The sequence below is a fragment of the Apteryx mantelli genome, chromosome 10 (genome assembly GCF_036417845.1).
Source record: "Apteryx mantelli isolate bAptMan1 chromosome 10, bAptMan1.hap1, whole genome shotgun sequence".
NCBI classification, from domain to species: domain Eukaryota; kingdom Metazoa; phylum Chordata; class Aves; order Apterygiformes; family Apterygidae; genus Apteryx; species Apteryx mantelli.
In genome coordinates, this window is record NC_089987.1 from 11,158,198 (window position 1) to 11,228,239 (window position 70,042).

At 40.7% G+C, this 70,042-nt stretch overlaps 5 protein-coding genes and 1 pseudogene across 5 annotated transcripts in view; 4 read left to right on the forward strand and 2 right to left on the reverse strand.

The window, feature by feature from the left end:
- Window positions 1–1,678: 1,678 nt before the first annotated feature.
- Window positions 1,679–5,242, reverse strand: RRAD (RRAD, Ras related glycolysis inhibitor and calcium channel regulator). The gene is made up of 5 exons (XM_067302884.1): window positions 5,104–5,242; window positions 4,609–5,017; window positions 4,441–4,514; window positions 3,717–3,921; window positions 1,679–2,215 (listed from the first exon to the last, which is right to left on the reverse strand). Exons 2-5 carry the CDS (start codon window positions 4,997–4,999, stop codon window positions 1,938–1,940), a joined length of 948 nt encoding a protein of 315 aa, XP_067158985.1. The 5' UTR covers window positions 5,000–5,017; window positions 5,104–5,242; the 3' UTR covers window positions 1,679–1,937.
- Window positions 5,243–22,102: 16,860 nt separating this feature from the next.
- CIAO2B (cytosolic iron-sulfur assembly component 2B) lies at window positions 22,103–24,207 on the reverse strand. Its single transcript, XM_067302886.1, has 5 exons — window positions 24,023–24,207; window positions 23,836–23,913; window positions 23,464–23,589; window positions 22,850–22,895; window positions 22,103–22,328 (listed from the first exon to the last, which is right to left on the reverse strand). Exons 1-5 carry the CDS (start codon window positions 24,167–24,169, stop codon window positions 22,231–22,233), a joined length of 495 nt encoding a protein of 164 aa, XP_067158987.1. The 5' UTR covers window positions 24,170–24,207; the 3' UTR covers window positions 22,103–22,230.
- A 6,221-nt stretch (window positions 24,208–30,428) lies between these two features.
- On the forward strand, window positions 30,429–40,343 carry LOC106483256 (fatty acyl-CoA hydrolase precursor, medium chain-like). The gene is made up of 13 exons (XM_067302887.1): window positions 30,429–30,504; window positions 31,144–31,348; window positions 31,783–31,921; window positions 32,182–32,315; window positions 32,850–33,003; window positions 33,252–33,353; window positions 34,211–34,309; window positions 34,723–34,863; window positions 36,207–36,287; window positions 37,180–37,327; window positions 38,008–38,157; window positions 39,572–39,644; window positions 39,808–40,343. The coding sequence occupies exons 1-13, from the start codon at window positions 30,429–30,431 to the stop codon at window positions 39,995–39,997; spliced, it is 1,692 nt and encodes a 563-aa protein (XP_067158988.1). The 3' UTR covers window positions 39,998–40,343.
- Window positions 40,344–45,795: 5,452 nt separating this feature from the next.
- Window positions 45,796–56,028, forward strand: LOC106483246 (fatty acyl-CoA hydrolase precursor, medium chain-like). Its single transcript, XM_013941139.2, has 13 exons — window positions 45,796–45,954; window positions 47,495–47,699; window positions 48,540–48,684; window positions 49,202–49,335; window positions 49,665–49,818; window positions 50,717–50,818; window positions 51,781–51,885; window positions 52,575–52,715; window positions 52,801–52,887; window positions 53,960–54,107; window positions 54,295–54,426; window positions 54,764–54,836; window positions 55,260–56,028. Exons 1-13 carry the CDS (start codon window positions 45,882–45,884, stop codon window positions 55,435–55,437), a joined length of 1,677 nt encoding a protein of 558 aa, XP_013796593.2. The 5' UTR covers window positions 45,796–45,881; the 3' UTR covers window positions 55,438–56,028.
- Window positions 56,029–62,131: 6,103 nt separating this feature from the next.
- LOC106483316 (fatty acyl-CoA hydrolase precursor, medium chain-like) lies at window positions 62,132–65,238 on the forward strand (annotated as a pseudogene).
- A 2,853-nt stretch (window positions 65,239–68,091) lies between these two features.
- The window catches only part of PDCD2L (programmed cell death 2 like), a 6,327-nt gene continuing 4,376 nt past the window's right edge, over window positions 68,092–70,042 (forward strand). Inside the window, exons 1-4 of the mRNA XM_067302483.1 lie at window positions 68,092–68,252; window positions 68,383–68,546; window positions 68,655–68,724; window positions 69,806–70,042. The exon at window positions 69,806–70,042 is cut by the window's right edge and continues 164 nt beyond it. Of these exons, the coding sequence (XP_067158584.1) occupies window positions 68,121–68,252; window positions 68,383–68,546; window positions 68,655–68,724; window positions 69,806–70,042 (603 nt within the window). The 5' untranslated portion in view covers window positions 68,092–68,120. The remainder of the gene's footprint in view (window positions 68,253–68,382; window positions 68,547–68,654; window positions 68,725–69,805) is intronic.

Below are 70,042 nucleotides of genomic sequence, written 5' to 3' on the forward strand. Positions count from 1 at the left end.
CAGGAATCAAGACTGGTGAAAAAGCCAAATTCAATTAAGATGTATCATGAGGTAAGTGGAAGCTTTGGCAGTGGGACAGAATTATTCATTTTAGACTTCACCCAGGACACAGAGTAAACACCTCTCTTCATAAGAAAACTGATGTGACCTGTGGAACAGCAACACATGCTAAAGGGTTTGGCTGTGCATCTAACCAAACAGCTCCACCAGCAGCACATCACCAATTCTATAGACTCAAAGTAAAGCATTACCTACACAAACCTGATGCCATTTCCCACAGTACTAGCTGTTCCCTGATGAGCGCCCAAGCACTGGCCTAGCCCAGTGGAGAGGAGTTCGAGCTCATGGAAGCCTGCTCTAAGGTATGACAGATGATGCAATAGATCTGCTGTATGGGAAAGATCAGCCACTATAAAACCGTGGGCAAAAAGTGTTCCCAAGCAGCCTGAACAATCTCTCTCAACAGCTAGACTCAGCCAAGGAGAGTAGAGAGAAACACAGGAGCATATGTTTTATTGACTGTGGGAAGTGAGCTTCTGGAAGAATTTGAGAGAAATGTATCCTGTGAAGAGGAATTTACAAAGCACATGTAGCAAGTCCAAATGTTTCACTGAGACGTGATTGCTAGCTAAGCATTTTAACTTCATGAAGAGCAAGCAGGGAAAAATTATGGAAATGCATTAATTTTAACAAAGCAAAATGAATATGAAAACCATAACAGCACTGAAGGCCACAATACATACTGGAGTCTCTACCTCCACCTCTTTCAAACAGCCTTGCCAAGCTGGTTTGATCTTCTTGAAACCACTGAAATGTATCTACAGACTTGTGAGTGGATGAGGGAATTATATTGCCATCAGAAAAGGGCCGGGGGGGGGGGGAAGCCATTTGCTTGTTGATTATAACACAAAACCTTCAAGGCAGGAGAAGACTTTAGTACAACACTATAGGCTTCAATTTATCAATGTAACTAGACATCTGTCTAACTAACGGCATTATACAGAGGCCTGTTCCTGCCAGAGTTGACATGAGAACCAGGCTGAAGATAAACACTAAAAAAGGTCCAGCTCCTGCTCCACTTTCTGATACAAGTTGTCATAGTAGAATATTCATAAAGGTAATAAAAGTAGGGTCTACTTCTAGAAAGCTATCTACAAAGGAATGGACACAGTATTCCTGATTTACTTCATTCCAGAAATTTATCATGTGTAAGTCTGTCTAGATCAACTGAATTCTGTATATAACTTTTTGTATAGTGAAAAAAGGCCAGTATAAAAATACTGCTCTCCCTTTATCCATGCTATGAGAAAAGCACAGTTTATTATAACAGGAAATAATACTTTATTATAAAATCTGCCTGTAAACAAGTAACAAATTAATTGAATAACAGTTAATGGAAGTGCAAATTAACTTCATAAAATGATATTTATTCTGTATTTAACTATATATATATAATTTGCTTTCTCCCATTCTAATGTGGTTCTACTCCTCCCACCCCCCATTTAATTTTAAAAAGATTTAACATTGCTTGCTTTATACTAAAAAGAATGTACGAGCCTGCGTACATTTTTTCAAGTTTTGCTCTGCAAATGAGAAAAGTCTGGTGATACTTCATTTTTTATCATCATCTTTTCTTATCTTTGCATCTCTGGTATCCACAGGACAAGAGGACATATATGTACACAGTGAAAGTGTGGGCATGTGAAGCCACTTATTAGTTAGTTCATTTACTTGCACATATTGAAACTTAAACCATTTATCAATGAAGCAGACACTGTAATGCAACTTCCGGTCCTGCTTGTGCACCTTAAGGCATTAAAGAGAGTCTCAACAGATAGTCATTCTTTTTATCACCATGAGGATCATCCATACACTTCTCAAAACAGTCAAATGCTTGTTCAGCAGCCACGTGCGACATCTGGCTTTGCTGAAGGCTTCTAAAGCACAGATAAGTCATGGCAAGATTTTGATTTTGCTTTGAAAGCCATCTTCTTATTGTTCTTTGCTACAATTCTCCCAAGGAATCGCTTTGCCTTTTTGCCTATGCTTTCTCTTCTTTTTGTGTTGGCCATTCTCCGAGCGTTGTCTTCTTTACTGTCTTTGCGCAGTCTAATTTGCCGAACAATACCTTCAAACAGGTCCTTGACATTATGGTGAAGAGCAGCTGATGTCTCTATGAACTTGCAGTCAAATACCACAGCACAGGCCCGTCCCTCTGGATCAAAAGAGAAAAAAGGGAGATGAGTGGAAACTGACATTTTCTATTCATTTATACTGGCAGAGAAGACTGAAATTTGACTTAAAAGTAAGGAGAGTGCCTTTAACTTTATTATATGATAGGAAGGTGCATATTTGCAGTGATGGTTTTGACCCTTCATTTTTCCAAGTTTCGTTGTACTATTGTCAGAAATGTCACTTGACTATTAGGACTGAATATAAGGCAACAATAGTTCTATAGCAGATGGTCTCACTATTGTTTAAGATCTGTATCAGCTATAAGAGAGGGATTTAGATGCATACTTGCTGTCTGATAGGAAAGACAGTGTGAGGTACCAAGAGAAAAACTAGTTCTTATTTCTTCTGGAAGTTGTTGAGCAGTTATGCACCTCCACCTTGCTGTAACAAGTGGGAGTTTTCCCAGACAGTTCCAAATGAAGTGCGATACAGTCCAAAAGCTCCAGTCATTAACAGGTCACTAGAGTTCATGAAGTTGTAGATCACTGGATTTAATTAGGACTGCATTCAGAATAGGAGATGCTCAGTCCCTGATGTTTCAGAGGTAAGCATGCAACTCTGGAATATTGCCAAAGTGCAAATTTCCACATTTGATTTGTGGTAAATAATGACAAAGTTACAAATCTGAGCAAAGTAGTGGCACCACCACTAGGACAGGTCAACCATGCACTGCCACGAGCCTGAAAACAATCTCCTGATGAGCTCTAATCAGTTCCCTGTATAGGCTGCTGGGCATTTAACACAGGGGACACAGCAGAACCAGACAGCAGCTGTTCTTGCATCAAGACACTGATATTTCATAGTATTCTTCCCAGTGAAGAAAACACCTAAATTTTTAAATAAGTGAAATTAACACCGTGCTGTTGGTACTGGTTCCTGTGCTCTAGCTACAGAAATGCACTAGCTGAGAAAACTCTGACCACAGCTGAAGAACAGGTACAGAAAGATTTCAAGCTGTGTGAGCCTGGTCCCTTTAGCTCACCTCAAATATAATGGAATCACTTCCAGTAGAAAAAGTATTGCACAGTCTCTGGGGATCATCCTTTTTAAGGACTGCCAGCTGGCTTGATAGGATTTATGTTATGGCCCTCCTGTCCCTTAAACATAGCTGACACTATCATATCTTGATACTAGCCAGTCCTACTGCATATGTGACATATAGTTAAACCTTTTCAGTTCATATTGGCCCAAAATAAATCCTACACAGAGCAATATGCTAAAGCTGCAGCTCTGAGGCAGAATTCTCTCTTGCACTGCAGTTCAGAGCACTACTCTGCACAGCCAGAAATCCTCTTCTGCTATCATCTCCGTCACTTTTCTGTCGTACAGAGTCCCTCAGCATGGACCTGTTGCCTTGATTTCTCAAGTGTGCCTCAAATCATACAATTTTCTATATCAAAACTGGACCAGTTCTACTGGATCAGGATCCTCTGAGACTTTGCTGCTAATTTAAATATTACTTTACAATTAGTGTCTCTTACCATCAACTGAGACCTCCCGGGATCTGACCAGGTCACTCTTATTGCCTACGAGAATAATAGGAATGTCTTCGGTTTGTCTTGCTCTTCTTAGCTGGATTCTTAGCTCTGAAGCCTTTTCAAAGCTAACTTTGTCTGTCACTGAATATACAATAATATAAGCATCTCCCATCTTCATACAGTGATTCTGAAGCCATTGACTATCATCCTAAAACAGAAGGCAAACAAATATATTTATTGCATTTCAAATCTATTTAACAGTATGTCTAACTAATGATTTAATTATCGCAAGCACCATAAAGATATTTTTCTTAGCTTTACAACAAAGGGTCACTAAAAATAAACCAACTTCCCCAAAGCGTTCTCAAAAATTTCCTGATTTGAACATATATTGCAAAACAATTCTCTTGTTTCCAGAAATATTAACAGGTCTGGCAAAGATCAGAGTGTGACCCCCTCATCTGACAAGTATTTCTTGGGCCGCTCACGCAAGCCGCTGCTTATTCAAATGACTAAGGGGTTCACCCTCAGGGTTTGAAACTGCCTACCCAACTAGAAGTCGATTGCAAGTGACTGAATGAACTTGGAACAAATCCTATATTTAATGTTACCGTTTTTAACGTTCTCAGTCTGATGCAATAGATAGCTAGACACAGCTGTTCCATTTCTATATATTTTAGAGTGAACTACTGACCAGTCAAAGGAAAATCTCAAAGTCTGCAAGTACCTGCTCCCATATGTCAAACACCACGAGAGATGCTTCTTCTCCATCAACCACGATCGACCTGTCGTACGTGTTCCCTGGGGAGCAGACGTTCAGGACAGAGTTAGCCCGCGGCGTGGCCGCGCTGCCCGCCCGCCCGCCGCTCCCCGCGGAGCGCCCCGCCGCCCTCACCGGCCTCCTCCGCGTCCGCGCAGTCCTCGACGCCGCCGAAGATGCGGGCCAGGCTGGTCTTGCCGACGCCGTGCTCGCCCAGCAGGATCACCTTGTAGAGGCTGCCCTCCGCGTCGCTGCCCGAGGAGGCGACCGAGTCGGAGGAGTCGGAGGCCCAGCCGCCGCGGTGCGCGCCGCCGGGGCTGTACGAGGTGCAGCGCAGCAGGCCGGAGAGCTCGGCCTGCGGCAGGGCCGCGCGCAGGTCCCGCTCGTCCACCGGCATGCTCCGCCGGTGCTGCTGCGGCTGCGGCCGCGGCTGCGGCAGCTGGTGCGCGAGCTGGTGCGCCGCGAAGGGCATGCTGCCGCGCCGCCGCTCCAGGGAGCGCGGCTGCTCGCCGCGGTTCAGAGTCATGGGGGCGCCGGGCTGCGGCTGCCGGGCGGAGAGAGAAGGCGTCAAAACCCCGCCGGCCCCGCAGCCCCGCACCGGCCCCGCCGCGCCGCGGAGCAGCGCCTTACCTCGGGTGCTCGGCGCGGCGACGCCACGCGACGCGACGGGACGAGCGCGGAGGAGAGCGCGGAGGAGAGCGCGGAGGAGAGCGCGGAGGAGAGCGCGGAGGAGAGCGCGGGTGGTTGCCCGCCGAGCCGCCGCCGGAGCTCCCCGCGAGCAGTGCCACCGCGCCGCGCCGCGCTCCTATTTATGTGGCGGCCGGGGCCGCCTCCCCGCCCGCCCGCCCCGCCCCGCCCCGCCCCGCCGTGACGCGCCGCGCCACCGTGGGCAGCACCGCCCGCGGCACCGCCTGCCCGGCGGCGGGGGAGCCCCGGCGGCCCCGGCGGCGCGGCAGTGGGGGGAGCCCCGGCGTGGGGGGAGCCCCGGCGGCGGGGAGGGAGCCCCGGCGGCCCCGGCGGCCCGCAGAGGACGGACCGCGAGGCCGCAGGCGGAGCAGCGCCGCGGGCGGGCGGGCGGGCGAGCGAGCGGCCCGCGTGGGCGGTCCGTGCCCTGCCCCGCACCGCGCTCCCTGCGCCGCCGCGGCCGCGGGGGCCCCGCCGGGGCCAGCGGGCTCCGCGGCTCGTTCGGTTCGATGCTATTGCCCGGGAGGTTGGGTTCGTCACTGGCGTTACAGCAGTGTTAGGAACAGCACCTGCGTCGCTTAGTGTTCGCGTCGCTTAATGTTTAGGAGCTGTTCTGCACCCGTGCTGCGCTGCACAGACACAGAGCGCTGCCAGTGTGCGCGTCTGCGCCGTCACTGGTCTAAGAGGCCAATGTAAAAAATAAAGGTCAAATTCTTCACTTGATTTCACCTGAGCCGCTCGAGGAGAGTGTGAAAGTGTTGCCTCTGGAGTGACACAGTCATTACCGTGTGATCAAGTGAAGAAACGACTAAGCAGATATCTATCCTGGTACTCTGAATGGCTCATCCAAGCATCGTGTATACAGTTTATTATTTACCTAGCAACCGAAACATGCTGGACGTTGTACAGCCGGAATAACTCTGGGTCCTGCTCCCAAAAGATTACAGCCTCATCAGTACAGGAAAATCCCTGTGACTATAGGGACCGTTGCCATCAAATTCGTGAAAGTTTAAGGGTTTACAGATCAAATGCAGAAACAAGGCTAAAGAAAGCAACAGATAGATAGGGAAGTGATGCAAACAAAGTGATAGGAATAGGAATAAAGTAAGGGAAAGAAAGGAATCTGTGGAATTGGGTTATGGGGTTGCTTAGCCAGTAAAGCATAGCATACCGGCTTAGAAACATCTTTTATTCTCATAACATGTTACGCTTTTGAGGCTCAACTGAGATAAACATGAAAAATACTTCAAAGGGGCTGACCAGAGGGAATGGGTATTTTTCCTATGGAATGAAACGAGTGAATATTCTGTCATTTTCTGAGCTAATTATAATTGTCCAGTCCATGCTCTTGGAATGGTTTTTGGCCCCCTTGCCCTGATAACTGCAGTCTGAAGTGTTACTGTGGCGTTAAAGATCACCAATTGCTTGCAGCAAGTTCTCTCTGCCTGTCTCACAAAATAGCAACCAAAATAGCCTTGTCAGTTCGAATAGTCAGGGTTTGGTGGTTAAACGATGTGAGTGCTTCAGTTAAATGAACTGAATTATAAAACTACAGTTAACATTTTAAATCATATTTGAATAGATTATAGTTAAGTACACAATGGTTACTTTACTTCGATAAACTGGATAAGCAAAGCACTTTGGTTAATCTGTAGTTACATACAATTAAGTAAGTAAATACGCTTGCAGAAATGGTTTGTCTTCAGTTAACTTTATAAAAATGTGAATGTTTCTGCCTAAAAATCTCACCTCAAAACATTCTGAGTGGGTTTATGAGTCTTTTGGACCAGTCTTTCTTGCATGCCTTTACTGTATTTAAGGGCAAACTTTAGAAGTTGGCATGTAAGCTGTTTCTTTTTTATTCTTTTTTTTTTGTGTGATAGTTTCTATAGGGAAGAAGGGAAATCTGGGAAGCAGTAGAACCAAAGGTGTTGTGCTACTTTTATGCCTCATATAGCACTACCAATTGGAACCAAGCTAAAAATGGGAGGGAGTTTTGGAAACAGGACTTTAAAAAGCCATAATTTATTCCAGGTCTTTTGCTGATGAAAATCATGAATATTTTAATGATGTAAATGCAGGAAAGAGCCATCAATAGCAAAAAAAAAAAAAAATCAGGAAAGGTTTGTATAAAAAACTGCTAAATAAAAACCTTGAGAGAACAGTGCTTCAGCAGTAAAAGTGACTGAAAATAAAAATTACCTGACAGCAATCATACAAAAGAATCAGGACTGTGTGGCAAATACTTGTTTTGTGCCAACCACAGATACAATTAATGAATTGATGGTTACAGAATACTACCATGTGCATATGGATTTACAGCTGAGTTTAAAGAACTCACAGAGTGAAAGTATATTTTCCTTGATCCCAAAAATATGATTTATAACTCCTTGCAAAGTTCAGGTCACAAGCTTACTGTTCGATTCCTATTGCAGAAACAGCTGGGGGGCTCTTTCTCAGATCGGAAGGATTGTTAGGGACAACAGTCGTGTGGTTTGGAGAATACAGTATAAAACAAGCGCTTGGGGATTCCTGAGACGTGGTAATTCCAGGCTCTGAGGGATCTGGCACTGGCTTTTGTGAGCTGTCCTTTCACAGAAAGTGAGATGGCCTTGGATTAGGTCCCTGGGGAGCTGCTTGTTCCTGGAGGGATGACTGCAAGTTTTACAGAGGAGCTTTGTGCCAAGGCAGTTGGGTCTGTTTCCCATCTGCCACAGGATTTGTGCCTGGAACCAGAGGAAGGGAGAGATCGCGGGGGTCACGTAGCTAATTTATCTCCTTTGATCTTTATAGGTCCAGCTATTTTGTGAAGCTGGAAGGAATTAGCAGATACTTCAGGTTAATCGCTTGAGACAGATAACATGCTTCTTCATGTAGCATATAATTCTGTTTGCTATTCATTATTACTATATATTTATGTATACATTACTGTGGCACCTGATGATTTCAGTGGGATGCATATGAGACCATCCAAACTTGAAATACTGATCTTAGTTCCTCTAAAGGGTTTTCAGACCCTTTCCCTTCTCATCTGCCCTCTATTTCCTCTTCTACTGGACAGTGCTTTTAACAGATGTATTACTATAATTTATTTCTAGTTAAAAGAAGATTTTAATGTCTTCTTGTTTCTGCTTTTAATATCTATTGTTCTAGCTTCTACTGGTCTAAGGTTTGTTTTAATTAAATGAGTGCTTTAGTCACATGCTGTAGTCTTGATATTTTTAGCAAGCCTAATATACCATTCCTTACATATTGAAATGGAAACAGAAAATTTTACAATTTCGCTGAATTCTACATGAAGGCAGCCCTGGAGTCTGTCAATGTTGGAGGCAAAAGTCCACTCCAGCCTGCACGACAGATCGGTCGGTAATCAGTGAAGCAGGGTTATCGCTATAGCAGTGGTACCAGCTGCGGTTCCTGAGCCACAGGTGGCTCCAGGGCAGTAGTGGTGCCCGTCTCCTGCAGTGGCTGTGCCATAAAACCAGCGGCAGAGCTGCAGCCCAGGGCTGCTGAGCAATCCAGATCCTCGCTGCAGGGGGGAGCAAGGCCTGGCAAAGGTAGCCAGCAAATTCTGCTGAGGCCAGAGTCACTGGATCGTCTTTGGTCCCAGGTACCCAAGTCAGCTGTATCCTAACACACAGTGGTGTTCTGGGATGCTGGGGGAATCACCATAACCTCCTGTTTGTGAGTAAAGCCAAAAGTTTCACTTTGCTCAGCTACCCAGGATCTGTGGTGTGTCTCCTGTGGTTCTCGTGGACGAATTTAATGAGACTTAAAAGGAAAGGAAGGTTGGTGTACTCCATAATGGGGAACTGAGCACAAAGCTCTAAAAAAGGTTTGTAAGGTTTTTTTCTTCCAGTCTCATTTCATCTTCATATGATTTTCATTTTCCTTATTTCAATTGCTTTCCACCTAAGGTGCCTTTTCTCTGTATTTTACTGTTCCAGCAAGCCCAGTTTCTTTTCTCTGTTATCCCATTCCTTTCTTCTTCTCTGTCTCCTTTTGTTCCTTTGCAGTGTCCCCCTAGCTTTTGAGGAGTATCAGTGTTCACTCCTAGTGCGCTCCGTTGGCAGGAGAACTTTTCATTACATGGAAAATTTAAAACATGCAGTCTGATTCCGTTTTTTCAGTTACTAGGGGAATAAAGCTTATGCCTGAATTTCTGTATGCTATATTAGGTGCAGAATGCATTTCATGATCTAAATAACAAGCACAGACTTTGCAAGAGATACAGTGATAATTAAGCATGTATTACATAACACCTGACCTCCTCTTTGAATTTTTAAACAGAAATGCAGAAGTTTTGGGTAGAATTAATTGTATGTGATTCCACCTTATCAGGGTTTGTTCAAGGTCAAATACCAAATTATAAATAGCATTTATATTTTTTACATCAAATTAATATTATCATTGAATTCCAGTTTTTGTTATGCTGGTGTCTTATGTTGGCATTGTTTCACGTTTGATTAGGAACAATAGAAATATTCTGAACAAAATAAGTTCAGCCCAAAGACTGGATTAGCAGCAATGAGGTTTTTGAGAAAGTATTGTTCTCAGCTTGGCTCTGAGCTGGAAGTTGTGGGTTTCTCCTCTTGTTACTTTTCAACTCCTCTGCACTGCTTCAAGTCTAATTAATCAACCATTATGTGGGTGAAGTTATTTCTACACAGGCTTCAGAGACATCCACAAAGGTCTGGTATTGCCAAGTTGCATGAAGCATTGCTCCCACAGAAGCGGGTGTCTGGCTACCTCCCAAATACCTGGACTGAAAAAGAAATAAGAGCATATTTATTATTATTTTAATTGCACAGCTGACATACTCAGGCCGGTGAGAGACAGGACAGAGGCAGCAATAGGAAATGGTTTTTTTTTTTCTCTCTAACCTAAGCAAGAGAGAAAGAGGTGCAGGGAGTTGAACAAAATACTGCTTCATATCTCCTTAACTCTTGACAAGTAGGATATGGTACAAATATGGTGTTAAATTTTCCTCTCCACCACCCTTAAAATCATAGAACAGTGTGTGCTGAACAGATATGGACTAATTAGTTCAGTTTGTAAGTTATATGAAAATATGTATTAGACCTTCTCATGTACAGCATATTGTATATTGCATTATTCTGCAGCTGATACGGCATCCCTTTGTCCAAGGAGCCATTCTTATGCCCATAATTACTCTTGCATTTAATCAGAGCTACTGTTTTTGATTGAATAGTGGTAGCCGTGAACTGGGACTGCATTGATGAGGTGTGAGAAAATGAGCTTTGGAATCAATAGAAATTAACATGGCTTAGAAGGCTCACACATAATGCCAAGGCACAAAATGCACACAGAAACCTAACTAAACTCAGGTATTTATCAACAAAATTAATCATATGTTGGTTCCTCTCACAGCTATTGTGCTTCCTTCCGGCTCCAGACCAGAAATTCTAAAGCTCACAAATTAGGTACTGCAAAAGAGTGTGCTACTGTTTGTGTTTTTCAGTTAGAGAAGCATGGAACAGATATGTTTTAGTTCCACTGGTTGCAACTTAAGGCACAGGTCTCTGCCCATCTGAAACCCTTGCTAAAGAGTGCAAAAAATAACTTGGGATAACAATGATTGGAAATGTGGTTCATCTTCCTGCTGCTCTGAAGTTCTCACCACTTTGAGTAATCTGAAAAGCTTTCACTGCTAGATAAAGCTCATGACCAACTGAACCAGGTGAATCATTGCTCGGAAAAAAAGAAGTTACACAAGTGGCATATCTAATTTCACTTCTCCCTGTGCAGTTCCCAGCTTCTTTTTCATAAAATGTAAAACACTATTGGTAAACTATCCTGTTAGAATACATTTGTAAAAAGCAGTCTGTCTTCATTTAACTCCAAATTTACACTGATTTTTAGTTTTTCAGATTCAGGTTTATTTCTTACTCATACAGTAACCCACTCGTGAGCTACGAGTCAGAATTTGGATATCCCCTTAGTTTCATCAGTGCAGTCACTGGGGAACGGACTCATTAGCGCATACTGTATCTGGTCAGCTGTTTGCTCCTATTGCCTTTCAAGTTTGGAATAAAATCAGAACATGACCTAACCTATCTCCATAATTATTTTCTTTTATCACCCTTAATTTCTCTTTTTCAGTATTAAACCTGTGTGACAGGTGAAAATGTGTGTGACATATATCATCCATCTATGAATGGCATGCTAAATATCCTGTTACAAATACTGCAGGATGTATGCTCCTTAGTGTGGATTTCAGAGGCCCTTTACAAGAAATATCTAGAAGTCCGATATCATGAAAAAAACATCTGAATTTGCAGATTGCCAACAGTGGTTTAAGGAGCAGGCAAAGTAGATGGCTGTCTGTCTATCCTACTGAGAAGTACGTAGTGGTAAGGAAGCAAATTGCAAATGTAAGATTTATTGTTTACCAGCAGTAGCTCTTGGCGAGAGGAACGAATCTATTTACAATAACAAATTAAAGGAGCTATACTGGGTCAGGTTCAACTTACCTCCAGCTTCCAGCAGCTGTCAATAGCAGATACCTAAGGAAGAGTGTAAGAATATGACAAACACATTAGAACTTCCCCTGCACACCCTCCAGGCTAAAAGTATTCCTTTTCTCAGTGGTCCTTGATGTATTTTTTTACTGAACATTTTCTAGTTGCTTTTTAACCCATGTAGACTCCTGATGTCCTGCAACATCCCAACTTAGTGTATTGTGAAGCAGAGAATAAGTGTTCTCTTGTGTCTTCTTCACACACCTAATGATTTTATAGATTCCCATCGTGTGTTCCTTCAGTAATCATTTCCCTCGGCTGAAGAACCTAGTGTATTTAGTCACTCCTTGTACAAACACTGTCCCTGCTTGAATCATTCCCATTGCCCTTCTCTGTATCTTTTCTATTTCTAAGACACCTTTTTGAAGTTAGGGGATGAGAAACACCCAGATTATTCAAGTTGCGGGTGCCCATGCACTTACTTACACATTAGACAATGATGGTTTCCGCTTTCTTCCTTATTCCTAAGAATCCCTAGCGTCTGTTTACTCTTTGTTAGCTGAGCATTGAGCTAACATGTTCATGGATCTACTGTAATTCTCTTCTATTGAGCAACTGAAGATTTAATAGCCAGGGTAGCAAATAGGCTAGAAAACAGCCTAAAGTTGGCCATGGCAACCTGCAGAGCCTGTTTCTTCTGTATGACTGCAGAGCAATGTCTTCAAAGTTGCCTGTAAACAGGCATCTTCCATGTAGTACTGCAGAAATATTGCAGAAACTTGCAAAAGGAAAAATGTAGTTGTAACAGAAAACTTCTCTGTAGCAAGAGATTACAGTGAGGGTGCCGGGAACATGGCAGATGCATCAGCAACAAGTTACTGGTTGCATTTCAACACATTGCAAAGATATCAAAGAAAAGAAGATTTGGGGCATATAAAGACTGCAGATCCAGACTATATCCAAGTTAGAAATAATCCCAGATAAAACCATCGTATTACAGATGATTCCATGAATATGATAGGTGAACAAATGCCTTTGAGAAAGTCTCCTTGCAATGAAAATTCATAAGTAGGGCCTGGGCCCCGCAGCAGGCCTGTGGTCCTCTGAGGAAATAACACAACAGGCTTCCAGAGGTCAGTCACACAGATCCCCGGCTGAGGAGGTAAGACTTTGCAAAGCACGCTTTGCAACATTAGTGACCATATCAAGTGAAACTTTAACTATGCTGCCCTCTTCTGTGTACTAGATAATAAAAAGTATAGGGATTTTTATATATGTTTTCCTACAGCAGAAAGCTTTAGTTTTGTGTCCAAATGTGCATTTATGATGCTTAGAATAACTGCACTTTTTATAAGGTTCCTGGTAGGGAGTGATGGTGACCAAAATTAAAACATAATTGCCTTTTTGCTTTAGGTGCTACAGTCTGATCTCGTTTCCCTTGCAAGGAAAACTGCATTTCCTTTTCATTTCAAGAAAGGAAAGCTTGAAACCAAGAGGAAAGCTCATAGCCCCAGGGGATAGTTATGAATTTGAATTGGAAAGCCTTTACACTTCTTTCTATCCCAGTTTAGAGTTTATGGTTGTCTTTTCCTGTTGTCGGTGATGTCATGGAATCTTTCATGTAAAATTGTGTGGGCAAACGGATGTGAGAGATGTTATCATCTGTTTCAGGAGAAGCTCAGGATTTGTCCAGCTGGAATGTGCTGAGTTTGGCAAATTCCGTGTTTGCGTACCAGAGCAGTAGTAGGCATCTCTGTCTTCTTTTAAATGGCTTGTCTCCTGTTTTGCATCTGCTGTTATATAAGATATTCTGATGAAGGCCTCAAAATTCTTATGGTGGAGTTATACTAGAATCATACAGACTTTGTTATTTTCACTTTAACTTGTCTGAGTTCTTTCTGATTTTATTCTTGTGAAAGAGTATAACGATAATGATGATGATGATGATAGTAAAAATATGATTCATTATCTACCATTTTCTCTAGAAAAATTTTGAACCAATCAAGATCTAGACTCATGATAAAATATGGGTAGCAAACACAAGTGTAGACTGAGGTACAAAACGTGTACCTTGTATAAAGGGGGCTATAGGACAGTGCAGACATGAAAAAAGAATTATTTTATAAAAGAAATTACACAACCCAAATGTAAATCTTAATTTCCAAGCCAGCCCTTACTGGAATAAGCTCAATCAAAGCTCCAGTGCTAAGATTCTCTAGGTCCTAAAGATAAAACTTCCTGATCTTGACCCTTATCAACACTATTCTACATCCAAACCAGGTACAGTGATGCAGACATGAAATAGCTTTGTTTCTCCATTCACCTTGTTCCTCCCAAAAGCCATAGCTGGGCACCAAGCCTAGCGAAGGCCGCGGAGCGCCGCGGAGCGCCGTGCCGTGCCGTGCCGTGCCGAGGCACGCTGGGCTGCTGGTCGTGCTGGGCAGGTGCCGGGGGATGATTGCTCACGCTCTCAAACTCTTGTGAGCACGTCTTGTGCTTGAGGGCAGAGTTCCTTGTCAGAGGCTCCTTCGATAGGTACATGACAATGTAAATCTTCAGGTTTTAGGCATTTAAAATAGTTTTTTTAATTTTCGAAATTACTAAGGCTACTTATATTTAAAGAGACATTCAGTGATCATCCCATTCTCTGGCAGTAATGAAATTCAGCAACGTTATTGCCTTTCATGGCATTTTTACTGGTTTACAGTGTTGGAAATGAGATCAGAATCAGGCCTTGACAGTCTTTTCCCTTCTCAACACTTACTCACAGCAGTAATTAACATTAACCAGGCAAACGCTTCCCTGGCATCAGACTCTCACGTCAAAAACGTCGTCTGTGATTTCACTGCCTGCACATACCCCCAGGATGATGAACACACGACATTTCTCCTCTGCAAAGGCACTTTCTTTTCACACTCACCCCTCCCTCTGCACGATCCTTCTCTCATAATCTTTACCAAAGAAAGGGTTATATATTTGCATTACTCCTCTGCTCAAACACATCAGCACCACCAGAATTGTTCAGATGAATCTGCAGCCTTCTAAGGTAACAGCCGCGCGTAGCTAGGCAACACCAAGGATATAGTATTTCTCGGGAAGGAGGGCTTTTCTAAATGAGCTCATTCAGACGCAGGCCTCCTTCCCTTATAAGAAGAAAACTGCTCATTGGAGAAATTAGTCTGTCGTCCTGTCATCATCAAGCCATATGGATATATAGGCTTCCCTTGATTAGCTGTGAAAGACAATAACGGTGCATTGTATATTGTACCTATTTATTTCTCTATATTTTTTACATATCGGTAAGTTGTTTCACAAAGGCTAAAAACCACAAAAGATTTTATGACAGATTTCACTAACCATCATCCTAATTAAACTGGAATGCTTCAATAGTTACCAAGTCAGCTGAAATAAGTCAAATCTCAGTTCAGCTGAAATTGTGTCAGCATTCAAAAAGGTTTTATTTCAAGCTGAAAAGGCCTCCGGCTGCGTGTACGGCCCATCACTGTACGAAGTGACAGAACTGTTGTGAGCGGTGAACGCTGCTCTGCTGAGGGTGAAGCGACTCAGCTAAGTGGAACCAGAAGAAGTGCTCCGGGCTAGCGGGTACAGCGCAGGCGCTGGGCTCCCGACCCGCAGCCGAGCTCGCTGTCCGCCAGCGGGGCTCCGGCGTCACCACGGCCAAAGAGACGACAAGTCGGCTGCGGCTGTGCGTGGCGGACTCTCCCCCGGCGAGGCCCAGCGCGCTCCGAGAGCGCAGGCAAGGACATTTGCCCCCTCTTTCTCCGATGGGTTTGTACTTGGTGAGATCTCAGATCTCAGCTGCTGACTGGTGTGAAATTGCAGCACCATCTACCAGGGTGACGTTAGCAACCACCTGAGCACAGCAGAATTTACAAGGGCGTCTGGAATTGCAAGCGGATGTTATTTTTAGCTGTCCCCTATTTCCCACTTCTCCTATGTTCTTTTTGCCAAGTTGCATGTACATACAGAAATATATCTACTTTGCAGAGCTTCTGAATTTTGCTTCCCAGGCTGAGCGCAGCCCTGAAGCCTGCGTGGCCGGGACGGGTGGTAGGCAGCAGTGGCCGGAGACCCGGAGCGCTGGGTGAAACGGCCCTCGTGGAGCAGCGCTCTCCCCCTCGATCCGTGTTCGTGAGAGCCCGTGCCCTGCGCGCTGCGGCTGCTGTGGCAAGTGTTTTTGTGGCCCAGACCTGGGAGTAGCTGATCAGAGAGATATTACATCGCTATCTTGGCAGCTTTCCTATATGTATTCTCTCTCTTTGGCATATTATTTTATTAGCGTATTCTGGCGCCTGTTCAGTGGGATCCTGCCCATTGCTCCCAGCTGGACCGAGGCACAGTCCGCACCACGTGGCCTCTTTCATCGTGTCCTTCCTGAGGGCCAAACAGCGATTGCCCAGCGAGGCGCGTAAGGCACAACCACACAATTTATTTGTAGTCTCTCAAAGACTCGAGCAGCTTTTAAGAGGATGAAGACCGGGTCACAGTAAGATGTCAGAGGAAGGCTTGCCATGTTTTCTATGTGTTTATTTCAAACACTCATGACAGTCATAACAAAGTTACTGCAGTTTTAAGGATTAGTAGAATATGCTGCAAGTGCAATTTCTAAACTACTATGATACATTAGCTGATGTGTGTTGTGATACAATCTGCATCTTAGCTATAATGTTTATTTATTCAGCCGTAAAATCAAGAAAGCTCTACTAATTATAAGTTGGTAACTGCATAACTACAGCTGCTGGAGAAATGCTTAGACTATGAATGAACTAAAATGTATACATGTAAATGAAATACGCATTTGAAGTGAGGCTGTCAAGATTGATGAGCTTAAAGCTGATGTAATATTTATTTTTTGTTTGCAAAATTAAATTAACTCTCAATTTTTGCCAGGAATGACCCAATATTTTTCTTACCATTAAAAATAAATAAGTGATGAGACATCATCATTTATATGCTAAAAATATAATCCAGAGTATCACCTCAGTCAAAGTTCTCAGTTTGCAAGATCAGACCAGAATGGTGAGTGTGAAAGGGGAGGGGAAGAAATTGTTTAAATAACAGATCCTATTTCAAGCTCTTAGTCAATGTTTGTCATTAGTAAGAATCATTTATAAAATAGAATTTAGCGGGCACTTTTTATTATCCACTTCCATCTTCCAAAAACAACATCTAAAAACTCATTATGAAAATATAAGTCAGTACAAATTTGAAGTGAAATAATCTATGATGTGACTTGTTCCTAATCATTATTTTCCATCTACCTCTAGAGTAACCGTCTTTAAAAAAAAGTTGCTGCAGTGCTGTTGAAGCTGGTTTTTTCCCCTAATTTTCAGTAATAAAACAATCACTGCTCTGTTAAAACTGTTAGGAATAAAATTTGGAATCCATTGGCATTTATTGGTTTTCTCTGCAAGCAATTCAGACTATATGGATGATTTGTCACCCGGGGGGGGGGGGGGGGGGTATTGCTGCTTAAGTACCCTCATAATCCTTAGCTAGAGCAGGTGCCAGCTCTTCCATTAGCAAAGGTGTAGCCTTCTAGAGAAACACAGCTGCCAGGAATCATGGGGTTAAGCAAGCTGGTGCTCCTGACAGTCTGCTGAGGCTATTTTGGTCAAAACCCTGTGTGACACATCTGCTGGGAACCTGGATGGAACTAATTTGGTAAATTAGGAAAAAAAGTGCTGTGATAAACAATCATCCAGAAGAACTGGAAATCTCCTCTCCCAGGTTACATCCAAGTGATGGGGAGGATCATGTCCAGCAGAGAGGAGAGAGGACAGCAGTGACGGCTTGTCGCTGCCTGGGTCTCCCTGCTTGGCCCGGTGTGGGCACAGCTGCTGTCCATGCTCTTTGGCTGCTGCCCTTATGGCCTAGCAACTTGCGTGTGGAGGGTCATGACAGGGTTAAACTGGTGGTAAGTTGCAAGTAGCAAGCAACAGGAGCCTCAGACAAATGTACCCAAGGACACCGCTGCAGCTGGGAATGATACATCCTGAGAAAGTACAGATAAACCAGCAGAAGCCAGTGGGAACCAAGGTTAAGGGCAGGACAGCTTTTCTAAACAAGTAGCAAGGTACAAGGCATGACCGCTGCGTGCGTGATCGGTGTAATGGTTGGCTCCCTGTGACATAATCTGCATGGTGACTGGCTTAGCAAAGTGTGTCTGTGAAACCACTGAAGCAGCTAACTTTATTTAAATATGCTCAGAAACGAACAATAAAGGTCTCAAGATGCACCATGTCTTGAGTCCGTGCCACCAATCCGCCACACTTGCGCACCTCCCTTTGTCAACTTCAGAGCATTATTTTTACGTAGATGCTTGCCCTCCTGGTCCTCTGTGCCTCGTGCTGCGGTTTGGGAGGAAGGGGCTTGGATTGCCTGCAGTGGGGCTGCCAAGGCTTTGCTGTTGCCTGCCGCAGTGCCCTCCAGTGGGCTGCCTGGGCACCCGGGCAGAGGGAAGAGGAACCCAGAGTGCAGCTCAGCTTGCTCCGTGCTGCTCGCACCACCCTGGCCTTTGCACCACGCAGAGCACTATCCGCAGTGCGGCCGTGCCCTGGCCGCAGGCTCCGCGCTGGACTCTCCCTGCCGGGCAGCCAGCCTGTGGGGAGTATGGAAACCAGAGGGCTGGGAGATGTTTAGCATAAGGTAACAGGAGGCTCTTGGTTCCCCGCGGTTTGGAGGGTAGGGCTTCCAGCAAGCAGCTGGAAGAGCTCCTTGGTCTTCCACGTTGCTGCAGCAGGAGGCTGGAAGCATCCTGGAGGTAGGGGCAGGACATCAAGGTGCTGCTTGCTCCTGCCGTTTCCTTCTCTTTCTCTTTTTGTGCCCTGAAGTTCCAGGACTGCAGTTGCTCCCCATTCCCCCATTACATGTGTTCCCAAACGTACTGGAAATTAATTTCTGCCCAGTTCTCTCCCTCCAGCCCCGCGTTCAGAGCTGAGCTACTAGCGGGAACATGGAGACTGTTTTAACTTCTGCTCTAAAGAGCACAGCCTTGACATCTGGAGCTTGCGTGTGCTGCAAGGAGACTCTGAAAAGCAACAAAATTGATGAGACTGGCAGATTACTTGGGGATCCTGATGAGTGTGTGGAATGAAGCTGGAGAGGGGGATTTCAACTCATCCAGACAACCAGGATGTTTTCATCACTGCAGACAGGGCTGCTCCAGTGCTGCTGCAGGCTGTAAATGCTCTTTACAAGTAAGGCATAGGAGGGGAAATGCATAAACAGATAATACGAAACATTTAAGAAGGTTACAGAACCAAGTAGCAAGTCTTGTGCAAGCACTGAAGTACACTGAGTAAAATTAGAGCTCTGCTACTTGTATGTTTTATAAAGTTTTTGTATATTTTTAGCACTTTGTGGAATGAGAAAACAGGCAGTTTTATGTGCTTACTGTTAAATGTTGTTGGCAGGTGGTGGTGAGGCACACCAGCAAACTTAAACACCCAGGTAATAGCCTCAGTTTCCCCTGGTTTATTTTCTATGCTGATACTTAGCTTTCCATAGTAACATTTGAAAGATTTTGCTATAAAACTTCCCTTTCATTTGAGGCAAAAATTTGAGTCTGCCACTTGTTCGCAGTCTGTATTTACACCAAACAGTGCATTTCATCAAAGAAGAGAAAGTGGCATAATTGTCTGCTTGACAGGCTAAAGGAAAATGTTTTTAGCAGCTATAAAAAACATTGCAAAACATGTTGTTTATAAATCAAAGCTCCAGAGGGAGATCGCTATCAAGGTACTTTATCGATGTAAACACATCAGTCTTGAGCGTGGCCAGAAGACTGAAATGACTTAACAAACAGTTCCCAGTGTGTAGTACACATCACTCCACCCAAGGAACACAAGAAATATTGCCCATGAAAGTGTAAAGTTCTTCCTGTAGCATCTTCCATGGACAGCATTTAGTTGCACCTCTGGAAAAAAGTTGCCCCCCAAGCTGTTTTATATCCACTCGTAATGAAATTGGGGGATGAATCGTCTTCAAAAGTTTCAGGTTGATGGTGCTAGAAAGCAAAGACAGTATGAGAGCAGCTAGAAAGAGGGCTGTTTCTTCCCAGGGGAGGGGTTGGGGGGCAGGTATGGGCCAAGTGGCAGGGCCCGAGATGCACAGACCCGACTGTGCTGATCTGCTGCCTTGAACACAGGGCAGGTTATTCTAGGGCACAACACAGCCAATTGCCCTGGGGAGCTCGTGTTGCTGTGTTTGCAGAGTCAGAGCAGTGAATGCCATTCAGCCACCCCTGGAAGACTCTGCCCAGAGCCTAGCAATGTGAAACAGATGTCTGCTGCTGGCATTTTTCCTGGACTTGAATGAGGCTGTTTGTATTCAGTGCAGCTGCTGTAAAGGGTCTTATTTTCTGATGGAATGTGTCCTATTACAAGGCATTCCAGAGACTAAATGGGGGGGAGAGGGTTGAAAACAAATATTTGTAACAAATTAATGCTTTCTTCTCCCATATTCTCCCCATACTGCAGGAGCCAGATAATGATCATTATACCCAAGGGACTGAAAATTTTTCCCTTCACTGAAAAGTCACCCCACAACTGTGTACTATAAATCTAAACAATGTGAACACATACTGTTGCTTCTCTGAAAAGGTGAGTGGTGCAAAACATCCCCCAGTGTTACCATGTACAGTGTGCCCCTTCAGTGTTATCACGTACAACATGCCTTGCAAGGCAAATGCCAACATCTCAATAAATTATTTAACACTATTATCATATAGTGGCGAAAGCCAAGCAGTAGTGATTCGATTAAGCATAATTTCCAGATTCCCTTTCCATTTGGAGTGCAGGTTGAAGCAATCTGTTGACAGATTACTCATCCTTCTGTTTTCCCCACACACATACTTGCACTCCAATCTTCCCCAAAAGCTGGGAAGGCACTATTCATTTTCTATTAAAAAAAAACAAAACAGAAAACAAAAACAAACCAACAAAGCTTGTTGCCCATGAGATGCCTGCGTGAATTGCCATGGTTGAAGTTTTCATTTGTGGTGCAACAGCTGGCAACATCAGAACTGATTAATGATTCACCAAGAGAGGCAGAGAGGGACGATAATACTAACATAAGGAACATTCTGCTCTTTTCCCAGTATTAGTATTACACAAATATTGTCTTTATTTACAATTTCAAATTCATGCACCCAAGCAAGGGCTGATCATTCAAAGGATGCTAAGCCAAATAAGCAGATGAAAGCTGCTGCAGAGTTGGCATTCTGCACAAGCCCTGTGAAAACTAGGTGCCTCATTTCTCAAACTGGAAGGAAATTAGGACTTATTTCTGTCCTAGTTTGCTCTGTGACTTTAGCTATCCTACTGGATACCACTTCCTCAGTTTTTTAACAGCTCAACAGAGATCAGAGTGAAGTACCAGGCCATGGTTTACACAGTCAGTGTTCCTAAGGTTCACCATTTCCAAAAGATCCTCCAAGATCCTTCAAGAGAAGCTACTACTGAGATATAAAGTGTTATAGATAGGATCAGCACAATCTATTCTGAAAAAGGTGTATTAGTTACTCTCTAGGTAACTGATGATGGTGAAGGTATTTGATAATTAACACTGCATGTGTGCAGCACCAAAACACTTGCTTGGTCTATTTATTTAACAGTCTGGGTTTTTTTGTTTTGTCCCCCCCCCCCCCCCCAGTGGTCCAGGATTAAAAACATCTCTTACAAAAGTTCAAGTAAATTATGGAAATCTATCTTAACAAATTTTTCTATTGTCAATTTCTACCACAGACAACTGTTTGGTAAGTGCCATATTTTCCAGCCCAGTAACGTGGGATAGGTGTTAGTACTAAATCTGAATGCATGTTTAAAGCAAAACTTGTGATTTAGCTGTCAAACTTTGCCAGGAAAGTCTTTCAGCAGAGAGTAGCTGGACTGTTCATACTGAAAACTATGCATGACTCCCTCCTAGGCTGTGACAGGTGCAGAAAATAATCTACCTCAGAAGTACGGTATTTGCCATCATAAGTAATGAATAGTTAAAACATTTCATGCAGGTTTAAAGAGCCCTCCATATTTAGCAAATTCAAGTCAATATAATAAAAACCAGACAGATGATTTAGTAGTGTTTACATTTATTGCTATCAGCACGTTATGACTTTGCACGCACCAACTTGTAAAAATCTGTATATTTGAAGCTAAAATTATATTAACAGTCCAAAATAATCATATGAATGTTAAGATTTTAACTGCTAATTTGCTTGGTCAATGTGTAAAATCCATTTCTAAAATGTAGTTTGTAACTAATCTTTGGTTTAGGATAGTCAGAATTCTGTTAAAAACAAGTTCAAACAAATCTTTTTAAAGATAAGCCCAAAAAAATCTTACTGTGCTATAGCTGATAAATTTGAAAGTCAATTTTCATATTTGTGTAGCTGCCTGCAAGCTAATTTCCCACATATTAATTTTTGTAGAAGTAATGAAACATTTCTTTAAGAAAATCCAAGTAATTTTATTTTGCTTATAGATACACATATAGTGAAACACTTGCATCACCACTTATATACAAAATGAGTTTAACAAAGCATAATACCAAAGATTTCCTCATCGGGTAATTATGATCGAGCAGACAAGCACTGATTCACCACTTCCAGTAAGTGAGAGTTTTCCAGAGCAGCTGCTACACGTTCTTTATCAGCAAGCTGTTTATTAACTGTTCAAAAAAAAAAAAATCACAAAGAACTGGTCAAAACATTGGTATACAATGTCTTTTTAGAAACATTTTACACTGAGACTGATAATCACACTGTTGCTATGGTACTCAGGTAGACTAGTAATTTTGCAGATGCTGAGTACACCACAGAGTTGTCATCTAAAGTCAAAGCTACATATTATATCACAAGTTAAACAAGGAGGCTATTTATAATTCAGCAGCAGTGAGCTATGCATGTGTAGCTGTAAGAAGACAAGAAATTTATCCCCAGCTTCTCCTCATTTTCTGAGCCCTCCATAACCCAAGCAAACCAGGGACTATTTGAGAGCACAGGCTGTCTGAGGAAATGTTTCAGGTAAGGTGTACAACATATCTAAGTTTCATTATTACACAAGGGGCTGGTGTGTGTAAAGTCCCAGATACTCAACAGCTGCTGTGCAGATGCAGGAGTCTCTCTCATCTCTAATTTGCAAGATCAAAAATGTAAAGAAAACCACACAAGAGAGCACTAAAAAGCTTACCTGCGTGCTCAGAGGCATGTGTTCCTGGTGTTATATGAACATCCACCTTAAAAGGAGCAAAAAGGTCACAAAAGAAGAAAGAGGGAACAAGTCGTCAACACACTGGAAGCTCAGACTCAAACAATTTAACAACGAAAACAAGATAATTGAAAAAAACACACATATTATTGTCAAAGCCAGTTACTGTATATAGTAGAACAGAACAAAGTCTAAAATCTGGATGCTTGTCCAGCCAGAAGGCTGCACTGCATTCTGTGTTCTGATATGCTTTATGCCTCCTTCAGGCAGTTGGGTAAAACACAGGCCTCTACTCTCCATTTGTAAAACTGAGATTCTCGCCCGTAAGGAGTCAGAGCACCACAAAGAACTAAAGGTAATTTCCCATCGTAAACCCATTCGCCTTTGACTCGACTTTCAGAGAACAGGAATTCTGTATCCACTGCTTAGTTTAATGCCTTCTGACTCCTGGACTGTTTCCCTCCCTCATCACATGAGGAGATGAAGAAAAGCTCCAGTTATTTTTCACTTTAATTTACTTTTCACTATAAGCTAGTTGTTAGGTTTTTACAAACATACCCCCTTCTTTTGCTTTCTGGACTGATTTTATTACTCACCTTAAACCTCTCAGGTAGAGATCTAATCAGTTTTACTTTTATTGACAGTCCAATTAATGTTGCCATGCTGCAGTGCGGAATTGTGGGAGTAAACTCCACCGCTACGGTACTTTCAGCATCGTTCACCTGTTGAAAAGCAAACACCTTCTATGTACAAAACTCACTTACTTCATCACAAGTCAGCAGGCAGCATTTCATGCGAAACGCAGCTTGCAGCTCTACTCTGCTGCTCATCATTTTCTTCACTGTCGTTTCTACACGCTATGTTTAAACGAAGCAGAAGTCTACGCTAATTCTCCTTTCAGGGCGCAAATATGAAGATTAAGCCGTGGCGTTTGGACGACCGCCGCCCCCCGCGGGCAGGGAACTCGCCTTGACGCGGACCTGCTCCACGACGTTCAGCTCCTCCAGCGTGAGCGGGTGCTCGGGGTCGTTGATGGAGCGGATGAGATGTGCCAGGCTGAGGAAAACGCGCCGCGGCCTGCGCCACCCCCCGCCGCGCCGCGCCGGCCCTCGCCCCTCGCCCCTCGCCCCCCGCCCCGGCCCGCCCCGGCAGGATATCGAAGATCTCGCGGTCGTCGATGGAGTCGGGCAGCTCGTCGTCCTCCTCCCGCGCCGTCACCGGCCGCTCCCCCGAGCGGCGGTAGATGAGGGGGTTGGCGTTCTCCAGCGGCGCCGCGCCGCCGCCCGGCCCCGGGCCCACCATGGCTGCCGCGCCGCGCTGCGGGGGGCCCTGCCGGCGCGCGGTCCCTTCCGGTGCGGCGCGGCGGCGGCGGAAGGAGCCCGGACGCGCTTCGGCGCCGCACCGCGCGCGCGGCCGTTGGCGGTTGGCCGCGGTGGGGGGGGGGAGGCGAGGCGAGGCGAGGCGAGGCGAGGCCGAAGCGTTTACACCCACATCCACACCCGTTACCTTTCCTCCCGCGGGCAAGAAGCAGCGCTGCGTTATCTCCGCAGTCGTCGCTTGCCCCTTTGCAGTAGGGAAGCGTGTCGCGGGAGGCCAGGGTGAATTTAAACGTGGCTTTTACGGCAGGTTTTTTCAGCGGTCGAGAGGCGGAGGTGGCATCTCCTCCCTGGCCCGGGCCCTGGAGCGTTAAAGGGTGCACTGGCGGGCTGGGAGGCAGCGGGCAGCGATGTAACTGTTGCCTGACGTTAAACGTAAGGCCTAACAGGGGAAAGGAGCGACTTCAGTCAAGTCGGTGACTCTAAAATTTTTGCTTGAGGGCCTTTGCTGTGACCTTAGTGCTTGCCAAGATAGGTAAATTAAACAGCATTTTAAATGCAAAATGTTATCGATTAAAATGATCTCTGTTATCGTGTAGATAATTTGAAAAGTCAAGCTGTGTATAATAGGAAACATGACAAACTGTTAAAGAAACTGAAGTGATAAATGTAATGGTGATTTATATTTTGGCTTTATAGACTCCTTTATAATGGGGTTAAAGCTTTTACTCCTGTAAACATCTTGTATGCAATCATCCTTGTCATAGATTTGTTTCTCTTCACAAAAAATGAGCTGCATAGGGTTTTTTGAGTAGATTTATGTTGGTACTTTTGTGCTTAAGTGACACATCTGACCTACTGTGTCAAGTCATAGTTACACATAAGCCACTTAACTTTATTTTTTATATAGGAAAACATACTCCTCAGGCTGAGTGAGGTGATTTCCCTGCTGGTTAATTAGAAATAAAAGTGTATTTGAAAGGAATTGAGATGTACTACTTCAAAAGATTTAGAGGTTTAAAAGAAAGTCACATATTGCGGTTCTGTTGCTTAAAACTGCTTTACAGAAATTGCAGTAAATGCAGTTGTGCTTTTGTCTGCATGGAGTCTGGTGAGAATGGTGCTGCCCCAGCAGCGTTCAGTGTGCTGCTTGTTGCACTACAGCACCACAGACAGAACCAAGTGTTTTTGCATGGGCTGAAGCTTGGACAGTGATGCGTTTTGTAGCAGATCTCCAGAGCTGGAAAGCACTTCTATGAGCTAGGGGTAAGACATACTAAGGGAATTAAGTGATTGCATTCATTTTGTGCACAATCCTGTGCTATCTCTGAAAAACATGTAAAAGAGCCTGGAATATGCTTTTAGTTTTTTTGAAAGCCATATGACATCTTGTCACTTTTACAGATTATATGACGGAATACCAGGATCTTTTCAGTTATCACTGTGGTCTCTGTACCAAGTTTTATTCCACCAACTAGCTAATCAACTAGAATTCCTGGTACGTGAAGAAATTTTGGGGTATAATATCCTCATAGTGAGAAGGAATTGGAAATAATATTTGTACAATGCTTTAGAAATTGTTGCTTGTGTGATGAATATGAAATGGATTTATTCATCCTGCCAACTTTGAATTCTTATGATGTAGCAGAGAAAAATATTATTTGGCCTTTGCTCTTGAGGACTTTTGCTGCAGAAGCTGCCCAAATGGCCCCGCTTAACCTGTTTCTGTAAAAGTTATAAATTAATTTAGAGGGGCATCAGCAACTTTTGTTTGACAAAAGAATTCAAATATTAGGAAAAAAAATACATTACAATAAGCTTGTCCTACAAAAGAATAATTTTGGCATTCTTTCCTGTGGGTTCCCTGTCAAAGAAGTCCTCCAAGAATTATGCCAAGAAGTTCCACAGGAACCCATGTTTTCTGTGGTAATAACACAAAATATGTCCTGTAACTTCACTGTTATCAGTGTCTCATGGCTCTTTTCTTAGAGTAGGGGGTCATAAGGGACAACAGATTCAGTGTTAGGCGCATTCACAAGTATTTCACCTCTCAAAATAACCCTGACATAGACCTGAGGTATTACCAAAGCTCTAGGTTGAAATTCTTAGGGGTTTTGTAGAGCTGCCTGTTATCCTTACTGTGCTCCTATTTTTGATACTGAATTCTGTAAACTTCCTGCAGAGCTGGGTAATTCATCATCCCATTGTAAGAGGGTATATGTTACACTAGGGGAAGTCTTGGTGTGTCGCATTCTCCTTCAGACATTAAATGCATTTTGATGGTGCTTCTTTGGCCTACTAGTAGCATACTGAGAGAACATATTCATAAGCACTTTAGGAACTCTCTGAGGGTTAAATACAGAATAGGACTGTATTAACCAAGCACTGGACAATGTGGAAATTAGAACTTGTGGATTTCCCAGTGTAATATTTCTCTTACCTGCATCCTGTAGCTCATGGCTACTCTGCATCTATTTTCTGATTTGGACTTTTGCAAAGAGGGGAAATAGCTGAGAGTCACGTATTCAGAAGTGTTCACAGACCTGTCCTACACTAAAGCCAGAACATGAATATAGAAATGTCCATGTGGTTCATGAACACAGGCGAATAAAACTGTAAACATATCTGTAGTGATTTACATTGGTTTTTAGACTCTTGATTCTTTTGATTTGATTTTGTCGACAGAGACAAATTACTGTCCTTGTATATGGAACCAATTAAGTCAAAGAGATTTTTCAGAATACCTGCTTCCATCATTTAGAGGTGAATCAAGACAGACTAGCAAGTACAAGAATGAACTGAAACTGTTTTTCTTGACTTTTATGTGCAGTTTATTTCTAATATAAGTATATCCAGAGATCACCTGAGCCACTTTTTACAAAAATATACTGATTTCTTATCAATTTGTTGTGTAGGGCATGAAAACTCAAATTCGGAAGTGACTACCAAAATATGCAATTTCAGGAAAGACAGAACAGCATAAAAGGAACAAATAGGCTTGTGAATGTCATCTTGGGATGCCTGCTGCAAAACCACCAGCTGGATTGTTGAGGTTTCCTTCAGTGCCACCACCTGAACCATGGAGTGGTCAGACAGACTCCATTTCATACCTTCAAGTGTAAGAGAATTCTTTTTAGTAGCTCTCATATTGTGTTTGCGAAATTGCAAAATCAATACATGCTTGCTTTACTGAGGTTGTATTAAAATGTGTACGTGACAGAAAGAGCCCTAAGATCCTTCTGCCATTTGTCCTATGAATTCAGTTATTTCATCCTCTAAAAAAATAGTTCAGTAATGATCAAAAAATTTTAAAATCTGTTAATAATTTTCATGTTTTTTATATGCAATGTAATAAATAAGCTTAATTATTCATGGATGATATTGATATTTTTACTACTGTGGTCCCTTCAAGTCCTAGTTACAGATTTGATTGTGTGAAGTATTATATGAATAAGATGGCCCTTGCCTCCAAGTGCTTACAGTGTAACATGGGATAACAGATAAATACAGTGTGTAGAGTACAGAAAGATACACAGCATCATTCAGAACAGTAGCTGGTGGTTTCCATACTGACTGATTAGTCAGTGTCAAGGCATTTAGGAGAAAATATGGCAAATGAGATATTTAATAATTAATTATAGTGAATTTACAAATTTTGGTCAGCAGTGTTACCACCACAGCCGGTGTTCCAAACACATAACAAATCCCATAAGGAATGGGATAAAAAGTACGTGTTTGTAAGCTAGCATCATGGTTTTGGAAGCAATGTCAGTCTCTCAGTAGTGAATGAAAGTTAATACATAAAGGATAGTCTTTGCAGTTGCCTCGAAAGTAAGGTCAAATAGTTTATTTGATGGCATAAGGAATGAGGGGATAGGTGACATTTTCTTCCAATTCATGGCTTCTCAGGCTCAATGAAAGGTTAAGAGACACTGGTAAGAAAAACAGTGTTTCTCTCTATAACATTAGGTAACACTTTAAGTGCAAAGTGATTGACAGCCTCTTGCATAACAATACCTTTATGTTTCAGTTGCTTCTGATATCTCTTCAGAAATAATGCAATAGTTTGGATATCATTTGTGGGTCTAAAAGAGGTGTTTGTACAGATTAAAGATTAGTTGATCTAATTTCCTGTGAGAGTTTTACAGAGTCTTTGGTGTCTGTGAGCTAGGTTATGAATAAAGAGTTGAGTGTACCAGTGTAAGGGCAGATTCCTATAATTGTATTGTCAGTTCATATATGTAAAGAGACTTTTTCATTCAAAAATTTTTTTGTTTGCTTTAAGTTCTTCAGTAACAGATTTTTTTTATTTCAAAATAACTCAGTATTATGAAACAACAGGAAGTTAAAACAGCTATTTTTAGATCACTTCAGAAATGTACTAAGCTTTAGAAATGCGATTCTGAGAAATCATCAGGTAAAACTAATATTTTAATGTAATTTTCTTTGATATTGACTTTTTCATTACATCACTAAGGTATATACAAAATATGGTCTGGCAACAAACACTGAGAAGTATCTTAAAAATTCAGAGTCCTGTTTTGACAGTTGCTGAAGATTAATGAAATGTTTGCACACCTGCTGATTCAAACAAGGCAGGCAAACTACCTGTGAGCAAAGTTTCTATTTATCTCTGCTTTCGTCTTGATTTTGTATTATATTCAGTTAATATATAGATTGCACAGGCATTAAAGGTTACTTCTTAATCCATTCCTTTGTTATCTTAAATTGGTCTTTAAGTTAGTATTATTTTGAATAATAAATTTTGTTGGTAAGCATAATTTTTCTGTCTGTTTAGGAGATACAAAGGGTAAGTCTGAGCTGATTTACCTGTAATGGAGATGATGTTGGCTGGGTTCACCTTTTAAAAAAAGCAGATTCCAATTTCTGTCTCTTCCTTAAAACTTTAAAATTATAGAAAGATGTTGAATGTAAAGTCACGAAAGACTATTTCCTCTGCTGTTCTTTGAATTTAAGAAATTTACATTTCATAGTAATAGTGTGCCAAAACCTTGGTAAATTCTCTTCTGTAGGAGTCAGAAGGTACATCACATTACAGCATTTGATGGTGTTTCATTTGAAATTCTGCAGAAGAAATTGGAGCTGAGACTTAACACCTTTACTGTAAAAACAATCCTGAGGAATAGAAGAGCAATGGGAAGTTTAAACACTACAAAGGTAACAAAAAAACTAACAAACTCATTGAAATCATACCAACTCCTAGCAAAGCAAATGTGATTAAAGATTATGAAAGATTTTAAGATAACCTTTTTAATCCTGCAGTGAACACAACATAAACACTATTGCTCCAAAAAGACTTAAGGATCTTCAAATATTAGGGACATTGCAGACTGCATGTTATATGTTTGCATCTCTTTGCACCATATTATGCATATATTTGCATACAAATCCATGTATTTGTCTGCACTGCTAATTCTAAAGCAGAGGAATGTAAGGAATCATGGAAAAGATTAGGTTGGAAAGATTCAGTGGAGATCATCTAACCCAACCAACTTCTCAAAGCAGAGCTAACTTTAAAAGGACTATGGGACATAAGTCTGGAAAGCATGCACTTTCCTCTCTGTGTTGGTAACTTGGCTGTAGTAGTTAGTTCTTTCAATTCTGAATACTGTAATAAAAGTAAACATTAGCGATGTATCTGTTTTATATTGTGCTCATTTGTCCTCTTGCAGATGATAAATTAATTTAAATTACTATAAATTACAGTTTATGTAATTGGTAATACATACGGTACTGCACTTGTTCAGTAATCAAGGGGGAAAAAACGTGATTGATGGTATAGCCCTCTTTTCACTTTTTGCAAGAATCAACCATTCTGATTTTTCTTATTGATACTTCTTGGTTTTTTGTGATCTACAATGGTGGTTTATTTTACAGGAATTTAAGTGCCAGTAGCTCTGGAATCTCTGCCTGGCTTCAGTGTTTTGTCTGCTGGTAGGATTAAAAACAAGTGCGATTAGATCTTTTGTTGCCATTCGCAGATAGTGCTTGGTCATTTTCAGCTTATCCATTCTCAGTATAAGGAAATGATTAGGTACCTTCCACTGAGGGATTGTGTTTACACTCTGAATCAAGTACAGCTCTGAAAGTGCATAATGTAGTGTATGTTCAAAGGGGAATTTAACCACATTCCCTACCCAGAGTTCCATGAGCAGGGAGGGACCTTTGCACCTGTTTCTTCTGCATGAAAACAGAAAATATTCTGGAATTCAAACAGGGAAAAAATGGCTCCTGAGAGCCATCTTCCTTTGCTTTGTACCCTGATCTGTAGTATAGCATTCAGCATTTGTGGAACAGAAGGTGAGATGTAGAATCTGTTGTCAATGATGAGGAAGTAACTGCACTAAGAAGTTGCAGGGTAATAGTTTTCAAAGGCAGTACATCTCTTACATTTGTGTTAGCATATTAGATACCTATATCTTTATAAGTATCCTAATAAGCTTGATGTAAAAATGACTGTTTTTGTGAGATGAAACCATTCCTGAAGATAAACCTATTGGGAAACTAATGAAAGGTTTTGTTTCTTAAAATGTAAAAATCAAAACATTCTGAACATTTCTGAACACATCTGAATTCATTCTGAATGAAAAATTCTGAATTCTGAATTGAATATCTTGTTGGATGATAAATTTAGAAAATGTTAATGATTTTGACAGTTTCTGTTTGCTCGGAAATTTGTTTTTAAACTTTGTGATCTTGCACAGTGAGTAAACCATGGTATTACCTATCTCCAGTTGTCATTGGCAGAGGCAGCTGTGGGAGTGTTTGGCAGGGGGAATCTGTCACTATACAATTGTAAAATGAAAACTGTTTGAACAAAATTGAAAAGAACAAGCTGAAATCTTCTAAATAAAAGTCAGCAAAAAATACTTTGCTAAAAAAGCCTGTCTGATATTTGTGAAGATACACGTTAATTCTTTTGACTTATCTGTTGCTTAGGACAGAAGGGTGCTCAGCCAGAAGTGACAATTGCGCTTGGACGGCTCAAAGGGAAGCAAGCAAATGTGAAGGGAACAGACAGACTTGTAAATGTTTTCCTTGGAATTCCTTTTGCAAAAGCACCTGTTGGATCCTTGAGGTTTTCCCCACCTGAACCACCTGAAGCCTGGAATGATCTGAGAGATGCAACTTCCTATCCACCGCTGTGAGAGCTACTTGGTTCACTTGTATAGTGGACTTGGTCTTGTTTGTTAGTTTGTCGTATTTATCAGTGTATAGAGGTCTGATTTTTAGTAAGGAGCTTGGATGGACCGGTAGTGAGTGCACTAACTGTACTGAAATATTCCATAAGAACTGTGAGACTAGGAAATGCGAGGAATTCCTAGGAAATTTTTTTCTTTGGAAATCAAGTTTTCTCATTATACTGTGTTGAAATAATTCACCCTTAAACATACAAATACAAAGCTGTGCTTTTACAATTGGCTCTTCTAACTGTGTATAAACAACTCAGTCTGAGGACTGCATGGGAATACATCTGTGGGATGAAAGTTTTTTTTTTCTTTTTTCTCCTCTATTGCTGTTACATTGTTGTCATTGCAGTTGTGTTACTAATAGTTGCATTTCATTTCATTTGTGAAGATGTCCTCAAGATCTGACCATACTGAAAAATGTTGAAAAAAAATGGAAAGAAAAACACCCTCCATTCCAAACTTCTGAAGATTGTTTGTATTTGAATGTTTACAGCCCTGCTGGTTCAGACAAGAAGGACAAGTTACCTGTAAGGAAATCTATTGTACAAACTTCAGAGTGGTACGACGTTGCATCTAGCTCCTAAATCACTTGATTACTTTTGAAAATATGATGCTGCATTAGCAAAAACAGTATTGTTATGTGAAATTCAAAGTCCACTGGCTTAAAATTCGGCTCCCGTTGAATTTCAGTGATTTGGAGTTCCTAATTCTCTGAAGTTGTCTTTCATTTTCAAATGAAATCCACAAAGTGATATATAAAAGTAAGTCTCACCTTCTTTTCTTCAAGGTAATGGTGTGGATCCATGGTGGCAATTTTATATTTGGTGGTGCTTCTAGGTATGATGGTTCTGCACTTGCAGCCTATGAGAATATTGTGGTAGTAATAATTCAGTACAGACTTGGACTTCTTGGATTCTTCAGGTAAGGTGACCTATTTAACTTCTTACTAAATATTTCATATCTTGTTTAAAACATGGATAGTTTTGTTTTTTAAATCAACTGAACTTCTACACTGGCTTCCCGCTGGTACAGTGATCTAAATCTATGTAGTTCTCTGACACTGGGACATGAGGACATTGAGAGTCAGGTCCTGAAATTCTACGGTTTGCATTTGCATTTGATTACAACCTGCTATTAAATCATTGGGCTTGTCTGGGTCTATGTAGGGTGTTCCTTCTTGCCATCTCCTTTGTTCACTGGTGTGTAAAGCAAAAATTCATATAATATGAGGCTAGGAATCCATCTATGTATGGATGAACAAACAGTGGAGACCAATAAGTCAGTGGGGCTTAGATCTGACTCTGAAAGGCTTTAGGGTGACAGGTTATACACATCTTTCTTTGGCTGGATATGTCTGTTGGCACAAACCATAAAGTGGTGGGGTTTATATTATTCTGGTATTAAGAAGAACTAATGATCTTCCTGAAAATTTGGCTTATGTTGCTTCATTTTCAGTACTGGTGATGAACATGCTCGTGGGAACTGGGCATTTTTGGATCAAGTAGCAGCTCTTCGGTGGATCCAAGAAAATATCCAGTATTTTGGTGGAGATCCAGGATCTGTCACACTCTTTGGTGTATCAGCAGGATCTTGCTGTGTTTCTGCACATGTAGGCATGGAATAAATATACTAAAAAGTGAAGTCTTAAAAATCTTAAAAAGCAGCTCAATTAATGTAATACTTAATGCTTAACTTGATTTTTAAAAGTAATGGTACATTGTGCCAAGTCTGGACATTTCTGTAAGCACATAAAAATGTGTATTTCCCCACTGAATCCAGAAGTCTAGTTGGATATGAAGTTATGAGATAAGGACCTTAGTGTACAATAAGTACATTCTGTTCTTCCCTTTTTGGCAGGTTTTATCTCCTTTGTCTAAGGGTCTATTTCATAAGGCAATATCAGAGAGTGGAATTATATTTGCCCCTGATAAAGATTTACTTCTTTCAGCAGATCTCAAGGTAGGCTCATTTTTGCATTTTGAATTCTCTATAACCTAAAATAGGATATTTCTTTTATCTGATACTTTGGTTAAAAGAGAAAAGAGGAAAATCTTATTGCATATTAGGCAATAAAGCTAGTAAGAATTCTCAAGGCAGATGTATGGATATATAGACTAGCACTGTAAGTGTTTCATTTAAATACTCTGTTTTCAGTCTTACCATGCTCTTTTGGTGTTAGGAATAGGTTGTTCAGTTATGTGATTATAACGTTTGTGGGAGGAATTGAGTATCTGCAAATACATGCATGCCCATCTAGGCATATGTCCATTTCTGTGCACACTGTCACTTATGCAGTAACTATGGAATTTATTTTGGAAATTGCTATGAATGCTTAGCTAGAATCCAGAAGAGGCTTTCGGTTTTTATTCAGCCATAGGCTTTTATGGAGGATCTTTGTTTGAAATTATTAAATTTTAAAAGAAAAGCTTTGAAATTAAATTCCTCTCTATAAGTACCTTTTCATTTCTCTTCCTGAAACAGCAAGCTAATAATGTGAATCTCGCATAAGATGATTCTCTGAATTTTCTTGCCTTACCTGATTTATTTTACAACCTTGTATTATTTCTACAGCAAGGTTTGTTGCAGGAAAGTTAATGGCAGTATAGCAAGAAAGAGAAGTACACAAGGATGGTTGGACTTCATGATCTAACTACAGTATTTATAGTAAAATAAAATACCTGAAGACCTATCAAGTTAACCTGAATCAGCCCTTATATAAAACTGTTAACAATACTGTTTATAATAATTTTCTGTATATAATTTCCTTAAAGACTACCTCATAGCTGACAGTTCATATCTTTGTTAATAATTTTCAGAAAATCGCAAGTATATTTAAGTGTGAGGCAGACACTTCACTCGCAGTAATAAATTGCTTAAGGAACCAGGAAGCAAAGGATATAGTCTTTAAAAGTACGGTAGGTGAAACTTTACTTAACTACAGACTTTTTAATGACATACTTGCAAAGCTTCAGCTCAGCCTCTGACCAGAGTTCCTAGTTGACCTGTTGCAAAGTTGATTTAGAATTTTAACAAAGTGTCACAGCATGTGTAAAGTTTTGAGCAAGACTCAAGCATACATATGCTATAATGTCAGTTAGAAGCAGCACAGAGTCCAGAAACCATTAAATTACTCCATAGCATGCCTCAACCAGGCTAGTATTTGATAGTCTTGTGCAAAACTATTACAGTAGTTGTAGATTTTTATATACCTTGATTTCTTATAGCCCTTTTTCGCACTTAGACCATTCAACATAGACATTCTGTTACATGATTTGAAAGAAAAAGAAAAATACTATTAACGATTTTTTTTTTCCCCCCCATCTTTCAGGAAATCCAATTTCTACCCTTAGTTGTGGATGGAGTATTTCTTCATAAGTCACCTGAAGAGATAGTGACTGGAAAAGAATTTAATGCAGTCCCATTTATGATAGGAGTCACCAACAATGAATTTGGCTGGAATATTCGATCTGTAATTTAATGGCTATTCTTCACTTTTTTGAATGTGTGCATTAACTGATTCAGGCATCTCTGAGAAGAGTAGGTGAGGTATTTGCTGGTAGGACATCTTTTAAGAATGGCCAAAAGGCTTTGCGTTGGTGGAAACATATACAAGGTAAACTTTACTTGCATTATGAGTCTATAATGGCCCAGAACAATTTTCTGTTGCTCAGAAAACTGAGACAGGTTCCATCCTGCAAGTCAAACTACATGGATGTCCCTGGAACATCAATTTTATGCAGTATTTTCTCTTCCTAAAATTTTAATTTCTCATCCAAGCAGTGAGGGGATGAACAACACAACTGTCAAGAGCTTATTACTCAAAAGAAAACTAAAACAATCCATCCCCACAAAACAAACAGATGTTACACATGCAGTGTTCAGGACTGATACTTGGAACACCTAAAAATGCTACATTAATCATCTTAAGTAGTTTGCCACTTATTCTATTATGAACTTTGACTGCTGGTTCTATCATTTCCCCATGTTCCTTGTTATCATGTAAAAAGATCTATTATTTGAAGATCTCGGGTGGGGACAGATTATGTGGAAAATGTGCATGTACCACCCATTCTCAGTGCACAGGTTTTCCCTTTCCCATGGGAATTCCACAGGTAACTCCAAAAAGGGATCAGTTACTATATAGCGCGCAAAACTGTAGAGAGGGGATTTGTGTCCTGTCCCTTTCTTGTCCTCTTTTCTTCATTTCTTAAGTGTTTATGCTCAGCTATGTAATACTCTTCATTCATTTGCTCTAAATCTTCGTAAGTAACAAGCGTGTCTCTGGGAGTATGGTAGTACTCAGGCCAAGAAGAAAAATGTTCAGTGAATCTGTTCTAATTTATTATGCACGTAGAAGAGTCATTTTGTGTAATAACTGAAAAGCAGAGGAACTTTGCCTTACTCTGCATTTAAAGGATTCGAGCACCTCAACTAGAGGCTGAGATGCTGCAAGGCTGCCAGTGACTTTTAAGATTTCCTGTAAGAAGGAAAATAAGGCTTTTACTGAAGCTTTTCACTTCAGCTCTGCCCTAGTGCTTTGTAGTCTCTTAAGTTTCTTAGAAATGTACATTGTTTTAAGGATGAATCACTTAGCATGAGTGGTTTATATAGAAAACCTTCACTAAGTAAACATTTACTACAGTAAACACAGGTTCTTCAGTATAGCTGCTGCATTGTACTACATTTCTGCATAGGATATGATGCTTCATAAATAAATACTAGTAGTAAGAATGAAGTGATATAAAGTAGTTCCAATATTAAAAATACTGGAGGAGTTGCAGGGGCCTAATAACATTCTTGTTTTCTGTGCAGACGTCAACAATACCAGGTTTGAAGGAAGTGGGAGATAAAAAATCAATCGCATCAACTTTAGAAATTCTGCGTCCAATGATGGTAAGAACTGTTGGTATAATTTCATTTCGGATGTGAAATCTCTTTTTAAAGAGTATACCAAATCTGCAAAATTTGATATTCTCTAATTTCCTGCTTGAGTCATAGTGCTACTATGCTTCAAAGTCACGATATGCTTTGGGGACAGTCCCAGCAAAGTTGACAGAACTACAGTGAGTGTGTGGAGTTGCATAGAAATAGGATTGCGTGAAGTCTAGATTTCGGGAAATAATCTTTTCTTTCTAGACCTCTGAACCAACATTTTTATATTACACATTTATATGTAGAATTACTGTAGTCGTGCCCCTAATCTTATGGTATCTAATGGCTAGTCTCTAGGACCATATCTAATAGCTAATCTCTTGGCTGATGGGTTTCAAGGCAGTGTTTTTCAATATGTTTACATTGAATTAATGTGGCTTTTTCAAGTAGTTATTGAAAATACTTTACATTTTTGAAATGTACCTTTTTTTTAAGCAGTAAATTCCAACACCAAGAGGATGAGATCAGTTTGGGGATCCGATTGGTCTTGCCCTGTATTCTCATAGTCAACAAATCTTTCAAGGACTCGGAACTTCTACTTTCATTATTCCAATCTCCTTCTCCCTGAGAAAACAGATGCCAAAGTCATTGTCAGGAGAAGCTGCTGGAACTTCATTGGTTCCTGTAGAGTTTTAACCCATATAAATCTCACGTACATTTGGGGTGATTCCCCCCCCCCAAAAAAAATATGAACAATTTTTATTTGCCATCATGATTTCCCATCAACATGGACACTACTCTGTATCTTTGCGCTGTTGCAGAATCTCTGAAGTTTCAAAGGTGATATTTTTAGCTACTAATTCAAAGAATGCTAATTTTTCTGTTTGTTTCTTCTTTTCCCTTTTTCTCATAGGGTGTATCATCAGAGCTTCTGTCTGTGATAATGGATGAGTATCTAGGAGACACAGATGATCCTGCTGAGTTAGGGGACCGATTTTTGGACTTGCTGGGCGATGCAGCAATTGTTATGCCATCCATTAAAACATTGAATTATCACAGGGGTGAGCTAATGAACACTAGCTTTTAAAAAAAATCTCAAAATAGGACCTTCAAACCTCATACTACGTGCTGGATCAAATGGTTTAGATGAAAAATCCTGCCATGTGTAGGCAGCCCTTCTCCCAGTTTCCAACTGGGAACTTAAGGTGAAAAGTGATTAGGTCTGCAGGACTGTGTCAGGCAAGTGTGTATATTCCTTTACCTTTGTACTAGTGTCTTGCACTTGTACTGATAGTCAGACTATATCCAGAGTGCGGCACGATAACATAGATAAATACTTCCTACATGAAGTATACAGGGTTAAGAATTAAAACGTATTAAAGTAACCTGGAATTTGTCCTTTGATCCACTGGTACTTGGGAGGTCAGCAGCTCTGTAGTCTGGAGATCTTCTCATATTTAAGTGTAGACCAACCATGCCAAAACACCCAGAATTGAAAGATAATTGGATTTTATTCTGTTTTCTGTAAAGTCTTCCGGGGGTGAATCTTTCATGATTTGTGTTAGTACTGTGAGTTGTTATTTTCAAATTAAAAATAAAAATACATATTTGACTATGCTGTTACATAATAAATGTGCCCTGTCATCTATAAAGCTTTGGACATATTTAAAGTAATATTTTAGGAAGCTGATGTCAAATGTAATAAATACATCTCTAACTCTGCAAATGTTATGTCTTCCAGAGTCTGGAGCTCCAACCTACTTCTTTGAATATCAGCATCGGCCTACTTTATACTGGGATACTAAACCAGAGTATGTGAAAGCTGATCATGGAGATGAAGTTAGCTTTGTCTTTGGAGGACCATATCTGGCAGGTGACATACGCCTACGTGGTAAGGAATGGAATCTTCAGTGTTCATTTATCAGTTACTCTAATAACATTGACAGTATTGTATTCAGCAGTACAAGTTTCATTTTAATGAGCCAAAAGTACATATATGAGAAGTGAGACCAAAGTATAAACCTTTCTCCTGTTTGTATTTATTTAACATTAGTTTACTGTCTTCACTATTCTTTACCATGTACAGTTTGCTGTTCCTGAAGCGCAGTAAGTTTTACATGTTGTAAACAATTTTCTCAAATAGAAAATTTGCTAGAAAACATCACTTTCATTATTCCAGCACTGTTCATGAATTTGCTGAATAGCTTTGTCTGAAAAATAAATTGAGGGAAAGATCAATTAAACTGGCAGGGGATTAGTAGAGTACTTGGGAAACAGGAAATCTAGGCTCTCTCCTTTGCCTGAGGAATTTAAGCTAATGTCTCCTCCTTTTCAGGAAATCCCACTGGACATCAGGCTCCAGAGAATGGGGAACCCTGTCTATTTTGCTGATAGTGTTGCAGCTTGTGTTAATTAGAAAAAGGACGAAATTCCAGTGTTTCATCTTCTGTATGAAGATCTAATAGTTAGTTTAAAGACTGTTTTCTCCCATGGCTCAATTAATATTTAAGCATTTTATTCAAAATGGAACCGGTCCAACGAGGAAGGATTAAGGATGTACTTCTAAAATTGCCTTTGCCTTGTCAGTTTGGGTTTTCACTTAGGATTTTGAAGTGTGGCATTTGGTTCCCTCAGGTAGAACCCCACCTTGCTGCAGTCCAAGTGAATGTGCCAGTCATTGAACGGTTAGATAAAAGAAGCCACATCCTTGGGAATATTATGAATCCAGCACTTCTACTTTAATTGCAGATGCCTAAAGCGTAAATACTCGGAATAGAGTATTTCCTTTCCCAAGAAACAAATTTGTCGCAGTTCTTATTTTGATGAAGAAACACAGAAATTCTACTTACTTTAAGTTGAATTTGTCATTTTTCCTCTGCTTTTATTTTTCTGGTTATCACAGTATTTCACAGTCTGTTTCAAAGCCCACATAAATGAAACTATTTTCTTTTACTCCAGTGAACTTCAGAGTAGTCCAACTATCTTGTAAAGTCATTCATTAATCTGTGCCTTTTGATTTTTATCCTACACTAGAGTACTAGACATTTTTTTTTCTATTTTCCTAGACTTTGAGAACGTTAAAATAGCAAATATTTTTCTTGATACATTGAGGTGTATGTATAAATAATAAGGTAACATGCTGTAACTAGAACTGTTACTAACTTATTTCAGCTGAGATCATTCTGTTATAACCAATAGGTTGTGTGAAGATTAACATATTCACAGAGTGAAATGCTACTTCTGTAGCAGAAATGTTTTGATTTCTGCCACCAATAATAATAATTATTTTGTATTTTATCTTTCAGATGAAGTTACAGAGGAAGAAAAGAACCTTAGTAGAACTCTGATGAAGTACTGGGCTAACTTTGCTCGAAACGGGTGAGAATCGTGAGACTCATGACACACATTATTAGAAAAGTACTCTGGCTGGTTTGTGCTGTCTCCATTGTGAGGTGGCTGTTTTGTTGATTCACTCTTAACTGCTGTGATTGAGTTTCCCTGCAGATTGAAAAGGGCATTCACTCTTTCTTGTTGTTTCCAGAAATCCAAATGGAGAAGGTTTGGTTGAATGGCCATCTTATAACCTAAATGAAGAATACTTAGAGATAAATCTAAAACAAAAGAAAGCCAGGAAACTGAAAGAAAAGAAGGTGGACTTCTGGAGAAAGGTGGTATTTGAAAAGATAAATAATCAAAGAACAGAAAACAGGAAGGTTAATTCAGAGTTATAGTTTACAGTCTAAACATATACATAATAGGCATACTGTTATGATAGCAAAAGAAATTACTTAAAATATTTGAGGATAAAATGATGTTTCTCTTCCTTTCACTTTTTCTTTCCAGTTGTCACATTTACAGATATTCACCATAATGATTTCAACTGATCTGTTTCCATTTTGTGATCCTTTACTTTTTCCTGGGTTCATGTCCACAACAGAACTCTCATTTATTAAACATAGTTACCAGATTTCTCTTCTGCTCAGGTTTTCTATCTCTTTCCCATGACTGAAGACAGAATGTAGCAGCACCATTGTTTTAATATAATGAAATCAATAAAGACCTGATTTGCAAGTGAAACTGTCTTTCTGATGCCAGGTGTTCAAGTGTATCAGTGATGGTACAAAAGTTTTGGTCTGATTCACTTACAGAAATGCACTTTGTGAAAAGAACTGAAACTAAAAAATGTTCTGTTTCATAAGTCAGTTTTACAACAGTGACAATTGTCAATGCCCAGTATGTTTCTGACTGTTCAGATATTTAATCTGTAAGCGCAGTGCTGAAATTAAGACTTCTCTCAACTGTTAGAAAAGGGGGAAGCAGTCTCTACTAACCACAGTTTGTTTGTTTTTTTCTTTTTAATTCCACACTTTCTATCTTTTCTGTGGTGCTTATTTTATTGCGGGAGGCCTCTCCAGGCCATCCATCAGTTCCAGGTTCTCTGTTTGCACAGGGTCACAGGCTTTCATTACTAGTACTGGAGAGAGAGTCATTTCCTAGAATTATTCCAATACCCTTATCAGCTGATATGCACTTGGACGGCCAAGAACAAGTCTTGAATGCATTATTTCAATGTTGTGAAGAACTTCTCTGCTATGTCCTGTTTGCTTTCTACATCTGGTCCCTAGGCTACTCAAGCTATTCCAGTCATATTCCTGACCATACTGCTACCTTGCACTTACAGCATTATGCAGCTCCATAGATCCTACAGGGCACTGCACATCTGTTTCCCCCCCCCTTTTTTTTTATCCTTCTTTAATCTCCCCTCTTTATCTCTGGAACAATTTACTAAGGTTGTTCCCAGCTAATCATGTCCTGCAGCAAGTAACTGGCCATTCCTTCTTTCTGAATGATTTTGTCCTAGGAAAAAAGGTGGAGTTTCGTGCGTCTTTCTGCACAAATTCTGTTGCCAGTCAGAACCGGAGAGGTAGGGTTAGACTGTTAGCACAACTGCTGTTTTGGTAAAGTGAGATCTGTCCTTTGTCCTTTGTTTTAGCTAACACATTTTGTGAGGAGATTATAATCTCAAAATAGTCTGACAGATTTTCATTGCACATGCAGTTCCATGGCTATATCCATCAAAAAGAGAAAAACGGGCAATGTTGTATGTATATATGCACAGAATATATGTGTGTTATATGTGGGGAAGTGCAGTGGAACTGACTTCTTATGCACAGGCACAGTGCTAAAAATAAGTCACACTGGATCATGTCAAAAGATTTTATTCCTGTCTGTTTAGCAGTAAGTGCTCTGATACTCTGTGCTTCCCCAGAGACATCCTGGTATGAGATTATCACACGCCCAGGGACAGAGTGCTAAAGTTGTCCAAACACTAAGCTTCATAAAATCTAGCACTGAGTTTCATACACTCCAGTTTAATCGGGTTCACCTGAGCACTCATGGATTTAGAAGCAGAAATTCTGTTATCCCTTGCTTTGGTTTCTTTTACGTGGTGTGTCTGATGCTTGATAAATGGCTGTGTGATTTTCTAGTACAACCTCATTTCCAACTTCAGGTTCAATAACTGCTTCTTTTAGCTCTCCCATGGAAAGAGAGATAGTGGGATTATTCTGAGTAAGATTCATGACACGCAGAATTGTCTTTAGAAGTGGACACTATGCCAAATGTATTGTCACATGTGTTTTCCCATACAAGCTTAGGTTGCCATTCTATTTAGTTATTTTCTCTCTGCAGGATGTAATACAGGTACATTGAAATACATTCAAAATTCAGCTTAGTAACGCATATTATCAGATTTTCCTTGATACCTAGTCTGAAGATATTACAGATGACTGCTGCCTTTAGCCTTGACACATTTGTGAAGAGGAAGTTGAGAACAGTCATGATGCTCCTGATACCATCAAGTATAGAAGCAAGAGTGAAGGTAAGAGTGAAGAGTGGGAGTTTGTTGTTGCTCCGTGAGTTTTCCTGTGCAAGGCCAACCTCAGCCTTAGTTTATTGACTCACTCTTCACCAGAGGCTAAATAAAGAACCAACTCAACCCTGTTTTAAATGCAGATTTCTAAACATTTCTACCATACATATTTGAAACAAAACATAACTGTGACCGCTTACATAATTATAGGCCCATGACTGTGATATTTGTCTTTACTTTTTCAGCTATTGAAATCAAGAAAAGTAGTAATACATTAAAGTATAGAGACAAATGTCTCTTGGCAAAATTACTTTGGCTTGGTCCCTGACTTGCACATTGTTGGCAGATTGAGAGTAAACTGCAAAATGTTGTCTCTTAAAATTAAATGCCAAACAAGATTCAAGATTTTCCTTGTCAGGTATGTAGTACTGTCTCCAGGTTCCACAAGGTTAGTGTATGTCATGAGGGCAAGGATTGCCACATACAGAACCATACAAAGGATTGGCAGGCAAGGCAGTAAGGAAAAAAAAATCCTGTTTATTTAGTATCTTATGTAAATGACCTCAGCAGAGTTTGCAGAAACTAGTTTCCCCTGGTAATATTTTCAGGATAGTTGCTTCCTTTGGCCTTTAAGTTGTACATCTCTGGGACTGTGGATGGGATAATGCTGATGCATTTTGCAGGATGCGTACTTCCGAGAGAAGAAAGGGGTAGAACAAAGATTGAAGAGTGGGGCTTGGAAAATAGAATAGTAAACAAAAGGGGAAGTAAAGGGAAAGCCAAATGGAAAGCACAGATTTTGGAAAACCAGTAAAGATCAGTAGATAGAAAATAAACTGTTGACAGAGATAAATAAGGTTAGTTTTAGCAAGAGGAAAGGGCAGCAGGCAGACAACACAGCATTTGGCTTTGTAGCAAAGGTTTGCTGTAGTTTGAGAATCACAAATGAGTTTAGACCTCATGCATGCCCACTGGGATGGAAGTTGAGTTACAAGCAGGGATTCTCATAGTTCCATCTAGTATAGAAACAGTTTTCCCAAGAACCAAAGCACTGCAAGGTAAATGGAGATGGTGAGAGAATTTGCAACAGTATTCAACCAGGTCTATGTAAACTGGAGGGTATATGAAGCCTATCACACATCCCCCCCCCCCCCCCCCAATCCTGGTCATAAACTAACATCCACACATTGTCCTGTCCAGCCTTTCACAAGCAGCAAAGGAATACATTCTCCCTGTTCTGTTGCTGACAGACAATACAATACCAAAATTTGAAGCATTGACAGTAATTGGCACGAGATAATTCTAGACATGCATCTTCAACCAGTTTCCATTGTTCCAAAAAAGCCCTCATTTGAGATTTCCAACTTCCAGGAGTGCTTTGGAGGAAGGAAAATGACTCAGCAGAATATAAGGAAATGGTGGAGTAACTGCCTTTTTTTCAGGAAGCAATACCACCAGCCCCACGGTTTGAGTGAGTAACCTCAGTTCAACTCCTCCTATACTTTTCTGCTGGAGTCTGAAGAACAGCTATAAGTTGGGTGTCTAGGAGATGACTTGACTGTACATGGAGGCATTTTGTTTTCATGCTTTTTGTTCTTCTGGTCATTATTTTGAAGTCAAAGAGCAGCTTATAATGAGTAACTCCGTATGTACTGTTTCTGCCAAGTCCACCACTGTTGACTAGATACTGTGTCAGGGTGTCCAGGGAATGTTCTTTGGATGCTGCATCTGTTTAGCCTGATCTATTAATGAAGATGGAACCTTGTTTTGTCAGGTCCGGTACAAGTGAAACCAATAATTGGAAACCTCCTTCCTTTTCCCCATTTCTCATTGTTATCAAGTTCCTAGGGGCAAACAGGAGTGCAGAGATTACTACTACACAGTGCTCCCACGCTTTGCTTCCAGGAGACTTTTGTCGCATAGATAAAGATACAAGTTTGCTTAAGCTAAACACCATTACTTGTACTCCAGGCACCTGTTTCCATTCATTGCATTTGACAGTAGGTACATCTATCAGTACAGTGTGGACTTTACATTCATAAAAGTACAGACTAAGCCCAACCCCATTTTCTTGATGTTTATTAATGTCATAAATTTCAGTCTTCAGAAACAATACAAGAAAAAACAGTCTCAGACCATCTACACACCAATGAAAATTCTGCAACCAAATTATTGTCCACATTGTTTTCTTAGAAGCACAAGTGTATGGTATTTTTCCATTTGCCAATGCATACAAGGCACTAACCACGCATTCAGAAACAGCTGATAACCTGGCTAGCATTGGCATTGTTAACAGTGTAGCTGCTGCAGCACAGAGCTCAGTACAGAGGGCAAAAGTCTTCATATAAGCACAGTAAATATGAATACTTAGATATTCAGTATGTGCTTAAAATATATATAGGAAGCTACCTGCCACCAGTTTATTCCATAAGCGGTCTACTTTAAAGCTAGCTTGGACTTACTTGCATGAGCTGCAAGTCATGCTTGTGCAGATGTACTTGGGAAAGGCAGGAGTAAAGGATCTTTTCAGAGTACATGAGTACATCCATAGCACACAGGACTATTACATGCTTAAAATATGTGCTGAACCAGTTTCATGACTGTGGGTTTTTAGGGCACACCTAGCTGAAAACAAATGTGCAGGCACTAAAATAATCCATAGAAATGCTGTCTCTGACAACTGAGAATTCTCATGATATAAAATTACAAAACACAGAGACTTTCTGGGGCAAGAGTTACTGAGCCTTGCCAAAAACATAGACAGAGGCCAGAGTTTACAAAGGGAAACAGAACAAACGTGACCACCTAGTTATGTAGGCAGATAATCTTTTCTATTCAGATATCTCTTCTTTTTCATCTCACACCCCAGTGATTGATAGATATGAGTCCACACAGAAGTTTGTAAGTCCTGTTGATTTTTCAGAGGAATTTAAATGTGTAATTACCATCCAAATCTTTGAATAGTGCTCCCAAACTTAAAAAAGACGAGAAAGCCTCTCTTTAGAAAATATCGGTGTTGCAGACCTCTTGTTTTATATTAGATACCAATCAAGCATTCCTAGATTCATCAAGCTGAGAGACAGGTGGAATATCCACCCTGCAGGAAAAGCTAAGATTTTCCTAATATTGCTTTTGTCCCAAAATAGCCGTCTTTTGTGACATGAAAAATCCTTCAACTTTATTTCAGTAAAGGCAATTTTTTTTCAGGATTAGCATTTTGAATTTTGCTCTTTATGGCTATATTATGTGATGTTTACTTTGAGATATTAATACTGAAATGAAGGAAATAAATGTAATAAAATAACACAGTAGTTTTCTTCCATAGTCTGTTCACTGTGTAGTGGGAGCAACTTAATTGTTGCTAACTTAATTGTCAAAGATGATCATGTTACAGCAGCAGGAAGAATCCCCAGGTGTTATGGAAGACTGTATGCAGAGCATTTAAAAGCCTGAGGTTGTGTGAATAAGATTTAGAAGGAGCCGTAGAGAGCCAGCATTAGACTCAGGGGCCCATGCTGCAAGGCAGGGAGAGTTCCCGACTTGTATACAGATGAGCTGCCTTGCACTTCCCTGGGAGGAGTGGCTTACAGTCTTGGACAGTTGTTCTGGCTGCTCACAGCTAGTGCTGGCTCAAAGCTTGGGTATTGCTTTTCCTGGTCAGTGTTTGCCTTGCGTAACATTTATACTTCACTGAGTATATAAGGCAACAAACTGAGGAGGTAAATCTGTGACTAGCTTGCAAGATGGCAACAGGGAAGAACACACTGCTGCTGTCCTTGATTCTCACCGCTGGGGTCACAGCTCTTGTAGCTACTGGTAAGCTTCAAAAATGTTTTTCACTGTTGCCTTCTGTAAGGAGATAGAATGTGTGCGCAACCTGCTCACTTTAGGGAATTCCAGCCTTGTTGGGAGGACCTGGGCACTCGACATTGCTGTACGGAAACTAAGTCTGGATAGCAGATAGTTTTTCATTTCTTTTTAGTGATCTGTTTGCAGACATTTGCCTTACTTGCCTTTTTCACAATAGTGAAATCAAATTCCTGCCCCCAAATCCTCTCTGCTGAGGCAAAGACCAACATGTCACATTTTTAATTTGGTATTGAGAACTTTCACACTGATCTTAAAATGAATCTTACCTAAATGTTAACATAATTTATATATGCTGTGCTATTTTCAGGAGTACTGGAAGGCTTTTTTTGGCTGTACTATCGAGATTCCCAAGTGTCACGCTGTCATGCTATGAAGGTTCGATAGCAACGACTGAGACAGTAATATAATAATAATAAAAAAGATGTTTATTTCCTCACACAAATTCTTGGATTAGTAACACCCATTAAAATAATGCGATTACTAATTTAGGAAGGATAACACAAAACCATCAGTTACTAATTTAGAAAGGATAACCTGAAACCATCGATTACTGCGTTATTAATTGGAAGGACTGCTTATCCCTACTTGAAAGCTTTCTTGTTCACTCTCCTAGTGGGAGGGCTCTCAACCTCGAGGAGTTACCTTAACCCAGCGTCCCAGGAAAAGGGGAGGGGGGGATACTCACGGTCCAGCCGGAGAGGATGGTCGGGTCACGTTCCCGTCCCTGCTCAAACTCTCCTAGCTCCCAAGTCTCTTTTTATACGGCTGGGGCTCTGGGCAAACACTGCTTTTGCTGACTTTTGCGAGTTTCACAATCACAGGACTGTCTGTCTGTCTGCTTGGGGGGACCCTGCTAGCGAGGCAAGACCACAACACCTCCGTATTGCTTCTTCCCTCCCCGGGGGTCCGTGCGGATTCCAGGTGGCAGACCTCTTCAGTCTTGTTAATGCTGCCATTCCGCAGCCTTGCGCATATCAGTCCTTGCGCATATCGGTTGGTAGACTTCTTTAGTCCTGTTAAGTCCTCTGTTCAACAGCTTTGCCCAGGTCAGCTCTTGTGCTATCAGTTCTTCTGCATATCAATTGACAAACTTCAGTCCTGTTAACTCTTCACTCGCCCGTCACCAAGTGTACTTTGTGTATTCACAGATCTTTTTCTAAAGAAATGCCTTTTCTTAATGAGTAATCTATTGGAGTTTTGAATAATGACAGGTCAAAAGGATTAAGATCTATATGCAGTTATTAATGTATGTGGCTAATAAGATAAAATAGATGATATACATACAAGAGATAATACATACAAAAACAATCAAAATGAAGGCTGAAATAATGTTGGTTATACTGATTCAAGTATTTGTTGAAGCATTATGTATGAAAATGAGTTGTTTAAGCAAACAAAAGGTGCATATTTAAGTAGCTAAAGCTCTTAGAAATGTGTCAGTTGCTTACAAATGGACCACTCATGATTTTGTGCACGCATCCCCCAGGAGAAAACACAGAGCAACCAGAAGTGGGGACCAAATATGGGAGAGTCCGAGGGAACCAAATCAGAGTAAATGCAGCTGAGAGGAGTGTCAATGTCTTTTTGGGACTTCCCTTTGCTAAGCCTCCTGTTGGACCATTGAGGTTTTCTGAACCCCAGCCACCTGAGTCATGGAAAGGTGTCAGAGATGCCACTTCCTACCCACCAATGTAAGAAAATGACAAAACTACTGATTTTTTTGATGATTTTATGCTATATGCAGCTCCACAACACTGATATACAGGGCAATCAAAAGTGACAATGATAAATTCTATGGTGCCATCTCATTATCACTTGCAATTGTTTTACAATGAATGCATTTTTAAAGATATCTTTATAAGGTGCTCTCTTTATTAAAAAGTGCTATCTAATGGGTGTCAGCAATAAACTAGTGAGGACAAGCAGTTGATCAATAATGTTGTGCTTTGGGGACATTCAGCCATTACTTAGTAATATTTGTGAACCTTGTGAATTTGGAGCAGAAACAAAAAGGAGCTAAGAAATGCAGGAATAAAGTATTGGAAGAATAAAGTGCCCAGTGAGTCACCTGCTCGACAGGATACTTAGGAAACAGAGACCAGTTCTAGTCTATACTGTAAGCATCTTACTCCACTTTAGTTACTGCCCTTCATTAGTGCCTCAAGCCTAACATCCACATGTACAATATAAAAAGCTATGTAAGGTGCAAAATAATTCATTGTATTTTCACTGAATTCCCTTATGACCATATCCATTTGCAGGTAGATTTCCATAATATCTTGAAACATGCAGAATTATATCTTCATGTCACTGTTCTACTCTATACTGTGGCTCCTTTCTACAAATCTCATGGGCATGTCTGACTGGCAGTCAAAGGAAGAAAAAATATAAAAAGTGAAAAAATATTATATTTTTTCTGTTGCCAACATGTGGAAATGTACTAAGGATGGATTACTGGTTTGTACTTTATAGAGGAAGAAGCTTGGAGGTTTTAGTTATTTCTGTTGCTTGATTTTTTTTTATTTATTCAGGTGTCTACAGGATAAAGTACAAGGACAGTTTTTTTCAGACTCTATTACTAATAGAAAAGAAAAGGTTCCTCTCCAAGTGTCTGAAGACTGCTTATACCTAAATGTGTATACACCCGCTTCTACAGAAAAACAGGAGAAGCTACCTGTAAGCAAAATCATTATAAAATCTCTGACAAAATTGATTGCTTTTGTGACTTCGTGGAACAAGTTAAGCCTAAAACTTCTAAATGCTTCCCAAGGATTAAAATAACTTTACAGCAAACCTACAACCTGTATTATATGCAGACTTATAGGTGCAGTTTTCCAACATTAATCAAGTTGTATGCTTAGGTCCAGTAAATACTTGCTGAGGTTTAGAAAATATATAAAATCCTATTTTACAAGTAAAATCTGATTGATATTTTAAATAAGTAATGTTTGATTTCCTCTAAAAAAATCTCTAAAAAGTCATTGGGCATAGGCATAATGCAAATATTTAATAAAATGAATGTTGTTTTGTAAGATTGCAGATCTCATATTCAGAAGAATTCTACCATTTGCAAAATGCAATCTGAAAGAGTTGTGAGTGAAATAGCACAAAATATTCTATTTTGTTTTATATTTAGTTTGTATCACATGGACCTCTCATCTGTACTGGGTTGTTTGTGGTTTTTTCTTTCCAGGTCTTTGTGTGGATCCACGGAGGTGGATTTGTTTTTGGAGCAGCTTCATCATATGATGGTTCAGCATTAGCAGCCTTTGACAATGTGGTAGTTGTAACAATTCAGTACAGATTAGGTATTCTTGGATATTTTAGGTAAGATGCTCTATCTCAGTTTTCGCTGATTTCCAAAGTTAAGTGCTCAAAACCTTTGCGAAGAGATGTGCATAATACTTCCTTATACAAAGAAACTACACATTTTTTAATTACATATGCAACATTTGGGAACAACTTAAGAGTCTCAGATCAAATTCAGAATCTGTTCTTGTTTGATAGCTAGACTTATCTCAACCCTTCCTGAGCCATTTCTGGTTCAGTTGTGTAGATAGGATCTTTGGCAACTGATTTCTTATACCACAGATTGTATTTATCTCCACTGTTTTTCTTACATCAAGCATTTAAACAAATCTATTCTTTCTTTGCAGCACTGGTGATGAGCATGCCCGGGGTAACTGGGGTTATTTGGATCAAGTAGCAGCTCTTCAGTGGATTCAGGAAAACATCATAAATTTTGGAGGAGATCCAAAATGTGTCACTATCACTGGAGAATCTGCAGGAGGAGTCAGCGTTTCTGCCCTTGTAAGTTCACAGAAATCATGAATTTTAATCACTCTGAAAAAACACCATTCATGTTCATTTTTAGTATCTGTAAGAAAAGCCAGGGAGAGAGAAGCGATGGTTTTATAATAAACCACACATTACTTTGGTCTATAAGACTACGCGATATAAATGCAGCTTCTGACTGATGAAAATGGTCTGTCAGACTGAAAATGTTTTTCCTTATCTACTAGTTTGAATTCTGTTTTTTTTGCAAGAACTGTAAACACAAAATTTATCCTTATGAGAAAAGTCCTTTTAGAGGATGCCCTATTGCTCATTTCCTATGTGTTGACAGTCACTCATGCAAAGTTACTCAGTCTAAGTGAATAGTTGTGATAATATCTGAACTAGATGTGCATTTTGTGACCCAGTGATGATGTAAAATTTTTACATTAGTACTGAGCACATTGAGGTACATTTGAGGTACATTTAAGATTAAGACGCTCTTCTTCAAACTCTCACAATTTGATAGAAGATGCATAACGAAATGAGGTTTCAGTGACACACATGCATTAGCAGTAATTCCTCTTTGCTAAGCTCCTGCCCTCTGGCAAATAGCTGTTTATGTCCCTACTGCAGCACAGCCAGACTATCTTGGACACAGTCATGTTCAATCAGATTCTGCTTGCAATGTAGTTCCATAAAGTCTTGGAAGCAGGGTGCTATGGGAGGGGAAAGGACAGGCATGAACTCTTGAACCTGATATTTTTGCCAAAGCCCTTTGTGTAGTTGAACTATGACCAGAGTCTACAGAACAACAGTCTCATGACATTTGTTTTCAAAATGTCTTAAAAGGCAATTTCTGATACTGAAATTCTAAGCCAGTGGTCAGAACATAGTGCTTGTCATACTTGTAATGCTTGTTCTTGCTTTTCAGGTCTTATCTCCTCTGGCGAAGGGCTTGTTCCATAAAGCCATCTCAGAGAGTGGTACTGCAGTCAGGCTTTTGTTCACTGACCATCCTGAGAAGCTAGCAAAAGTGGGTACTTGGTGATATTTTTAAATATTTTTCCTGATAGTTTTGCACATTTTAAATTGTTTATTCAAAAAGTGGAACTGGATTGTTTTCCTGTGAAACCACAACCACAGTCATTAGAGACAGCATTTCTGTATGCAGATAAGAAATACATGTTTAATGATGCTTTGCTTTTCAAATACCCAAATATCCACATATGCCAGAGAGAAAGCAAAACAGTAAGGACGTAGAGAGAGAAGTCAGGGAAAAAGCATCAAATGTAAAGAAATTCATTACATGGTCTTCAGGAAAAGCTGAACTCAGAATTTTGGCTGGAAAATGGTGCCAGACTCTGGATACTCTTCATCCTCCCCCTGTTTGATTCCTGTCATGCTCAAAGAAGCAAGATTTTCAATTTTCTTCATAATTCAGTTCATGACTGAATAAACAAAAGAAGAGTTAATTTCAACCCTGCTTTCTCCACCTACAAGAAACAACTTCCAGGAACCTAGATTTGCTAATCCAGGATATAAAAGAGACAATGTTATAATGATCTCTGTCACTCTAATGACAGCTGAGAAATGATGTTATTCCACCCAAAAAACCTGCACATCGTTAAGGTGTAATGTGCTCTTTGTTACCATCTACATGGTTGTATTCTGAGTATGCCTCACTAACTCCCATATGTCATCCTGCCTTCTCTGCCAGCATATTATTTGCAAGGATGCCATACCTTGTTCTGTGCCAGAACATTTTAGAGTATGTTCTTGTCTTTCTGGTTGGCCCACAACGTGAAGGGTTATGAAGGCTTCTTATCCTGGCTTCTGCAGTAGGAACATGTCTGGCTCTGGTCCTTGCTGAGAAGTTTAGCCCTCCCTCTGCTAGAGTCTCAGAGCCAGTAGCATATAAAAGCCTTCTTCATGAACTATATGGATAATTATAAGGATATGGATAATCAGTAAATGAAATGTTTTTATTGATTGCAGAGAATTGCTACTGTAGCTGGTTGTCAAATATCCAGTTCAGCTGCAATGGTTCAGTGCTTAAAAGACAAAACAGAAGAAGAGATGAAAGAAATAACTCTAAAAATGGTGGGTGAAATTCTACTCCTTGCATTTGAGGAACGCTTCAAATGTTATTGTAGCAGCTATCATAAATGCTGTCTGTGTGTTGCGATACTAGGAGAACTTGAAGTGAATGTAACATCTTACTCTTCTTGACTTTTGCAGGATTTCACAACACTGCAGTTATGCCATACCTTGTCTAAAAAATGTCAACAGGTTACTTCCCTCTCTTTCCATATGGGCTTTGAGCTACTTCTGTTTTGCTGTCATGCGCTAACAGGGAAGGAAGAGTGTATGAAATGTCACAATTTCTCCTGGAGAACCTAAATAATTAATATCATATGTATAAAGTCCAGCTCAAAATTTCTCATTCTGACACTGACTTCCCAGTTCCTTTGCAGTCTCAACACAGAAGTATTCCCCCATTGCTCCACACATCCATAATAGGATTGAACTAAAGAAGAAGAAATGTAAATTGGACAACATCACCTACATTTCATGAATATTCAAAATATAATTTTATTGTTAACATAACTTTCTGCCCAATGCAGACAATCTGTCAGGGAAACTTAAGAGATGTCCTGAATACTGTTACTTCTTATAATTTCACTTGGCACTTACTCTGTTTTGCTTTGGAACTACATTAAAAGTCTGAAAATGTTTCCTAGAAGCAAAATTAATGTATTAATGAAACTTCCTTTTTTTTTTTTTTCCAGCATCCCCAGTTCATCAGCGCATCTGTGGATGGTGTATTTTTTCCCAAGAGTCCCAGGCAATTACTATCTGAAAAAGTGATCAGTAAAGTTCCATATATAATAGGAGTAAATAACTGTGAATTTGGATCGATAATTCCTACAGTAAGAGACTTATAATGGCTTTATTTATATATAACTTTGTTAATATAAGACTTCCTATTACATATATATTCTTTCTACCATGCAGATAATGAAATTTCCTGATTACACAGAAGGTCTGGACAAAGATGTTGCACGTCAAGTTTTACAGAGCACATTACCATTGTTTTTAACAGTAAGAGACTATTTCCAGAATAACCCAGTGCTGCTTCTTGACTGGGCTGGTGTTATTTGTACTCCTGGCGGGGTATATTTTGGAGGTAAACTTTGTGGTGTGTGACAGCTTCCTACTGTGGAGCCATAATTCTCAAATGGGCAGCCAACACAGTTCTAATTCCTATTGCCCCTCGCAAGCAATTAACATAGAAAATATGCTCTAAATTAGCTGTTTTCCTCCTACATGCTCCATCTTTTATAAAAAGATGTTCTGCCAAAATCTAGGAGTGATTCCAGTACTTAAACATAGGTTTTTTGTGAGACCTAGATATTCTGTGTTATCCAAGACATCCGCACGGTACTGGCAGGTATGACACAAGACCTATGGAACACACAGGCCCTTCTGAAGCAGCAGCTGGAGACTAGAAAGGATACCCTGAGATGTTTAAAATGGCACTGAGAAATCTATGCTTAGGCATCTGAATTTTGTTTCCTGTAATTTAGAAAAGCTCTTAGCTTTCTGCTTCCTGGGTGCTGTCCTGAAACTACTGTATATAGAAAAATCCAGATAATAAGTAAGAATTAAGGACTTACGGAACATAAGAATTAAGGACTTATAGCTTATACTTGCAGTAGATCATTCAGAACCACAGATATCTCACATAAACTTGAGATGGTAGAGCCCAGGCTTGTTCCAAAAGGGATTAAATTATGGCTATCTATAATAATAAATGAATTTTATGAAATCCAACAGAATTTCTTTTCTTTTATGAGGGTTATTTCCACAGAAGGGAGGATAGACTATCATATCTGTTCATCAGCATCGCTGAGTGATATCTAAAGATATTAGAGGGGATTCTTTGTGATGTCGCCAATTTCTTTCCCTGAGAATATCTATATCTGGTAATTGAGTAACTCCCACTTCTGAGCTCTGAGTTCTTTCCCCACTCCAGCACAACTGGGGATTTTCTCTGAAAGAAGGTAGTGTTCAGGGCTTAGCCAGGGACATGAAGACAGCACATTCGTTTAATGCTGCTATTCTTTTTAATATTCATCATCATTATAGGAAATATCTTTTTTGTTCATTTTAGGGTGTTACTCCTGATGTTGTTGATCTAGTATACAAGGAATACATAGGGAATGCAGAGAACGGTGCTCAGGCGCGAGATGGGCTTCTTGATGCACTAGGAGACTCTTTGTTCGTTTTTTCAGCCATTGAAGTAGCTAGATACCACAGAGGTGAGTCTATAATTCAGCATGTATTTGAGGAAATGTAGAATTCCATTCTAGGGTGTGTTTGGGAACAGTATGCATCAAACCTCATTATCAAAAGAACGGATTTGTTTTCATTTTACCAAAATAGCTCTTGATGAAACTTTATCATCTTTGGTGGCAGTAGAAGTAGCACTCTTTTATTTTCTTTTAGATGCTGGCAACCCAGTCTTCTTTTATGAATTTCAGCATCGACCAAGTTCAGCTACAAGTGTTGTACCAGAGTTTGTAAAAGCAGACCATGCAGATGAGATTGCCTTTGTCTTTGGAAAGCCATTTTTAGCCGGTGATGTATCTATGCTTGCTAAAGAATTCTTTTTTTAAGGAAGGCATCTTTAGTAGTAGTAGTCATTTTACTTACTTGAGTGCTTTTAGAATAGAATTTGCTTTCAGAAACATAAGAATCAAAATATCAGTTTTCTATCTTTTTCTGTTTTTTTTTTTAATAGTAATTCCTTTTCATGAAATCCTTCATCTGCAGTTCTGTCCTAGAGCCTGCTCATGTAAACCTCCCATAGCTCAGAATAACAAGCAGAACTGATTATAGTTTACTGGATTTGATTTAAGTGCTGGTTTTTGATTGCTCATTTTCTAATGTTGCAATTTCATCTCCCACTTTTCAGGAAATGCTACAGAAGGAGAAAATAAACTTAGCCGAACGGTTATGAGATACTGGACTAACTTTGCTAGAAATGGGTGAGAATCAGAATGCTAATTACAGCTCAAGTTCTGCCTGTGCTGCCTGAAACACTATAGCCATACTTATATGGTGGTTCCACAAATTCTGCAGAATTTAAGATAAATATTGAAACAAATTGTTTGTATTCCTAACAATTCCAAGAAAAACCTTTTAAATGAACCTGCATACCAAAAAAGAAAAAAAAAATCCAAGTTCTATTACTCCATCTGCAATGGAGTTTTAGATCCAAAACTCTAATGGCAGTTATTAAATGTTTGCTATTCCACTGCTGAGCATTTTAATAGAAACATCTAACTATTCAGATATTAGAATCACGTAATCTGGGCTCCTGTTAGTTTTCTGAAACAGTTGGAGCCTGAACAGTCAGAGGACAATTGACAGGCAAATGGAAGTCTAACTTCTTATTATGCTCTTTCCAGAAATCCCAATGGAGAAGGCTTGGTGGATTGGCCTCAGTATGATCTGGATGAAGGATACCTGGAAATAAACCTAATGCAAAAGGCAGCAAAGAAATTGAAAGAACGCAAAATGGAGTTTTGGGCGCAGATCATGAAACAAACCATGACAGAAAGAAGAACAGAACACACAGATTTATAAGAGTGGCAGAGGATGTGATTTACTTTTCAAACCTGAAGTAAAGCCAAACCAAATTAGTTTGTCAGAATGCAGAATTTAGTAATCAGTTTCTAACTTGCTATTATGTAATTTGTTGTCATGATCACACTGACAGGAGAGAATCGAGTGAAATTTGGAATGTTCATGGGACTAAAAATTGGTATTTAATAAAGGAAGTGGGAAAAAAACCACAATCTTTCAGACTCAAACAGACCATGGTATCTACCCAGTGGATTTCAAAACTGAATTATTCTCCTGAGAGAAAGGGGAACAAGAAGAAAATTGGCAAATACATTGAAATCCATAAGGAATTATCTATGCAGAATATGTCATAAATATCAGAATATGTCATATATTCATTTCCCTCTTCTTTCAGAACAGAGTCCTCAATTGTCAGCTCTGCAGCCTGTTTCCACTTTCTTTACTGGAAATAGCTTGTAGGGAGCAGAGCAATCTTCAGCCCTATGATAAAAATGTCTGTGAGACAGCCTCAATATCTCACAAATTAGGACGGAGATTCTCTACCTGTTCTCTTGTTTTATAAAATGTTATAAATAAATGTTACTCTTCTTTTTTGGAACTTCCTTTTCTTTCACCTAACTGATGCAGGCTAATTCCAAGAGGTTGTTGTGAAAGTCTCAACAAAGAAATGCATGAAAGTGCAAACTGGGAACTGTGAGGGCTCTGTCTTCCATGTACAGCCTGGACAGAGTGGGACTGACCAGCCCTGGCATCAGGGCATCTTCCTCTGCGCCTGGGCCTGCCCAGCCGCTGGGCTGTGCAAGCCAGTAACTTACCTTTGGCTCCAAGGCCCAGATCTGTACATGATGGCGGCACCAGGCTGGGGACAAGACAGGGACTTCTGTAAATTTGTCATTTCTCTGCTCTCCAGTGAGTGAAACAGCCTGGCAGTCCAAGCTGTCCCATGCAACAAGGTGGCCTTTGCCAGCTGCCCAAGTCTGAACTGATCAGTGGTACTTCCTTTTGGAGACAAAGCTGCAGAGATAGGTGATCTGCACACAGAAACCATCCACCAAGTTCAGGACACAAACATACGTATAATATCTTTAAGTTAAAGCATCATTTTGTTATAGGTAAACGTGACAAATTGACAACCACTCGGGCCGGGTTGCATAAATTCCAATTTAATAAAATAATTGAGCAAGTCACAAGTAAGCAAAACAGCGCTGGGTGGCCGGGGAGTCTCCTGCTCCACCAACGGCGCGCGCAATCCCCCCCTCACAGTCCCCTTACATGCGGTTCTAGTTCCAGATATACGTAGCACTTCCTGTAACTTCTGCGGTTGCACCGGCTGTTGCTGGGGGGGGGGGGGGTCGGGATGAAGGCTGGGGTCTTCCTCTGCGTTGTGCGTGGTGCCCTTCAGGTCACGTGCATACATTTCACAATGCAATATCGCTCTGCTGGCTCAGTACAATCATTGTGGTGATAGCCCGTACATAGCGCCTAGTTTCATGGTAAAATCACTTCACGAGTTGATAGCCCGTACTTAGCGCCTAGTTTCATCGTATAATCACTTCCCGAGTTGATGTAACAAATCAGCACCTATCACAATTTTGCATAATCATAATGGTTTTCCTGCTCCTCTGAATGAGCTCTGTTGACAGCACTGCTGGCTTTGGCTACCCAGCTTCCCATTCAGAGGTGGCTGGTTGCTTGGACCTCATTGTCCCAAAGCATGGGAAGAATGACAGAACAGAAGCAAGTGTGTGAGCCAGCAGAGCGGCAGAGTCATCTGATTTTGCATTAAAGTGGATGAAAAGTGCTCACTCAAATAGCCATGCTGCATGGCTGTAATTTCAGCAAAAGGGTGGCTGGAAACGGTGGTTACAGTGTTGCTTATGACAAGTTGCAGTAAGGCAAACCATTTCCGCAAGATTATCTGGCAGTGATGGCAGCAGCGTTTGCTGTTACATAAATCTGTAGAGGTTTAGTTACACCAGTCTAAACTTGTCTTTTGAGTTCTTTTTTTCCTTTAGTCACTTGTTTGTTCAGCTTGAGCTAGGTCTTAACATGTTTTAGAAAATTCTGCTTCTGTTTGCCCTGGCAACTGGGGCAGTCACAGCATCTCAGCTACCAGAGTGTTACTGTCACGTGAAGGGAGGGAAAGGGGTAATCAACGTTTGCCTGCCAGAGCCCTCCTCAAAAGGGCTTTCACTGAGTCAGGTTTGCAAAGTTGATCAAAAGAAGAAAGGCCCTCCCTTACTGGGTAATCAACTTTTCCTGCCAGAGCCCTATTCGAAAGGGCTTTCACTGAGTCAGGTTCACAAAGTTGAACAAAATAAACAATTTATTAAAGCAACAGATCAACATGTTCAGGATTGCCGGTGATAAATGCACTTACTGCTATGAATTCTACTTTTTCTGAGCTCAAACTGATAATTAAGCGCTTTCAACAATGGTATTTTTCCCGGGGTAACGTCTGACGTCGGAGGCGCAAGCCTTACCAAAAAGGCGCCCCTGTTTTGGGGAGGAGAGAGGTCCAGGCCTGTTGACCCGTCTGTAAGTTGGTGTTCTCGTCCTCAAAAGGGAGGAATGTTTATGCACTGAATTTATACTCTTGGCGAGGTGGGGCTGAGTCAAACACTGGGATGTCTGGCCCTTGCCGAGCTCAACAGAGGGTGTCAATGGCTGCTGGCCTTTTTTTCCTTTTGCCCTTATCAACAACACCAGGCTGTGAAACTCCCGCCTCGCCCCAGGTGTTGTTTTGGGTGGAGCAATGTCGGGTGGGAGACCTCCGCCTTGCCCTGCGCGTTGCCTCACCCCTACCCGGCATGGGCATCAGGCTGCAAATCACCCTGTGTATCCACTGTTTACCCTGGCAGGGAGGAGCACAGATAACCACAGACCATTATCCCACACAGGGCAATAACCTTCAGAGCATCTTTTCACATACATCTACATTCTTGTCTGCACTGAAATTCACAAAATGAGTAGTTATCTTCCTGTTCTTTTCCCACAGATTTAACATTACAGTATAAATAAACCAGTGCTTGGAATTTGGAAGCAGTGCTAGTACCTGGAAACAGCTATGGCATATTTAAAAATATTATTAGAAAGGTGTGTTTCATAAAATGCTGCTTAAAACTTTTCAAGACACTTCAAAACTTTATAAACCTGAAATGGATTATGTTGGTAATGTCTGCTTATAATTGAGTAAAAATGTCTACATACAAAAGGTTATATTTGCTTGATATTTCCTCAGGTGGTTTTAGCACACACAGTCTCAATATCTGAAGTGGCATTTCCTATATACTGAAACAAATGGCCCATTTGGATATGGAGAGCTGCATGCAATCAAAATAATGCAAGGAACAGTTGCTCTTTGACACTTCTGTATGATATGCCTTGGTTAGATTACACCCAGGAAGTGAAAAATGCGCTCAGTTTATTTCTTCAACCTAAACGTTTCAGATCTAAATTTTCCTACTTTCTGTGGCAAGACCTGAGTCTCAAGGCTCTCGAGTTTTCACAGACTACTTTGTGGCATGATTTTCTGTTCTTCCATCTTTCCTGGCAAAGAATTCATGATTCACTGGCTGGAGGAAGGAAGCACTGCTGACAGGACGGACACCCACCGAGACTGAGGGGAGAGCACAGCACAGTGTTGTTCACCGCCTGTTATTAGCTCAATGTCATTGTCCGTGGGCCCATGAAGGGAAGGCCTGTTGTTGTGAAAAGTGTGCACTGGCAGAAATGTAGGCACATAGAGAATTTCGGGGCCAAACAGGGCTCTTCTAGTGTTAGCCACTTCCCAACCTGGAGTATTTTGGCCTACACATTGTATTTGCTGCTGGTATTTCTGACAAAGTCTGTTTTAATGCTTAATTCCTTATTTTGTGTAGATCTTGGTCTATTTTGTAAATTCAGTCTGCATTCTGCTGAACTACATTTAGGCAGAGGAGGAACTTGTTTGTAATTTCAAATGCAATTAAAATATGATCATATCCACCATCTCCAAAAGCAGCAGCCCAATCTACTTAAAAATATAACAAACATTATAGGCTTCTCATTCTTACATCCCTGTAATCTTGTAGTTTTTGCCCCTCTGCTCTCCTGATAGCATAAAATGGTTTATCTTCTTGACCCTTTGTATTCTACATGAGGTACATAGTCTATAGACTCACTAACAACGATACAGCAGATAGCACAATAATCTCACGCATTTGAAACATTAGAGAGGTCAGCTAAAGGCATTTGCCATCTGCTGTGTTTTATGAATGACATGTTTTTTAAGGGTGCTCTCACATAGCTCTAAGCATGACTTCGCTTTACATTCCGATGAGTTACTTCATGCTAAGTCCGTGCTTACTGTTTTTCAGCGATTCTAGTTTTGCTTTGTTTTAAAATAATAAGTTACAGAAAACAGCATTAATTTTTCTCAAGGTGATTTATACATTTGTGCTGAGCCAGAGACATCAGTGACGGCTAGCATCCCATTTGCCTTGATTACAGTTTCAGTCTTTGAAAATCTCCTTCAAATTCTGTCAAGCTAGGAAAGCCTCTCTTCACTATTCACCACATGGTACACACATTTTACATTATATTATAAATGTAAGACATCTGATAAGCAAAACAGTTCCCAGCTAAATGAAGGATACAGTACCCACTATGTTTCCATGCAGAATAACAAAGATTTTCAATAAAGCAGCCAATATTAACAGTGGAGACTGTCAGGTTTGCATTTCAGATGTTTTAATGCAATGGCAAGGCAACGAAGATACCAGTAAAGCTACTCATGAACTGTATTTCCTGTCCTACAGGAAACTCCAACAATTAGAGGAAAAAAAGTATTGTTCCAAATTGGGAATAAAAAGTTTAAATCTCCGTTTTTCTTCTGAAACATTTTTTGTTATTTCACTTAGAGTACTACTTTTCGATCAGATTAAAATATTCATTTTAACTTTTGTTCTTCTACTTTAGAGGACAAATTCTAAGTCATAATGGTTACTGATTTGGGATACCTGGAACAGCAAATGATTTATGTCCAAAATTAGGTATATGAAGTCAATCCTAGACTTCTGAAGGCAGAGGCTGTCTCAGGCCTCCCTCCTCCCATCCTTGCATTAGATGACATTCACTGTTATCCTACCTCATTGAACATGTTCAGCCCACTATTTGTGGCTTCTGACAACTGCCTTGGTTACTCACACCTAAATCCAGGCATTTATCCCTCCCAGGCTATTATACTTCACTGAGTGTTTTAGACAATGAACTGGAGTGGCTGTAAGATGCCAGCTGGTTAGAAGGCCTTCCTGCTGCCTCTGATTCTCCTAGCTGGCCTGAGGGATCTTGCAGTTGTAGGTAAGGTTTCTAAAACATTTTTCCTTGTCTCTCCGGGAGTAATATCACACTTGTGCAGTTCAATGACAGGCACACACACATTGAGCACTGCAGCACTTAGAAAACTGCCTGGTCATTTTGAACTGACCACTCCATCGTGTGATTTTGTGCACACATCCCCCAGGAGAAAACACAGAGCAACAGAAGTGGGGACCAAATATGGGAGAGTCCGAGGGAACCAAATCAGAGTAAATGCAGCTGAGAGGAGTGTCAATGTCTTTTTGGGACTTCCCTTTGCTAAGCCTCCTGTTGGACCATTGAGGTTTTCTGAACCCCAGCCACCTGAGTCATGGAAAGGTGTCAGAGATGCCACTTCCTACCCACCAATGTAAGAAAATGACTAAACTAGTTCAATCTATTTAATTATTATGTTTATAATTTGGAGCACTAGAATATAGATACTCAGGACAGCAAAAACAGAACTGTTTGTGTTCAGTTAGAGTTTGTATTGCCTGTAAATTAGTCTATTAAGAATGAATTTGAAATTCTTTTTCAGATGCTCTTTTAGAGATGATGCTTGTTTGGTGAGGTTCGATGGTGCCTGCTCTGTCAGTGATGTTCCCTTATGGCATTTTGTATCTCTCGTGTGTAATGACTATGAAACACATAGCTTAGAAATAGAAGTGAAGAGGACTTAAGAAAACAGTGGAAGGAATAAAATGCTCAATGTGCCCCATGTACTACGTATAAAGATTAACGTCAATTCAGTCAATATTATAAAATTCTTATTCCACATGCATTGCTGCTGTTTCTTTGTGTTGGTAACCTAAATGATTATGCTCTGTCTTAGCTGGATATAGCTCTCAATTTGTTCCAAATCTGTTTAGCAAGGGCTTAATTTGATTGCAAAAATAGAAATATCCAGTGCTTTATTGTTGTATGTAAATGTACAGGTGCTGTTTTAGAGCTAGTTTTGCAAAATGGATCAACCTATATAAACGAAGGTTCAATTTTCCTATGTATTTACTCAGACCTGCAAGATACACAACCCCCTTAATATTTTACAATTAAATATTTATTAAAATGTATTTAAGGTATCCTAATGCAACTTTTCTATTTTTAAAACTCTTGAAAGTCTCAGGGAATATATGTAATATAAATACTTAATAGTGCTTCTTTAAACAACTTTACTCTTTAAGATTCTAATATTCAAAGATTCCTATAACTTTTTTTAATCTAATGCTCTTAGTTGCTTGAGATTACAATAGCAGTATCTGCATGCAGCACAAAATAGAGCTGTATCTTTAGCGATCAATTAGCAATCAACATGAAATTACTTCTGATTTGAAATCCATGGGTTTAGATTTGCAGATAAACAACACTGACCCTGTCTGTGTTTCTTCAGGTTGATGTGTGGAGGCCTGGAGGTGCATTAATGCTGGGTGCAGCTTCAACATACGATGGCTCAGCGCTATCAGTCTTTGAAAGCATAGTGTTTGTAGCAATTCAATATTGAGTAGGCATCCTTGGCTATTTTAGGTAAGATGTTGTGCTGGCTTTCTTCCAAAGCACTTGTACAAAATTTGTAGCTTGTCTGTTACTGTTTTGTTTGCTTGTTTCTCACACAATCTTACTGAAAGCTAAAACCTTGTAAAGTAATCTATACTCCCCCCTTTTCAGTACTGGTGATGTAGATGCCCACGGAAACAGGATATTTGGATCAATTGGCAGCCCCTCTATGGGTACAGGAAAACATCATAAATTTTGGAGGTGATCCAGGCTCTGTCACCATTACTGGATAGTCTGCAGGAGGAATCAGTGTTTCTGCCGTTTGTAGGTTCACAAAAATCATTATCTTCTTAAACAAGATAGAAAAAAATACCTTGTGTTTATGAATGAAAAATCATAGGTTTAGCCTCTGTGGAAAAGTAAGGCCCATCATTTTGTTAAGGACATCCGATACCAAAGTAGTTTCTGATTGTGTGAAAAGCTTTCTGTCCATCTTTCTATTTTAAAACCCCAAATACTGATAATGGCATTCTTTCAAACAGTCGAGAAAGGAATAATATTAGGGCCACAAAGTAGAAGTTACCTTTGAGTGACAGGTTCCTAAGTTGTGGACCAAACCCAACTTCTTATCTTTATTAATAGTCATTTGGAACAGATACCTAGTTTAGCATCATGCTAACAGTACATAGGCACTAAAAATGCATGTGGTGATACACTGTGCACCTATATTTTAAGAATTCTTAGCAGTGTATTTAGATAACGTTCTTCAACAAGAATTGTTGATGTTGCGCTTTGTCACATTCTGAACACTTAATTTTGTAATATTTTCAAAAATGTGTTAATTATAATTTGTATAGTTGCCTTTCTAAATCAGTGAGCATGTATGTTTGTTATTTACCATTCCTGCTTCTCAGGTCCTGCCTCCTCTGGAACAGGGACTGTTCCATAGGGCTATCTCGGAGAGTGGAGTTGTAGCCAGAACTCTGATAATTGACCATCCTGAAAAACAAGCTAAAGTAAGTATTTTTAAAATGTATGTTGTTCCACATTTTAGTGTTTTAATGGTATTTAATATTATTACTGATCTTTTAATATTGTGGCTTTCCATACTATGATACTTTCCTGTGAGAATATCCATGTGCACACCTAATTCTGACACTGCTTCATTCAAACTTGCAAATACCTAGTAGTGTGCATGCTACAAGTTGTAACTTAGTTATGTTCCAACTTTTACGTGAAACGTGACTCTGGGCTTCATCTGTGATGGAAGGAATGGAAGTTCTGGGAATACTACAGGATTAGGGTCTAGAAGACCCGGTTTTGACAGTAGTGCCACTTTACTGGCTGTTCAAATGGCAAAGGAAATTCTCACCTGCCTGATACATGCACATAGGATGAATACATAGTTTTCAAGAGGTACTGTACATTTTAATATATTTTGCTGTGCTGCAGAATTTCTCAGTGTACCCAGCACAGTGTAGCCAATGGCTCTTCACTGTGATTCAACTGCTGAAGAAAGTGCCACCCACTGGGGAGTATGTAGCATAGTTAATACAACAAAATTTTGTGTTGTACTGACTGCAGAGAATTGCAACTGTGGCTGGCTGTGAAAAATCTGATTTAGCTGCAATGGTTCAGTGCTTAAGAGAAAAAACAGAGGACGAGATGGTAAATATAACTCTAAAAATGGTAGGTAATATTGTATTCATGCTGTTTCACAAGACAGAATAAATTTTTCTGTAAGACTAAAATAACTTGAAGCAAAACCACTATATGATGCTTGCTTGGCTTTCGCAGGACTTCACAACAGTGCACTTGAACAATAATACTGCACCTGAACAATCTGAGCAGGTAACTTTCCCTGCCTTCCTTGGGGTCTGTTCTTATGCGTTTCCAGGTAGAAGTGCATTCATCACAGGAATGTAAACAATAAATGCAGTTTCTTCTGGGAATGGTTATGAAGCAGGCAGTTCAGGAATGCTAAGTAGGAGAGTTAAAATTTGCAAAATGGAGGTGGCCAGCTTTGCACAGTGCCGTGCGTAACCTTTGTCACATTCTAGGAGCTGGCTGGCTTTTTAGTACAGCATACAAGAATGAAGCACTGCATACTGGAGGAACTAATAAAGCTTTTTTTAAAACTTTGTAGGAAGCACAGCCCTTGAGAAAACGCTCCTTTTTGCAAAACTGACATCTAGTTAGTAGCAGTTTTATCTATTGCAAAAAAAAGTTTTTCCATATCACAATGCTAGCTTGTCAGTTCTTATGCAATCTTACCACATGAGTTTATTTTGACCCTGTTATTTATCCAACCCTAAGCACATGGAGTTAGAAGCTGGTTAACAAATCACTCTCTATCTTGAGCATTCAGTATTCATTTCACGTGCAGTACTAAAAATATATGAGAAACTCAGAACAAGGCCTGAAACTTAGCTTTAGCTATCTTTGATATTTAATATTTTAACTAAAAATAGCTCACTTGGGTGGTTTCTTTAGGTCAATAATAGGAACGCTGAATTACCATTACAGGCAAAATAAATATGTAAATAATGACATGTTGTTTTTTTTCCTTCACCATCCCCTCTTTACTGATGCAGCTGTGGATGGTATATCTTTCCCTAAAAAACATTGTCGCTACTAGCTGAAAAAAAGGATCAATGCAGTCCCATATATAATAGGAGTAACAAACCATGAATTTGGATTTCTGCTTCCAACTGTAAGCCTGTATAAATAATGTTTTTTATTTATATATTGATTAATTAACTCCTCAGAAGTGCAGGAGCTCACAGAAAACTTTTTTTTTATTCTGCAGCTGTTGAAATACCCTCCTTTTGCAGAAGGATTGGACAAAAATGTAGCAATTCAAGTGTTACAGAGCACAGAGTCTTTAACAGTAAGAGGCATTTTAATGTACTAATTGACTTTTATCTAGTGAGGACTGATACCTCAGATCTGCACTAGTTCCTCCTTTTTTTATTATTATTATCTTGGATACAGTCACTGCAGCAAAATCCCTGCATGCGCTGTGGTGTCCTTGAACTAACTGCAAGGTGTAAGGAGGGCCACTAGGTTGGGATTAAGGCTCTGCAGAGGATCTATTTGTTCAGGGTCCCCAAGGCTGGTTCCCAAGCTCCAGGAATTGTTCCACAGATCCAAGGAGAGGAACCTTAGACTTGTCTCAGAAAGGAATGGAGCAAGCTTGAGATAACTCTGTGTAAACTCTCAGTAAAATTACCTGAATTTTGTTTTCTCATGCAAGTGATTTCCACACAGGGAAAACAGCAAGCAGTGCTGTCTGACAGTACTTGAGCAGTTATTGATGTAATTCTCCTTTGTGCTCCTGCAAATCTCTTGCTTCCAAGTGGAGCTTTAGTTGGTAACACTGAAGTCCCATCTCTGAGTTTTTGACTACCACCAGTGCAGACTACCTTTTGGGGGAAGAGAAAATGTTTCTAGTAATGGGTGGAGAATATATAAAGCTTATACTTCAGGTTTTAGAATATGCATCATTGTTATACACAGTATCTCTACTGTTTGTTTTAGCATGTTCCTCCTGAGCTTGTTGGTCTAGTATATGATGAGTATGTAAAGAATTCACAGAACCACACTGAAGTGTAAGATGGTTTTCTTGAGGCATGAGGAGAGGCAATATTTGTTTTTCCAGCCTTTGAAACAGCTAGATATCATGGAGGTGAGTCACCAGTTCAGCTTTAGAAAAATACCTGAACTAAACAAATAAAGCAAAGCCCAAGTATGAGCTTCCTCAATGTTGCTGTGCAACTGTATCTCCTCAAAACGTTTTCAACCTATGTCTCCTTCAAGATGTCCTGAAGCTATCCTTAGAATAATGCATAAGCCTGCTTATATCTTTCATGAATGTTGAAACTGCTGTCTTGTCCCGAACACCTGAAATTCTCCTGCCAGAGGTCAGGCACTGGTCCTCAAACCTCTGGCACTGCGTGCAGTCACAGGAAGCTAAAAGTTAAAACTAATGTCAAGTGGAGGCAAAGTGTAACATGTCTGAAGACATTTCAGCTGACTTCTTGTCACTTGTGTCTAAAGCCACTTCACTGAAGAATTCAGTTCAGCATTGAAGTCTATAGGACAGTGAAGGTTGGGAATCATTTTTACAGAAGAACTCAAAATCTACAACAGGAGAAAGTGGAGCCTTATACTGCAGAAAGAGAATGAATACAAATGTCCACAATGAACATAATACAGGGCAGATTCTTGTCTTCTGCATAGGTCTCAGGGACAATCTGATTCATAGTTCAGCATCACGTATGTCCCTGGTAACGTTAATGGCACCAGCTCTGTGACTGTGTCAGGGTCTACTAGCATATGATGGATTCCTTTCTACTAACCTTTGAGAATACACAATGTCCACATAACTCCCATCTCCAGTTAATATGATGGTCATTTCACCCATACGTTATCACTGTAGCTCTTGATTTAAATATATAATTTTCGGTGATATATATTATTAATACCAGAATTCTTGTTTTATTTGTCTATTAGTTGCTGATAATCCAGTGTACTTTTATGAAGTTTAACATCAAGCAAGTTCAACTAAATATACAAGATCAATAAAAGAAGATCATACAGATGACATTGGCTTTGTACTTGGAAAGCCCTTCTTGGCAGGTGATGTGTCTGTGTTTGCTAAATAATTTGTATACTCATCATCAGTACTTAAGCACTGGTAAGATAAAAACATTTCTAGTAGCATAAGAAATTTTAGTTTTCTTGTATAGTATTGGACTCATACTTTTCCATCATAGTCTTCATTTGGAGTCAATTCTGAAGTCCATATTTGTGCAAAGTTCTTGTAATTTTGAAATGACTTCCTAAAATGACTTCCTAAAATGATTTCAAAATGGAAAGGAAATCAAAGTTTTCATTTGCTTATTGCTGCACAGAGGATGCTCAGACAGGCAGCTAAGGCACTGTGCAAGGGAATGCTACAGAAGTCAAACTTAGAACTGTTATGCAGTATTGGGCTTTGTTCGAAATGGGTAAGATCACATTTATCTGTCTAAATACCATATCAAGATATCTCAGTGACTGTAAACGGGTATTATTATGCAGACTTACCTAAGATTAACAGCTGTAGGTAACTCAACTGCCTGCAGATTAACAGAAACTAAGATTTAAATGCTATGGCATTTATTGAACGTAGTTTTAGATTTGACGATTAACATTTCAAAATATTAACTGCTTCACTGATGAGCATACTGGAAAAAATATCCGGGATTAGTGGGGGTGCGAACGGTGGTGTCCAAGCACCAAGGTACGCCGGTGGCTCGCACTCCACCACCGCGGCTCACCTCCTCCAAGGCCTGCAGCGCCGCACCAGCTCCCAAACGCTCGTGCGGTTCCGGCCACGCGGACAGACAAAGCGGCCACGGGCGCCGGGTCTCGCCCCTTCCAGCGACCCCCGCGCCCAGGCCGCGGCAGGCGGCGGCCCGGCGGCGCCGCGCAAGATGGCGCCGGGCCGCAGCTGCGGGCGCCGCGGCGGCGCCACGACCCGCGCGGCGGCGCCACGACCCGCGGCTGCCGAGTAAACCGCTGCGGGAAGCTGCCGCCGCCGCGGCGCCCGTCACTGCGTCTGGGCTGGGCGCGGGGCGGCCCGGGAGCCAAGGGAACCCCCCGGCCCCGGCCCCGGCCCCGGCCCCGGCCCCAACGGCTCTCGCTCGCCCCCGCTATCCCGCCACACTCGCCCATGCGCGCGCGCCTCTCCGCCGGCTGGCGGCGCTGGGGAGCCGCGGCCGCCGAAGGGGCGGGGCGGGGCGGTGAGCGCTTGGCGAGTTTTGTCCGCCGGCGCTCGCCGTAGCGGAGCGGGTGTCGGTGTCGGTGTCATGGCTGCCGCGGCGAGGCGCCCCGGTAGGCCGCCCGTGCTGCTGGGACTCCGCGACGCGCCGATGGCGGCCCCGAGCCGGGGCGGCGGGCAGGCCCCGGCCTGGGCCACCAACAAGCTGGGCGGCTGCGCGGTACGGGCGGGCCGGGCCGGGCTGGGCCGGGGGGCGGCGGCGGGGAGGACCCCTGGCCGCGCCGCGCCGCGCGGGGCACTGGGGCCGCGGCGAGGCGTCTCCAGCGCGGCCTGTGCTGTTGGTCTTGCAGGACGCGGTGCCCTCCGTGCGCCTGGGCTGCCCCGGCTGCGGCGTCTGCGGGGCCGCGCTGCTGCACCTGGTGCAGGTGTACTGTCCCCTGGAGGCGTCCCCCTACCACCGCGTCGCCAACGTCTTTGCCTGTGCCGGGAGGGGCTGCTGGGGACAGCCGCGGAGGTGAGGAGCGCGCTGCGCCTTGCGCCTCGTCCTGCGCAGCCCTACCGCGACTAACGGACGTCGCGTAACTCCCCTGCCCCCCCTTCTTTCTTGTATGGCGCGCCGCAGCTGGAAGGTGCTGCGCTCCCAGTATTTGCAGACAGAAGAAAAGGAAGCGCGAGATCGCAGTTCAAAGCAGGTATAGCTAGCGTATTGCCGTTTTACTTTCTGCCTTTTGTTTTAGTGTGATGTGTGAAGTGTAGTACTGAGGAGGTTTTAAAATAAAATCGCAGTTGAGTTGGATGAGCTTCATATCTATATATATTTATTTAAGCAACCATAACCTTTTTCAGTAAATTGCGCTACATGCTAGTTTTGAGTCGTCTGTATGGCTCTGTGGAAAAGTCGTGGTCATGGGATTTTTGACACAGTAAATACTACACCTTATTTACTAGAAGGTTAACTTCTTACCTGTGACCTATGTTAGGGTCATTTTAAAGTGGAAGTTGCAATCTAACTGTATGGCCAAAACTGACACTTAATACTTTGTTTATTTAAGTTACCTAAAAAAAAGTGCTTTATCTTTCTATTTTGTTTTATCATCAGTTAAGTAATCTGACTTGATTATTGTTAATATATTTCTGGGATTTTCTCTTATAAAGTTAAATTTTTATATGTTGGCTTATAAAAATTGAAAGAGGAGGGAGGATGGTTTTCAAGCTAATGATGACAGGCAGGAAGTGTGTTTATTCAACAGCTGCATTTGCAGTATGAAATTGTGGTCTGTGATGGATGAAATTCTGATGAAAATGGTGCCACTTATTTTGTGTTTCATGGTTTCCTTCTCTAGCCTCTTGCCTCCGCAATTCAAATTTTTAAACACCTAATTTATTTTATATCTGTGTAGTATATATTTTCTCCACATTCTGCTCTTTGAGCTTGTCTGTGGTGCAGTAACTGTGGTTTGGATAAATATACCAAAGCTAACTACCAATGGCCAACAGCCTGGATATGGCAAAGCAATGTGCATAGCCCATTCAAAAAGCCAATACATTTTTGAGCCGTTTCTCCAGTTTGAGATTTCTTGTGCCATAACTACGTGCACTGCTATGAAAAGTAAACATAGTTATGCTGGTACCCAGTGTTGTAGGGAGAATGGGCAAAATAACACTAAGCATTAGTTTGAGAAATTTACTTCTCTTTTCTGTTTTAATAGTGCAACAGTATTTGAAGGGTATTAGAGCATTGGGTCTTGAAGATGTTTCCTTTTTTTTCCTCAGAAACAGGAATCTAACTTTGCTGCAAATGATTGGTATGAAGAAGCAGATGACTGGGGAGTCTGTGATGAAGCAGAATCTCCTGTGTACACATCCCTTCAGCTGCTTGGCTTAAATGAAGTGATGATGAGCAGCTCCTTGTCCAGAGAGGTGGAGTGTGCATCCCAGTTCCAACAGCTTTGCTTGTCCGAGGCTGCAGACATGTCAGGTCCCCTGCGTATGCGTGCTCCCGTCAGGGAA

What these genes read in the sequence shown, in the direction of transcription:
- RRAD (XM_067302884.1), bottom strand. Translation starts at nt 4,999, where the DNA reads ATGACTCTGAACCGCGGCGAGCAGCCGCGCTCCCTGGAGCGGCGGCGC. An exon ending in TGTTTGACATATGGGAGCAG is followed by an intron (nt 3,922 to 4,440) that starts GTACTTGCAGAC and finishes CTTCTGTTTTAG; the next exon opens with GATGATAGTCAATGGCTTCA. An exon ending in CCGGGAGGTCTCAGTTGATG is followed by an intron (nt 2,216 to 3,716) that starts GTAAGAGACACT and finishes CTTTTGATCCAG; the next exon opens with AGGGACGGGCCTGTGCTGTG.
- CIAO2B (XM_067302886.1), bottom strand. Translation starts at nt 24,169, where the DNA reads ATGGTGGGCCCGGGGCCGGGCGGCGGCGCGGCGCCGCTGGAGAACGCC. An exon ending in ACGACCGCGAGATCTTCGAT is followed by an intron (nt 23,914 to 24,022) that starts ATCCTGCCGGGG and finishes AGCCTGGCACAT; the next exon opens with CTCATCCGCTCCATCAACGA. An exon ending in CTCTACCTGAGAGGTTTAAG is followed by an intron (nt 22,896 to 23,463) that starts GTGAGTAATAAA and finishes GCTCCTTTTAAG; the next exon opens with GTGGATGTTCATATAACACC.
- LOC106483256 (XM_067302887.1), top strand. Translation starts at nt 30,429, where the DNA reads ATGGCTCCTGAGAGCCATCTTCCTTTGCTTTGTACCCTGATCTGTAGT. An exon ending in CAGCATTTGTGGAACAGAAG is followed by an intron (nt 30,505 to 31,143) that starts GTGAGATGTAGA and finishes TCTGTTGCTTAG; the next exon opens with GACAGAAGGGTGCTCAGCCA. An exon ending in ATATAGTCTTTAAAAGTACG is followed by an intron (nt 34,310 to 34,722) that starts GTAGGTGAAACT and finishes CCCATCTTTCAG; the next exon opens with GAAATCCAATTTCTACCCTT.
- LOC106483246 (XM_013941139.2), top strand. Translation starts at nt 45,882, where the DNA reads ATGGCAACAGGGAAGAACACACTGCTGCTGTCCTTGATTCTCACCGCT. An exon ending in ATCCTGAGAAGCTAGCAAAA is followed by an intron (nt 50,819 to 51,780) that starts GTGGGTACTTGG and finishes TATTGATTGCAG; the next exon opens with AGAATTGCTACTGTAGCTGG. An exon ending in TTGGATCGATAATTCCTACA is followed by an intron (nt 52,716 to 52,800) that starts GTAAGAGACTTA and finishes TCTACCATGCAG; the next exon opens with ATAATGAAATTTCCTGATTA.